This window comes from Perca flavescens, chromosome 3 (genome assembly GCF_004354835.1).
Source record: "Perca flavescens isolate YP-PL-M2 chromosome 3, PFLA_1.0, whole genome shotgun sequence".
NCBI lineage: Eukaryota > Metazoa > Chordata > Actinopteri > Perciformes > Percidae > Perca > Perca flavescens.
In genome coordinates this window covers 28,049,611-28,121,699 of record NC_041333.1, presented here as the reverse complement: position 1 = coordinate 28,121,699, position 72,089 = coordinate 28,049,611, and the positions used below count along the sequence as shown (strand labels likewise).

Genomic DNA, 72,089 nt, shown 5'->3' with positions numbered 1-72,089 from the left:
AGGTAACCAGTATTTTATGCTTTGACAGTATTGATCTGTTTTCACACTCACACTACTGTTCACAGTGTGTTACATCACATCAGCTGTGAAGAAGAAATTACTTTTGATGAGAACCAGTATTATCTCTGCTGGACAAATACTCACTTTTGGTTTGGTTTTGCTATTGTTTACCATGTTGACCCACATATAGTGAATACAATTAGATTATCAAATCAGCAAAAAAAAATACATGAAATACAGAATGACAGCCTGTTTCTCCCTCCATGTTTCAGTTCTATACAAAATGACCAAGTGGTGGAGTTTAAAGGGCTCAGCGATGAAGAGGAGGCCGCACTGGACGAAGCCAACGAAGAGAACAGGAAAGCAGCTGCCACAGTGCCTAAGCACGCTGTTTTTTCCTCCTTACTCGAAGACGCAGTAGAAAAGATCATTTGCAAGAGACACGGTGCAGTCAATCAACAGAGCCTCACGGTTCTTCATCCCTCCCGGCTTGGGTGAGTAAATCTATACACACATACTCTCACATAAAGACAAGAAACAGAAAAGTTGATATATCTTAAATATTTTTCACAAAATACAGAAAGTGTTAATTTACCTTGAATAACCTTCAACAGCTTATTTGTTTCTAGAAATACAAGATTATGTTGCAGCTTTAATTTTTTTTTACCTCCATGCAGAACATAAATACACTTAAAATTAAAATACAGTTACAGTTTTAGTGAAATGACCCACATTTTGTAGTTTGTCATGGAAGATCATGATGTTGATGCGTGATGAGTCTTGTTGTGTGTGTGTGCCAGGTTTCCGAACCACTTCCAAACCTGCTATATGAACTCCAGCCTCCAGAGCCTAATCACACTCACAGAGTTCATCACCGATATCTATAGCCACGAGGATTTGTGGAATCATATTCCTGTTGAGACTGAGCTGATAAGGTACAGCAGACAACGCACACACACACACACACACACACACACACACACACACACACACACAAAGTTTCTCAAAAAACCTGGACACCACCTAAAGGACAACGACCATTTTACTTCCCCCTCTCTAGACTTTTTGTAAACATTGTAAGATGTCACGGCTCCGAAGATGGTCAGTACAAACTCTGGGCCCTCGATATGTTCAAGAAGGTCCTCTCTGTCCAGGCTCCTCAATTTGCTGACAACTGCCAGAAAGTGAGTCAGCTGGTTCTTACCATTAAATGTTTTGCTGACTGCTGATTTTTTCTTGTCCGTGCATCAAATCAAATCTGTGTGTCTGTATGTTCAGGATGCCCATGAGTTTTTAACAGCGTTCTTAAATCAGATGAGGAGTCTGGCTTCACCATTGCAGAAGGTTGCAGCATTCATTGGGAGAAGCTATAGCTGCCCTGTGGACAGAAACCTGGTGTTCAAAATGAAAAACACCAGGACATGCAAAAGGTAAAACCACATAGTTGCAGGTCAAAAATTCCCTGAGTTGTCCACAGATTATTATGAATTTTTGGAATATCTTTAATGGGCCAGTACACCCAAATCCGATAAAAATGTTTTCTCTTTCTCATTTTGATGTGCATTGTCCTTTTAATGTGCAGCTGTGATGCTCAATCCATCAGAGAGGAGGAGTTCACCAACCTCTCTTTGGATCTGGTTCCTGGTGGTTCAGTACAGCAGATGCTCAAGGAATACCAGATGGTAAGAACCTGGTGTGCTCACTGATTGACATCAACACTGACTGATATGAAGCCTCATGGAACAAAGAAAAATCAATAATTTCACACTGCTGCCGTTTTTATGGGTGTTTTCTTGCTGTGTTACGCAATACATAACTGACAACATGTTGTTACTGCAGGAGACAGAGTTGAAATATAATTGTGAGTGTGGCTGCAACACATCACTCCAGCGTTCCACCTTTCTAACCCTGCCCAGGTGAGTGACATTACATCCATCACAAACACTGAAGGGCCTTTATACAAATCATATTTACTTTATATCTGAACCAACAATTTTCAGATGTCTGCTGTACAATCTGATGTTTTTATCCCTAGATGTGTGGCAGCGAGTGGTTTCTATTAATTAATCCACAGTATGCTTATGATCGATAATCCATTAATCCACCATGCCTGCATTAATGATCTGTCACGGGCTTTCATTCCTGTCTACAGATTCCTGATTATACACCTGAAGAGGTTCAGTTTCACTCCGTCGCTGCAGGTGGTGAAGCTGCATGACCCCGTAGTGCTTTTCAAGGAGCTGATGGTGACTACCAGCCAGGTAAAACAAACACACACCTAGGACACACAGAGAGTAAATATGTGGACTGTGTTTGTGTATGTGTGAAGCTAACTATTGTTATCTGTGTGTCTTATCAGGCTGATGGCTTGTACAACCTGGTTAGTGTCATCAGCCATTTAGGCTATGACGGGAACAATGGTAAGTTATTTACACATTGAAGGTTCGACTGTCACCTTCTGTAGTCCTCTATTAGGTTCTCAGACATGTAACAGATAGATAAGTGTCAATCAGAGGCAGAACTACTGACATACTTAATATTGACTGGTGCTCTTTCAATTACCTAATTTTCTTCTGCTGATGTTCTGCAAAATCATTTACAATTTGCACTAAGTTCTTCTTTTAATTTAACCTTTCATAAGTTGCACTTCGTGCTTAGACACTTGATGTAAATTGATTCCTCTCCTGTTAGGACACTACATCAGCGAGGGCGTGCACCCGGAGCAGGAGCTGTATGTGGCAGATGACCAATGGCTCCACTATAATGATGCCAAGGTTGTGGAGACAACTGGTGCTGCCGTTTGTAAGCGGGATCAACAAACAGCCTACATCGTTTTCTACCAAAGATCGGTAAAAGGACAACACTGTGACACCCTGCACTGAAGTCAAACACACATCAGAAAATGTTCTTGTTTCCCCACACACATAGCACCACTAACATATTTGTGTCTGTTCTTAGATATAGGCCGGTCTGGCAATGGTGGGACCTACTGATGACGTACTCCCAGGATCAAACCAACAAAGACTGCACTTAAACAAACACTTGAACTGTCAGGATCCTAGATGAGTAGCCATGGAGACTTCACAGACATGCCTATTAAGTCCCTCCCTGTTGCTGTGCTGCAGCAGGTTGGGATAAACCACCAGCTCACCCTGTCTCCTGGAGCAGCAGTAGGTTCCCCCAGCCCTGCCTGTCTTTTGGCCAAATCAGAACTCATCTCCCACGTACATCATTGTCAAACTACATGTGATATGTAGCCTACCATTATGACATTGAGATGAGTTGGTCAGAACTCATCTCCCACGTACATCAATGTCAAACTGCATGTGATATGTAGCCTACCATTATGACATTGAGATGAGTTGGTCAGAACTCATCTCCCACGTACATCAATGTCAAACTGCATGTGATATGTAGCCTACCATTATGACATGGAGATGAGTTGGTCAGAACTCATCTCCCACATACATCAATGTCAAACTGCATGTGATATGTACCATTATGACATGGAGATGAGTGTGTCAGAACTCATCTCCCACATACATCAATGTCAAACTGCATGTGATATGTACCATTATGACATGGAGATGAGTTGGTCAGAACTCATTTCCCACATACATCAATGTTAAACTGCATGTGATATGTAGCCTACCATTATGACATGGAGATGAGTTGGTCAGCCTGGCTTTCTCTCTGGGAAAAGACTGCATTGTAAATAGCATAGTAAATTAAAAAAAACAATTTTAATCAAAGCTTAATTTTTCTGTATTCTTTCATTTATCTCATTTTGAATCTTTTTGGTTGAAATAACCAGTTTATTCCCTGGGTTAAGTCATGTCCATCACAGAGTGGAAAATACAGATCAGAATAATGTTTGATGTTGGTAGAGTTCTGCAGAGGATCTGTTACACAGCTTAAATTGGAAATTAGCCAGCAGCATCAACATGATGAGAAAACATGTTTATTAAAACTATTTGTAAAGTCACAAGATGAATATAGTGAACATAATCTGCAAAACATATTTAATATCCCCATTAACAATTAGCACAATAGACCTACACCTTTTTCCATGTTTTTATCTAGAAATAATTAAGACTTACTTCTCGTGAAAGGGAAACATAAGTGTTTTATTTGTAATAATTGTGTGCATATGTGATTATGACTATATCTTAAAATGTTTACATACAGCTAAGTGGAGTGGATTGCTGCCAAACCAAATGTTGTGGTGTTTGACATTCAATGGCAATACGTATCAATCAATGAAGTAAAAAAAACATAAAATACAACAAAATGTTTTTTTTTACAAAAATAGAATAATTATTACACAACAGCTCAGCAGATGTTAGTTAACCAACCATCATATTCTCCTGTTTTACCTCTTTTTTATACTTTGAACTATTTATTTTCTATGGATAGCATAGGGATCACAGCACCAATCAGGGAGGACAGCAGGATTGTATAGTGCAATGAAATTAAAGTTCCCTTTGCATACATGACAATAAAGCATTGCTTTTAAAAAAAATTCTGAATCTGCTGTAGATTACCAGAAGAAAAACATGTGACACATCACTACTGACATAATGCTTACTTTTGATTGGTGAAAAAATTATAATGCACAAACTAAATCAATCACCTCAAGGTGGCAGCCCACAGCTTCAGTCTGCAGCATGTTGTATTACATCGCCAGGCCGATTCAGTTTTCCTCCAATCATTGTCTGGTTTTCCTCTTTAATACCACAGGGAGAGAAGATGGCTTGGAACGCCGCTCTTATGACAGATGTGTCACTGTAAAACAAGTATTAAAACACCACACCCATTCTGCTTCTGTCACTATTACACAGACAGACACACACAGACACAAAGACACAGACACACAGACATACACAGACACACACAGACACACATAGACACTCACACACACACACACACACACACACACACACACACACACACACACACACAAAAACACCTCCCCAAGCTCCCACACTTACAATGAGTGTAATATATGACAGACGGCTCACACCTGCTGGCGTAAACAGTTAACAAACGAGATCACGGCTTGTGCTTCTTCTGTGTCTTTGCAGCGGATTGGCGAAGAAAAGAAGCCACAGCAGATTAGGCAAACAAAGGTGTTCAGTATAATAGTAGTGATCAGGTATGTTCAGTGGTTCAAACTCTGAATTTGTTTCCAGTGTGTACTCCAACATACGTAACATACTGTGGGAAAAATATAAATGTTTTATTGTACAATCGAGATTTGTATTACTTAAGGATAACTATTTACTATACTATTTGAAGAATGTTTTAAATTTAAAAGGTGCATATGGTAAATGCATGGTATTACAGTTTTTTTCGATGGCTAGACGACAGTGGGCACAACTGGAGTCACATGTGCAAAACTCTAACTACAGTCTACACAGCAGCAGTTCATGTGGACCAAACTCTAGTTCGTTTTTCATTGCTTGAACACAGTTTTCAAAACTCTACACACTTATCCCATGACTTTAACCACAACGTGCACAACACTGTAGATTTACAGCACTTTGTTCAAATGCTAACACACTGCTGTCAAAACTGTAAACCACGCATTCAAAACAGAATAGATTTCAGTCTGGTGCCTATCAAACACTGCTGATTGCAATTTTAGCTGAAAGCCTAAGTAGGTGTCTTGTTTTAGACTAGTTAGTGAACATATATGGTATTTAAATAGAGAAAGCTCAGAAAGCCTTTTTTGTATACAAACACCAAATAAGAATGAAACAATTATACACTGTACCGTTTGAGAGAAACAGGTAAAAGAGCAAAGATACCAACATGTCCAGGTAAGATGTCTGAGGTTATGTACACAGCTATAAAAAAAGTGAAAAACACTATATCTTTACAATAGTAAAACTGTGTTCTTACTGTTTTTCAGAAAGTAATGGAAGTGAAAGCAATAGAAACACCACATTTGTTAGTATTTAGAGATGATGCAGACATCTAATGTGATGAAGAAAACTTGCCACATGATGCTGGAGAGAGGCAGAATTAGTCACACTATTCTTTGGTACTGTTACGTATGTACCTTTAGTTTTTTTCCCGGTAATTCCATAAATTACTAGAGATAAAATTCCATATTGAAGAAAACTGCTGATTTTCATTATTCTTTTTTACCTTACGTAAAATTGGTCTATTATACAATCTATATATTTTCCTTAAATAAACTATTGAGTAGTGTCAAGTCACTCAAATTGTTCAAACTGTAAAGATGAGAAAGTTTGTAATTTGTGTATTGGTGTTTGACGCTAGTGTTTTTACTCTCAGTGTGTTCTGGGTGACAGTGTGTGTTATCTCAGTGAGGATTGTGCATAGTGTTTGGCTGCACTGAGCCTGTTTTGCAGGTGATGTGAACTGTTTAGCTCAGGTGACTGTTGGTAGTGCAGACTGTAGTTTGAGTTTTGCACATGTGACTCCAGTTGTGCCCACTGTCGTTTAGCAATCGGAAAAAAACTGTAGTTGGAGGAATAGACTAAAAGATGTCATCCAAAAGATGGGAGAAAAGACTGTGTGAAGCCTTAGCAAATCACATTACTGAAGGGTTGGTTGAATGAACACAAAGACAAATGAAGTAAAGAATGATTGGCAGAGTGAATGAATGCATCGATTGGGGAATGGATGGTGGAATAGATGGATTGCTTACTGGAACAGAATGTTAAGCTTTAAAAGCACTGACAGATAGACGTTTGTATTGTCTTGATGGTGCTGTGTGTATGTTTCTGTTAAAGTATGTTTGTGGGTGTTTCTGTATCTCAACTCCTACCTACATTGAGATTGATGATCATCGATTCTGATCCATTTGAACTCTGTTTGGAAACAACTACAAACAAAGTTAGGTCTTAATCAGGTTGAAATGACAATGTTTTTATATCAACCCCTAAGAATATTCATGTGTTCAGATCAAAAGCATTTCTCTTTGAAATTCACCGTATTGATGGGATTTTGCTCATATGGTTTAGATGTTGGTTGATGCACTGTATTCAAATCCCCGTGTTTGTTTATATTCATGAATTGTTAATTTTTACTTAATGGAAAAGCTAACCACTAGCTTGAAGTTTAAGTTCAACAAATGGCTATTTTGTGCCATAAACAGAAAATATAATCTCTTAAATGTTGACATAAGCAAAAAAAGCTTTAATGCAGTAGCTTTACCACCTTAAAGATCACAATTAGTATTGTTCAAAAGTCAAGAATAGTGGCATGCCATCAAACATGGTTTTCCCATCCTATCTTAGTGAACATTAAAAATATACATTGTGTGTGCAAACCCTGCCCAAAGCTTTGGAAGGGTTAAATACTTTTTGTGAATTGTTATTGGGGGATAAGGATTCAAAAGGCATGCTAAATCAAATGCAAAAACGTATTAGTTTTACTATTTTTCACACAATTGCACAATGATTTTTCTGTCCACAAGAGAAGAAAATGCCTGATTCTGATATGAGAAACAATTTTTCATCAGCTTACTCGCCAACTGCAATCTCACCAAATTCCCAGACATTTATAAGATTGAACAACGTCAATTTCAGTACCATTATGTGTATGGATAAATACAAATAATTATGGATTCTTGAGAATAAAACTATTTTTTTTTAATTCTTATCAGCATTCAGAACAAGTTTGAGGTTATACAGAGATGTCCGCTATACAGAGATATCTGTTATACAGACGTCGGTTATAAGAACGTTATATGAGCGGATTGTAATCTAGATGTTGCATGAGTTGGAGAAAAGCCAAGTGCATCAAGGATTATATCAACTGCATGAAATGGATATTATAAGTCTTAGAGTGATAATATTGTTTAGGTAGACTAAATAATAATGGACCCAGAACAGACCCTTGTGGTACCCCCTTGGTTATCTCAGACAAAGTAGCATAAAATCAGTTCTGAACATGATCATTCAAACCAAAACAGCATAAAACCAAATGATTACTCCAGAAATAATCAGCAGATTAATTGATTGCTGATTGCTTGATTGATAATTGTCTTTTAGAGCCCTAGGTGATAGTATGTCTTGTCATTATGCTGCTCTGTCCCCTTAAATCCACTTTAAAATGCAGTCCTATACATTGATATAAATCCAAAATTCCCTCCACTTGCCAACTAGAATGTCAGTGAGTTCACTGCAGAGAATCACTGGCAGCATTAGACCACACTGAGTAGAAGGCTTCAACAATTATAAGCAGATCATTTTAGCAGCACTTGACAGATGCTCATCACTAAGACTATTTTATTTCTTGTAAGCGGCAAGAGGCAACACTGCTTACACAGTCTTGTTAACAGATTTAGGCTGACCTAGTAGCTGCTCCACTGTGGGTCTCCACTTTTTACTGTGAGTTGCGGTAAGTGATGGCCCTGTGGGAAAGCCATTAGCCACTGGTTGTCTCTCTCATTCCTTCTCTCTGTGGTAAAGACAAACACACGCACTGCACATTCACATACACACATGCACAAACTCTGCAGCATTCTCGAGACTGCTAGTGGCCGTCAGGGCTGTTTTGTTTTAACCAGCTACCATAAGCCCAGTGGAGTCTATAAATCTCTACAGCCTTGGCACAGAAGCCATTAGTGGACGGTCATACTGGGCCAGTTGCTTAATGCTCACACTGAGGGAAAGTCACTGGGAGAGCAACTGGAGGGCATCAAGTTCGTAACAAGCAAACCAACAAATGACTGAAATAATTCTTAAAATTCAGATATACATTGTTAGGTTTTGTTTACTTCATATTTGTGCAAACAGCTTAAAAAGTAATTACACTGAAAATGAGATATCAAATATATATGATTTAATAGGATTACTGTAATAGGTACAGAGTTGTCATTGATCAACTGATTTTCTTTAGCTGAAGCTTAAGTTACTGACAATAATGCCTAATGGGGTTACACACACACACACACACACACACACACACACACACACACACACACACACACACACACACACACACACACACACATCTTTTGTGTGCATACCATCACATAATGTGATGTGTGTCCTCTTATCTTTTGTACACTCGCTAATTATTCAGACACCTTTGTAAACCGTTTGTGTATGTGTGTGTGTGTGTGTGTGTGTGTGTGTGTGTGTGTGTGTGTGTGCCTGCACGCACAAGAACACATAATCATCATCATCTTGTTATCTCTCTTTTCCACACATCTGTACTAATTTCCATTGACATAATTAATTACCATGGTGACGAACAGCATGTCGACCAAACCCATCGTCAAATACAGCGTGTATTATAGAGCACCATTATCTTGCAAGTAGATGTCACTTAAAATAGCACTTCAGCTAAAAATAGCATAAGCTGGCATAGCATGTCATAGGATAGAAACTGTAGCAACAGGAAAATTCTGATACACCCAAAATCACTGCTGTGCAATCAGATCTTCACGTAGCGTCACACATACAGTATTGTACAGACACAAAGCCTGGCTCATACACATGCAGACCTAGATGGAAACACCTTCAAATGCTGCTGTTTGGTGATCAATACTCCAAGTATGTCCCTGACTGAGCATCTCCAGTGTGGATGCGGACTATCAAAAAAGCAAAGTGAGGTCAGGGTTGGATTTTCCTCTTGGACTTCACACCAGAAATACATATTATTGAATTAATATGAATTGATAGCTATATATAAACCCCTTACACTCTAGTTATTATGTAAAAAAAAAACCCTCTTCAAATCTTTCTATCTCTTGTCTCTTACTGCAATACAGTGACTGTACACACAGTATGAGTATTCCCATTAGGTTGAAGAGAGTTTTCAAAGTGTCAGCTACATAGCAGCAGATGAATAATGCAAAGGAAATAAAGGGGTTTTTTTCTGCACGGCAGCTACGTGAGCTATGATACATCAGCTGTAGGTTGTAAACTGATGCTAACCTCAAAACGTTTGCTTGACTTGCCATCTCTGTTGTGTGACTCTTTGCATTTACAACAATGATACTTCTGTTGTGTGGTTTGTTTTGATGAGTCATTTCACTTAACTATGCTAATTAAAGCATTATATAGTGTATATTAGATGCAATGCAATGTTTTGGGTGGCACATTAAGTCCCTCTTGTCAGGAATGAATTGATGTGTTTTACATTAAGGCTATGCCTAGATGTAGCTAAATCAGGGTTAATATATTATACATTTCAGTCATTTTATATCCTGTCACAATTTTCTATTCCATTTCCATTTTCTTTTTCTTCCCACCTCTTCTTTAACTTCCTCTTTTTGTTCTTCACTGCACACCAATCCTTCCATATCTGCTTTCTATAAACTCCCATCGTAACAGCACATGCAAGTCAGGCTTTTTAATGTATAAATTCAGCTCATGAGTTATCATTTCCATTCACGTTCCTCCCTAATCACTCCCTCTCTCTGTCTTTGTCAGCAGAATATTGAGTTGAGCCTGTGGTTCGGAATAAGCACACATACAGCGTACACACGTACATGTCAAAAAAGAAGAAGAGAGCAAGAGAAAAAAAGGACAGATTTTAAAATAGACAGAAGATTTAAAATGACTCCACGATCAAGCTGCAAATCATAAATAACTAATAACATGTTCAAATTCCTGCTGTTCATTCAGGGTGTCATCAATCATGGCCCTGTCTTTTTACTACGCGCAAGCTTCATTAAGCTGATAATGGACTTTCTGGGCTGCATGTCAACCAGACAATATCTGCTTCTATTCAAACTATGATTAAATAACCTCTCTGAGCAGCAAAACTCACTCTAAAGAGTGTTTACGCCATATAATCTAGCTGATAAATACATTTCACTGCTACTGGTTGGTTTACTGTACATCACTGCAGTTTCCTCAGGCATGAATTCAGACATATCACAGTATATATTTCATAAATACGTTAATGCAATTTAATCAAATGAACATACAGCTACAAAATGTATATGTATAATGTATATAGATAGTGTTACACTCATATTAATAGTATTGAAGCCTTGTTGTTGGTATCTTTACAATAAAACCATTGGTGTCATGGGTGTGAAATACTGAAATTGTCATTTATAAATACTTTAAATCTGTTATGGTGAGCTATTACATGATCAACCAATCTTTTGGTCTTCTCCCGTAACTCCTCCCCTTACCTAAATCGAGCCCCTTTGCTCTTTAAGGTGGTAAGCTGATTAGTGAGATGACGATCTTCTCACAGACAGACACAGTGTGTGGTCTGATGAAGCCGAGCCAAACCCCTGTCTAAAAAAACGATTGGTTTTTGCTGTCTACCCCACACAATTCTGAGGATTCGGATGAAGATTATCCTTCAATGGGTTTCCCAAAATCATTTTACTGTTGAGGTCAAATTCATTCCCGGAGATGACCATAATAAAGCAGTTGTTTTTTTTTAGTAAGCACATTTTTTTGTAGATTAAACTGGCAGTAACCCTAAATCTCAGTTTATCTCAGTTATTGTGTGACTTTGGTGAATACGAACCAACCCTTTAAAACACCAAAGTCACACATACAAAAATAGCGGTAGACCAGCAATGCCTTTGTTCTGTAAGGTAAAACTGCTGTTTTTAATCAAAGGAGTCTGCTGGCTTTGAAGAGATAGACAACAGCTTCAGTTCTCCGAGCTGAAAGGGCTGTCTATCAGCAAGGTAAAGCAGTGAAAATATTCTAAATATAGCGTACACTTAAACTGATAGGCTACTGATATTTTTAGGTGGGCCTTTTTAGGGGGCTCAGTACGTTTTTGCTGCTGCCCCCAGTCCACAGCAGTAAATTGCTTAGCTTCCATGCAGGTACTCCTGCCTGCTTTTCAAAAACGGGGGTGTGAAGACTGTGGGTAATACTCTGATTATGGATTAGTACCTCATAAAACCCTTACTTCAAAAAATCCGAACTATCCCTTTAAATGTTTAGTTAGTCTGGCATTCACAGTCTGGAGCTGTCAGAATGCTTGAGCCATAACTGCTCGGATGGGTCTCATCACTATCGTCCATCTCTCATAATGCGACTGTAGCATCAGCTCCCTAGAAAATTCCCAAAACAGACTGTAGAAAGCAGTGAAATCTTTTCTCACTGACTGGAAGTGACGTCAATAAAAGCCCTCTGAGACAAACTTGTGATTTTGGACTTTATAGATAACACTGACATGACTTGTCAGTATACTTCTGGTGCTCCACACTCACAGACGCTTTTCACAGTGTCAGAGCAGGGGGAACACAGCTGCAGCTGATAAAATTAATAACGGGTAAGACTGACTGGGGTGTGCAAGTTAGCAAGCTCTGACAATCATACTTAATACTGTACATTTTTGTCCTAAATCAAAGTATTTAAGTAATTAAATAATTAACTTTATTGGCTGCAGCTGTTTTTTCTATGCTGTGACGGCTCTGTGAAAACTATCTGGAGAAAAAAATGTAGCTCTACAGTAACAAATATGAATAGTTTGACAGTTCATTATTTATTTTCCATAATGTTTTAAACTGTAGCCTCCCGAAAATGGAGGTAATTTGTTGTTGATGTGACGTCAATATCATGGGTCTCTAACTCAACATCAATGTCTCACTGTATTCAACCTTAATACAACATTGATGTCATATCTACAAGCAGCTGGTTCACTCAGCGATATTGAGAAATTCTAAAAGCTATCTCCCACTTTGTGAAGAGAACTACAGAAGTGTCAAATAAGTGAAGTGTCGTGGTTGCAAAGCCACCCTCTCTGGCAATTACAGTACAGCTAAATAAAATCCCAAATTGATATTTATATAATTAATTCAGCTTAAAAATAAGCTATATAACATCTGTTTGAATCTGGCTTTACTCGTTAAACCTGCATTAATTAATTTGTTAGAATTACCTAAAAAGAAATCCAGTTCACTATAAAGTGCAAACTGAATCGCTAAATGAACTTGGAAGTGATTTGAGACACACCATTGACTGTATAGGGAAACAGCTGTTAGTTCTACCCCGGGGGTAGAGTGTTTACAGGCTTAACATAGGTAGTCTATGTTAGGGAAACTATTACTCTTGAACTCATTTTCCAAAACTGCAATTCGTATCAGATAATCAATAAGCGTATGTGAGCGTGTTAAGAAACAAAGGGAAGCTGCTGCATGCCTGTGATTGTTGAGAGACAGGACATGGAGAGGGACAGGGAGAAAGGGAAATAATCAAGAGGAGAGGAATTTGAATTGATGTATTTTTATTCCTCAAAAAGTGTTAAATGTAATTTTATGATTAACTGATTCTTCATGTTGCTGCTGGCTGAACTCCACACAAAACACAATACATCAAATGAATGTTTTCGCATACATTGACATAAAAACAATCACAACATCACTCCTAATGATGGTTGTGGGATATGATCGGCCCCATGCAAACAGATAGCAGCGTAAACAAAGTCAATTCTCATCTAGGGCACTCACTCTGTCTTCTCCCATTTCCCAATATCGTTATCTGTCCGACAGTCTTTGTCCTTCACACCCCTCCCCAGCAGTTTTATCACTGTCCTTTCCTCCTCTTCCTCTGCTCATTTATTCCATCTGACATACCCATAATGTCTCTTAAATTTCCTCTTTCACCCTTCACCCAACCGCGTGCACCCATCCATCCATGCAGCTCAACCTCACCCTCCTTTTCATCACTCTCACTGCCTTGTGTTTTCACATCAAGGAAGTGGGATTCATTAGAAATTCAGGAGTTGTATTCTAAACAATTACACAAAAAATGGCCTGTGCTTGCATATTCAAAATCAGCTTCTCTGTCTGTCTTTTTCCCACTCTACAGCTCAGTGTCCCTTCAGCACACCCCTCCTATGCCCCATCCCTGCGTGCCATCAGAGCCTACTTTATCATGTTGAAGCACAGAGGTTGAAAGCTAATTAACGAACTTAATACGTGCTCAGCCATGATTTTTGTGTCATGTGAGTTGGGAAACAGAATGGAAGAAGCGCGTATTGCAACCGTCAGCCTTTCTATTCATCTTTCTCGTCTTCCCCTACTGTACTTCATCTTATGTCACCTCCGTCTTTCCTTTGTGTTCTATCAGTTTTTAAAGGTTGCAATTATTTCTGTGCTCTGGACTTCTTTCCTCCATTTTGTTTGTGTTTTCAGCTGAACTCAACCACCTTTATTTGGTCATTTCAGGGCAATCAAATGTCTTTCTGACATTCATTCATACACACATTAGAATATAGAACAACTTCTCTATTTTGAAGGTAAAGGTTTTTGAAAATATAACTACTGGGGCCATTGGCCTTGTGAAGCTCACTGCAGGTCAAAGGTGATCTTCTTCTTGATTGCATGATTGCATCATAACCTTTCCTCACCACTCCCCCTCCTGTTCATCCATATCTTCCCCTCCTATGTCATCTTGTGTTTCTTCCCTCTATCAGGGGTCGAGCCCACAGTGCTAGTGCGGTTGTTTGGACAGATAGAACAAGCTCTTCTTTTGCTAGATGCTATAACAAATCATCTCTTCTTTATTGCCTCTTTATATCCACTGTTCATCCTCCTGTTTTCTGTTTTTACCTCTTAATTTTCCATTTATCTTTTATTTATTTATTATATATATATATTTTTGCGGCATTTTAGGCCTTCATTTCCACAGGACAGATGAAGACTTGAAAGGGGAGAGAGTGGGGGAATGATATGCAGCAAAGGGCCGCAGGTCAGAGGCGAACTCGCGGCCGCTGCATTGAGGAGTAAACCTCTATATATGTGCGCCTGCTCTACCAACTGAGCCAACCCGGCCATCCATTTATCTTTTATAAACACTCTTCCTCCTTAAAGCTATAGTGTGCAACTATTTTATATTAATGAACATCCGTTACATTCAAGCCATTACCAAATGAGTAGAGGCAAAGCTAATTAAGCCTATCAGCTCCACAAAACTCTCAGTATTTCTCTGTATGGCTATGTTTACAAAATAGTGTCATCCAGTGACATATCGCGCGCAGAAGCTCGAGGGATGCGTTTTACGTCACCGCTGAGAAAGGACAACAGCAGCGTTCAGCTTTGGAGACAAAGAGGACATACAAATTACAAGATAATTACCTCTTCTGTAGAGATCATCATGTTTTTTTAATCATCCGTGTTTGCAACTGCGTGGAGGAGGGGTGGGGTTCCGATCACCGAAGGTTTGCGTCATGTGGATGCCTCGACAGTGTTGTCGTCATTACTTAGAATTCTCCATTAACTTACATTGTAGCTTGTTTCACCACTGCCGACTGCAGCAATCTTGCTTAATACTGGACCAATATCAAAGATTGTTGTTCCCATCAGTCACTTAGACACAAAAACATAGGAAAATAGGGTCCAGGTTGAAAAGAATTGCAGGATAGTTACCCTTTAAAGGTCCCATGACATGGTGCTCTTTGGAGGCTTTTATATAGACCTGGACCGGGCAGATAATCGGCTGTTGGACAGTCTGGCGAGGTTGGTGACTTGAGTCTGTTTGGTGTGTTCCGTGCCGTCGTCCATCTGAGGGGCTGTCGGCCTTCATTTTGGCCGACCTGACATGTTCAGTCGGAGACAGGGCAGTCGAGACTCACCCGGAAATGGTGAGCGGCATGAGCGTGACTAGTCTCTCAAAATCTGACGAAAATCTTTGCTGATCTGAAATGAAGACAGATTCAGCAACTGCACGGCCTATTTCTCGCTTAAAATGTTTTCAGAAACATGTTTCAGTGAGCTTTTTTAGTACAATATGAGATCGTAATCTGAACAAGCCGCCATGACAGTCTGTTTGAATTTCCGGAGAAAACAAACCTACGTGATGCGTTCGTCCAATCAGCTGCCGGTTTTCATTTTTTGGACAACAATACAGATTAGCGCCGCCTGCTGTTATGGAGACATATTACGTCTCTTCAGTGTGTTCTGAGGCACTTTTTGGACCAACTCGGGGAGACTGATCAGTCCGACTGGCTTTTCTGCCAACGGTTGGCCGTCTGGTTGGTGTGTAACTGCCTTTAGTATGTGCCATTTCTGTGTCTGTAGCTATTGAGGAGGGGAGATGGGGGGCATTATGACCTCATAAGGAGGAGATTCCAGATCGGCCCATCTGAGCTTTCATTTTCTCAAAGGCAGAGCAGGATACCCAGGGCTCGGTTTACACCTATCGCCACTTCAAGCCACTGGGGGACCATAGGCAGGCTGGGGGAACGCATGTTAATGTTAAAAAACCTCATAAAGTGAAATTTTCATGCCATGGGACCTTTAATTACTACGTATGAATCAATGTGTGTGGACTGTATATCGACACGGTAAGTAATCCTAGTGGACTCACCTTCATCTCAGAGTTCAGGTCCACCCCAAACACTTTTGATTATAGGAAGTGGTTCTCCCAGTTCTTCCTAACATTCAGCTTTTTCCAGTTGAAAGAAGCAGCTGACTCATCTGTCCATCCGTCTGCCTATCTTACTTCCGCCACCCTGAAGGGGAAGAATTATTAATGGTGCTTTGGCTTATAGAAACATTCAAAGTCAAATGACTAACTGTTGATGCTGACAGTGTACTGTAACTGTGAAATTACAGAGAGGGAAAGTGACAGAAAGGTCCCCCCTACGTTTTGAAAGGTTCAGGTTTTCAGGAGAAAACATTTTGTTTAGGAGACACACAATCCCTACCAACTACTTTATGCATAATTGCATAATTCCCAAAATATTGAACTCTTCTTTTAAAAACTAAGAAATAATTTGTGATTATGTCATGTAGGCTATTTCAAAATATATCAGTCACACAGGCCATTTTTCAGCAGAATGAATACTTTTATTTTTGATACTTTAAGTATATGTTGCTGATAATACTTCTGTACTGAAGTACTTACTCAAATATAAGTTTGAATGCAGGACTTTAATGGTGTGTTTTTTACAGTGTTGTATCTGTATACCTCTTCCACAAATGTTTTGTTCTCCCTCTCCATGCTCCCTGTCAGATCTCTGATGAAGGCAACAACAAAACCTTACCCTGATTGGTCTGATGGGAAGCTGTATTTAAAAGTTCCAGTGGTGAGGGATTAACCTTTAGGTTTTTGTCTCTTTGTTCATTCTCTGGGTTTAATGCATAAAACTGCACTGTGTGAGTAACGTCATGAGAGCAACTTTCCTGGCCCGGTCCATAGCGTAGCTTCCAAGAGTTTTTAGTTTTTTTGCCAGTGCCACATCCTTCAGCTTACCCTAAACAAAGTGGCAGGGGCTGGAGATGCTGTTAAAGTGACGGATTGAAGCTTTAAAGCCTCTGTAATGATCTCTAGTGGTGATGATTATATAAGGAGAGTGTGTCATGTAGATGGATAGAGTATCTCTGTGGTTTGTGTATGCATGGAGGAGGAGAAGGAGGAAGAGAAGGAGGGGGTGGAGCAGGGTAAGTTCAAAGGGGACAGGGATGGGTGCATGCATGTGCAGTTGTGTACAGATATATATGTCTGTGTGTACACTTGTATATGTGTGCTTGTCAGTGCAAGTCACCCTGCCGCTGTCTCTCTGAAAGCACTTAGCAGACACAGTCCAGCGGCCCTGTAAAGAGCTCCTGTCTAATGTCCACTGTCCCTCTCTTCCTGGGCATTATGTAAGGAAAACACTGGGGCCTCATTTCAAAAACATGCTCTTGACTTTATCCTGGATTTCATCGTGCAATCATTTCAACAACCATGATGACAAAAATAAAGATATCAGTTGCAGACATGCAGTACTGTATCTTGGGTAAGGCTGGAATTTGTTTTTAGCTTTTGGTAGGTGACTAAATTTGGAAATCCTAAACATAGCAGAAGAAGATTACAGCATGTCAGCTCTTTGGAAATACAAAGGCTGATCTGTAACAGTGTGGGGGAGACATTAAAGGCACTGCAAAAGTATATTAAAAAGTATTTTCAAAATTGGGAAATTATAGGGGTGTGACGAGACGCTTACTCCACAAGACGAGACACATCACGAGATTGGGTTCACGAGAACGAGACGAGATTTCTCGTCGAGGTGAAAAGTTGTCTCGTGAGGCGATGTGATGTCAGCGTGATGGAGCGTGGAATTACTATTGAAGATCCCCCTGCCACTTTTAAATCATTTGTGTGGCAACATTTTGGTTTTCCTGCAGAAATAATAAACGGTGAAAGAGTGACAGACAAGACAAACACAATATGTAAACATTGTAAGAAAAAATGCCGTATACCGCAGCTAACACGAGCAATATGCAAAAACACTTACAGCACCACCACAGCTCTCTACTAACTACTGCACCCACGACTCGCGGGTGCAGTAGTTAGTAGTACGGCATTTTTTTCTTACAATGTTTACATATTGCGTTCGTTAGTAATTCCACGCTCCATCACGCTGACATCACATCGCCTCACGAGACAACTTTTCACCTCGACGAGAAATCTCGTCACGTTTTAATCTCGCGAGATCTCGTACAACAAGATCTCGTCACACCCCTAGGAAATTATAGCTGTAATTTAAGTTAGCTCTGTATCACAATGACATTAAGTGTTTTTTTTTTTTTATTTAATCATAACCTTGGGACGGATTTAGATTGTAAGCATGAATTAGAACATTTTAACAATGAGGCACTTTGTGTACAGGGAGCCTACATTGCAGTGACATCACAGCTAAAACAATAGACAGACTCCCTTAGAGATGGTCAATAATTCAATGAGACACTTTTCAAGCTGGAGTGGTTTGAGGACATAAACAGGATTGCACAAAAAACACTTTTAAAAAAAAATCAGTTGAACAATGATAATTATAGCTAAGGTCAAAAGTCATTTTTTAGAGGCAGTATAGTGTTAATTCTCTGAATAAGATTAGAAAATAAGCTCATAAATTACACTCTTTATTCCTATTCATGACTGAAACAGTATGCAGTGCAAGTGCCTGCTGGATACATTTAGAGTCAGGCTGCTTTAAAGGGCATGTCAGGTTGAATATGCCATATTTGTGCAATGCATCATACTGCAACCTTCCATTTGAAGCCTATATACCACCATGAAGGTCACATAAGAGGATTTAATAAGATAAGCAAGCAAAATGCCCACTTTAATATGCAATGCAAATGTGATATACTTTTAAAGTCCATCTACAAATTAAAATATCAAACCAATAAACATAACTTAAAATCTTAAATATTACGGTCACAAGGCTTTTACGTGACAACAGAAGGTCTCTGATGGCTTAGACACTGTTAAAAAAAAGTGTCATCGGGTCCTGGCACGTTGTTCTGTTTACTTTTAGGTTCCTGGTCCATGATGAACAGATTGTGTAAAGGCGACAGATCTTTATGACTGTTTGTAGAAGTGGAATTTCTCGTTATTTCACCACAAATGATTAAACTTTGCCGCTGCAAGCACAAATGTCCTTTAGTTTATTCTTTGGTCTCTAACAAAGTTTTTGCTATCACATCTTTTGTACATAATGACATGTTAGTAACTGCCTTTCATTTTTTGCTGTGCATGACATGATGTCAGCATTATTATGTAGACATGATATAAATTACTTTGGTGCATATGCCTTTGGTAACCTTTAAGATGCTTTGGTTTTGGCCTGTGTCTCACAGTAATACTTATATGCTATTTTTATTTCTAAACCACTGTTTCAAAGACTGTGGGAATGTGGGAAAAGCGAAGAAGCAAGTTTACTTACTGAGTTTACTACCATATAATATATTATAAACACCATTATTATTATTATTATTATTATTAGATCCAGGACTTAGCCAACATTTTTTAACATCGACAACTTCTCAATCCCTCCTCCCTTTCCAATAAAGCCCATACGGTCTCCTAAGCCCCTCCCCCCACAAGGGAGAATGAATGCGTGTGCATGAGCAGTGATTGACATGCAGTTAGACACCACCCCTGGCCCTGATTGGTGCACCTGAACAGGGAGCGGTGGATTTTTGCAAATCGCACTACAGGCTATAGGTGTTTTTTTTTTTTTATTATTATCTGCTTCACGTAGTTCTACTCGAACATAGGGTCAGTTTCAGCAAATATGACAGAACATTTTATAAGTCTTACCTACTGGACCTTTAATGCTTTGGCTCATAACACAGTGACAGTGATAGCTGATTTTGCTCACTATACAGCCAAAGTAGGTAGCCATATGCAACACTTCAAATGCATCTGTAACTTATTCTCTCATTTTAAATTAATGATTTTCTGTCTGAGTAAAACATTCATCACAACTATATAGACCTTTACGACAGCAAGTGCGGTAAAAACACTGCCGCTTTTGTCCAATGGGGCTGCCCTAAAATAGGGTGACTAGATTTCCTAGAACTAAAAACGGGACACTTTGCGCGTGACCGTAGTGCTCGTGCACCCACACGCTTTTTAACGTGAACGTGTGCCAGCCCAGGTCAGTATAGACACAGACAGATTAGACATAATTTTGTCAACAGCACACATAGGTCTACTACTCACAACATAATCTCGGTTAATATTCATGAATTTTCATGAATATCTAAGAAATAATATTAAAAGACATTGAGTGAGTTTTGTGTGGGACCAACTTTATTTTTCAGAATTAAAGCATTCTTTTGGAAAATGCACCCACTGAACTTGTGAAAAACTTTGTGAAAAGGTATTTTCCATTGCATGGCACTAAACTAATTATTTGGAACTGCGGCCACAGGCTTGAACTAAAGTTATGGTAACACTTTACGGTAAGGGTACATGAATTATGAATTCATGCATGAATTAATTCATGATTTGTGCATTACTTCATTCCTTTATATTTTATGAATCATCAGGAATTGACATGAGTTCATAGCCTCTCATTCATGACCTCATGCATGAACAACTAATCAACTAAAGCATTAGGTAAGGTGGGTACATCATTATGCACAAGTTGTGTTCAAATCAGAATTTGCGCATTGATGACCATATTTATTTCCAGAAAAATAAATAATCATGATCATGTTTAATATATCATAATTCATAATGATGTGCCCACGTACCTAATGCTTTAGTTGTGTTGTTCATGTATGAGGTCACAATGATTATGAATGCACGTCAATTCCTGATGATTCATGGGATATTAAGGAATGCAGTAATACATAAATCTATTTTATATAGTGCAAAATAATACATACAACAATTAATTCATGCATGAATTCATGATAATTCATGTACCCTTACTGTAAAGTGTTACCAGTTTTATTCTAACCAACAACACACACACACACACACACACACACACACACACACACACACACACACACACACACATACACACACAAATATAATCTCATTTGATAGAGCAGATAGCTTCCCTATTGGAAACATTAATTCCATATATTTGTTAGAGGAGTGAATTTGCTAAAGAATCAATTTGTTGGCTGAAAGCCTACTGTGAAATTACACGCAGGTGTCAGCAAAATTGGCCCATGTGACGAGTAGCATTGCAACAATGTTTACAAATATACATTGTAACGCTGGCTGCACAGATTCTGCATATGCAGACTGATACGATTGATTGACTGACACACACACACACACACACACACACACATTGTTAAAATCATACGCTGGACGCTTTATTAGAACCGGTAGAACCCGATATTTTAGCGTCCTGACAGGCTTTTGTCGGGACTCGGGACATGCAACTCAAAATTGGGACTGTCCCGGTCAATCCGGGACATCTGGTCACCCTACCCTAAAATCAACACAAACTGAAAATTACAAATAGCCATATTATCCCAAATGTTTCCAACAATGTTCAAACCCAAAGAAATCTGTAATTTTAAAGGAACACGCCGACTTATTGGGACACAGCCATCTTCTAACTGTATATAAACTAGGAACTATATTCTCAGAAAGGCAAAGCAGTGCTACTTCTGCTACTTGGGCCGAGTGATATGCTTGCAGCACCTGAGAAGCCCCAAGCAGAGAGTAGCAGTGCTTCGCCTTTCTGAGAATATTGTTCCCAGTTTTTATACAGTTAGAAGATGGCTGTGTATCATGTGACCTTGTTATTTGTACACGCCGTGACTATACAAATCACAACATGTAAATAGGAAAATGTTGGCATTATTTTGTTACTTATTCGGAGCAGTAGGCTAGTTGGAACCGATTACCTTCAAGATCCTTGCTAGGATAAGCTACCGGTGGAGCCGTCGGACATGTTACAAGATGAGAAGGGTATGTATCGACTTATCTATCTCTGGGGGTTACGGTGAATAAGCTAAAGTCCCAATAAGTCGGCGTGTTCCTTTGATCAATGACACATTGTGGTTTGGTCGCCTGTCAATGGCGTCATATAACCTTTGACCCCTCCAGTTACTCTAACTTCTGCCAAAACATGGGAACACCAGGCAGGGCTCAAAACGGTGTGCACCGTTTTGCTACGGATTCAGGGTGTAAACACTGTTCTAGTGAAAAATTGGGCATTTTAACATAGGGGTCTACGTTAGCCTCAAGTGGCCAATCAATAAACTGCCGTTTTTGGCACTTCTGCATTGGCTTAATTTTTTAGCACCGGAGGTTGCCACTTGGTTGGAAGCAGCCATTCAAGGTTTTGTGCATGGAGTAGAATAGGATAGAGCTAAAGAGAATGTTTGTTCTTAGTATCAGACCCACACACCACAAAGTAATTTCATTCAATGTTAACACAGAAAATATTCCTTAATAGCCTAGATTCTCAAATTATTTATGTTAGCTTAGCTCTGTTTGCTACTGTTCTTTCCTGTACAGCAGATCACTGTCTAGCTGAGAGATTTCACAGGCTTTGAAGCATCAGCAAACACCATGGATGAACTGACTAGTACTGATATACTTTAATGATCTTTCAAAAACAAGTTCAGAACCACCTTATTTAAAAAAAAATAATAATCCAAACGCTTTCTATCTGAGGTGCTACTTCAGAAGGCGTGTTCTCATACCTACCCTAAAACCTGCTTAACAGCAGTGGAAACCAACTTTAGAATTTAAAATACTGTAACATTTCCAACCCTAATACTATATGGTACTGTTAGCTGTGTGAGGTAAGTATCATTAGTAGCCTCCGTGTATGATGTAGGCCTACACTTTACTTACGTAAAGCTCTTATCTGTGTGAAGCACATCTCACGTAATATCTATATGTTATATAGATTGCGTGTGTGAGTGTGAAGTGACAAGGACTGTGGCTCAGTGGTATTTGAGGAGCTAGCCATACATCGCCTGGGCACACGAGGTGTGTGTGTGTGTGTGTGTGTGTGTGTGTGTGTGTGAACCCTTCATGTGAAGTTATACAATGCCTCTACAAATCCTCTATTTTGTGTGTGTATAAGTATGTACAAGCAAAGTGGTTCCAAGATCCCCCTCAATGCTTCATAATGTCTGTGTGTGTGTGTGTGTGTGTGTGTGTGTTTCAGGAAGTGACGCTGAGCAGTGTGCACGTGCTGGTAATGAATGTGTATTTGTGCTGGCGGTCAAGGAGGGCGCCTGGGAGGACTGGTGTTTGATTGGCGCGTGCTGCCGAGATCTGCTCCTTCCTGTTAGCTTACGCATCACTTCCTCTCACCCTGCCCAGAGCTACTGCCTCGCCGTCTCACAATCACTCTGACACGATTGCCTCTCTTCCCCTATTTTTTCTTCATCTTCTTCTCTCTCTCTCTAGTTCTCCTCTCGTGACTTACTGTCCTTCTAACTGTGGCTTTTCGTTGTCTTCCTCCTGCATCTCTGCTCGCATTCCACTCTTTATTCTCTTTTATGGTCTTTTTACTTTTTCCACTTAGCCTTATTTCTCTATGTTTCTTACCATTTTAGTTCCACTATCATAGTGCTCCTTTCACTTTGTCCATTTGTCTCTCTCTGCTCCCCCTCTTAACTCTCAGAACGCCACTTTTGTTTTAACAACTTGACAGCCAGTTCATCGTCCTCAGTGAAACATTTCGTCGCCTCTCGCTCCCTGTCTCTCTCTCTTTCAATCCCTCACATTTCTCCCTCTCCCTCCCTAACCTCTTTCTCTTTCCATATCTACTCTGTATTCAATCCTTAAGAAACCCCTTCCACCTCCTCCTCCCCCTCATCCTCACCCCGTTCCTCTCCTCCTCCTCAGCTGCTCTCCCTGAAGACAGAGCAGATGCAGCCAGGCAGAACAGCCAGCATGTTCCCATGTTCTCTAACGCCAGCTCTGCGGCTGCATTAGCCCTCTTAAACCTCTCTATTTCCCACCCCATCACCCCCTTTTTGTCCCACATACTTAATTTTCCTCAGAACAATATGCTTTTGTCATCCTCATCCTCTTTCTTACTTTTGAATATCTTGTCCTCTAAATTTCTTCATTTTTCTTCCACTGTGCTTCTCCTCACTCTGCCCAGACTTTATCCTTTGGATTTTGCATCTTTCTCTCTCTCTCTCTCTCTCTCTCTCTCTCTCTCTCTCTCTCTCTCTCTCTCTCTCTCTCTCTCTCTCTCTGTGCTTCTCCTCACTATGCCCAGACTTTATCCTTTGGATTTTGCATCTTCTCTCTCTCTCTCTCTCTCTCTCTCTCTCTCTCTCTCTCTCTCTCTCTCTATCCCCCTTCCCTGCTAAGCATTGCTTGAGGCCATTCTTGTTTATTTCTTCCTAAAGCCTTCTTCCCTACTCCCATTTCCCTATGTTTCTACCATTGACAGAATGGCTTTTCTGCTTCCTCCTTCTTTCTCTCCATCTTTGCTTTCTCTTAGCTCAGCATCAAACCAACTCTCCACCAATCGCCCTCTTTGCTCTGCTCAGTTTTTTATTTTCTCCTTGATTCTCATCATCTCCTCGCTCCTTGCGCATGCACTTTTTTTTCAGCGTCACATATGGGTTCATGTTTATGGTAATGACTTTCTTGCCTCCTTACTTTGCCCACAGCCCTGTCACATCATGCACAGCAGCAGTTTGAGAGGCAGTGGCTGAGTTAAAAAAAAAGAAGAAAAAAAATACATTAATCTAATTAAAAGACACAGAGACAAAAACACTTATTGGAGTTAAGTAAGTATGTAGGATGTGGCTGCTGATTTGAAACCACCTCCTTTCAGCTGCTTCTCAACTTTTCAATTCCATTAGCTTTATTGGCACGGATGTAACAAACACAATATTGCTTAAGTATCACGCAAAATTATTACAAATACAAATTCAACAATAATGTAAATAATCATGTACTCATAATAATCATTATAATCACAACTCTTTGTGTCTCTGAATTGGTTGACTCTCTTTAAGGTCTCTGTCGCTGTAAACAATATGCCCCGTGTGACGCTTTATTCAATTGAAATATTCATCTTAAAGGTCCCATGACATGGTGCTCTTTGGATGCTTTTATATAGACGTTAGTGGTCCCCTAATACTGTATCTGAAGTCTCTTTCCCAAAATTCAACCTTGGTTCAGAATTACAGCCACTAGAGCCAGTCACACAATGAGCTTTCCTTAGTATGTGCCATTTCTGTGTCTGGAGCTATTGAGGAGGAGAGAAGGTGGGGCAAGGTGGAAGGTGGGGGTGTGGCCTTGACCAACTGCCACTTTGCTCGTGTGAAAGCCATGATGCTCTCTCTCTCTCATGGGTGGGCCAAATTCTCTGGGCGGGCAAAGCAGAGAAAGGGGAGATATTCATGCTCGTTATGACCTCATAAGGAGCAAGATTCCAGATCGGCCCATCTGAGCTTTCATTTTCTCAAAGGTAGAGCAGGATACCCAGGGCTCGGTTTACACCTATCACCATTTCTAGCCACTGTGGGACAATAGGCAGGCTGGGGGAACGCACATTAATGTTAAAAAACCTCATAGTGAAATTTTCATGCCATGGGACCTTTAACTACAGCCAACAGCTAGCCATCTACAGTGTTTACTGTGTGAACTCCAATGCCATCAAAAAGATCATTGATATAATTTTTCACAATAAAGACATTATTGAGATCCACTGGAAAATGTGCTTTTCTTACAGTTTTCACTTGGTTTTCTCTGTGCAACACAATATATGTGCAACGTTTTACACTAAAGCCTCTTTTCACATTCTTCTGCCAAGTTCAACACAAGTTTAACAAGTGTGATGTGTAAGCTTGAAAGTTCACTGGGAATGGACTATACAGTGAAGTAGGAGACATCTTGAGCAAATGTTAAAATAACCACTATTTGCATATTCATGGATTATTCATTTTTTTCAAAGTGGAGTTGATGTGCCTTTAAGAATCTTTAATTGAAAAAAAATATGAGACCCAAAATATTACTCCAAGCTGAATTTTTTTTTCTTTGTGTTTAAAAAGTCTGAAGGTAATCTTTGATAATAAAGAACAACTGAGAAATGACAAAACATATTACCTCAAGGTCTACTTCAGCCAAAAAGGGCAGTTGAACCACCTCTGTATGTCTCTGAGGTACAGCCCTGGTGATGCTAGTTGCATTGTGTTGCATCATCATACGAAAACACAGGATCTGCCTGACCCTGCCTGCTTTATGAATGAACTTGATAACCCTCAACAGAAGTGTGCATGTGCAAAGATTTGTTGAGCAATCACCACTAAAACAGTACACTTATGCAACAGTATTCCTTAATTTCTTCTTCCTTAAGATCTAACTTCAATTCCTTACTAACAGGTTATGTACCGCAGTCATTTAAAATTGCTGTGATAAAACCTCTTCTGAAAAAACCCACCCTAGATCCTGAGGTCTTAGCAAACTATAGACCTATATCTAACCTTCCCTTTCTATCCAAGATCCTTGAGAAGGTGGTTGCTAATCAGTTATGTGATTTTCTACATAGCAACAGTCTATTTGATGATTTTCAATCAGGATTTAGAAAGAATCATAGCACAGAGACGGCACTGGTGAAAATTACTAACGACCTTTTAACTGCTGCAGACAAAGGACTTGTCTCCATTCTTGTTCTACTAGATCTTAGTGCTGCATTTGACACTATTGACCATACCATCCTGTTACAGAGACTGGAACACTTAGTTGGCATTAAAGGAATCGCACTAAGCTGGTTTAAGTCCTATTTCTCTGAACGATCCCAATTTGTTAATGTTAATGATAAACCCTCAAAGCACGCTAAAGTTAGCCATGGCGTTCCTCAAGGCTCAGTGCTTGGACCAATTCTATTTTCCTTATATATGCTTCCTCTAGGTAATATTATTAGGAAACACTCAATTAACTATCACTGTTACGCAGACAATACCCAATTATATCTGTCAATTAAGCCAGATGAAAGTGGTCAGTTAGCAAGACTTCAAACGTGTATTGAGGATATAAAATCCTGGATGACCCACAATTTCCTGATGTTAAACTCAGACAAAATTGAAGTTATTGTGATAGGACCAACGCACCGCCGAACTTCGTTTTCGAAAGATATAGTTACTCTGGATGGTATTACCCTGGCCTCCAGCACTGCTGTCAGAAATCCAGGAGTTATTTTTGATCAGGATATATCCTTCAACGCCCACTTAAAACAAACCTCAAGAATAGCCTTTTTCCATCTTCGAAAGGAGTAGGAATATCCTGTCTCAAAACGATGCTGAAAAACTAGTCCATGCATTCGTTACTTCTAGACTAGATTACTGCAATTCCTCATTATCAGGTTGCCCAAATAAGTCCCTTAAGACTCTCCAACTGATCCAGAATGCTGCAGCACGTGTTCTGACGAGAACTAAGAGAAGAGATCATATTTCTCCTGTATTAGCTTCTCTGCATTGGCTTCCAGTGAAATCTAGGATCGAATTTAAAATCCTCCTCCTGACTTACAAAGCTCTAAATGGTCAAGCACCATCATACTTAGAAGAGCTCATAGTACCTTATTGTCCCACTAGAGCACTGCGCTCCCGGAATGCGGGGCTACTTATGGTTCCTAGAGTCTCTGGAAGTAGACTGGGGGCCAGGGCCTTCAGCTATCAGGCTCCAGTATTGTGGAACCAGCTCCCAGTCTGGGTTCGAGGAGCAGACACCGTCACCACATTTAAGAGTAAACTGAAAACTCTTCTCTTCGATAAAGCTTATAGTTAAGGAGTGAGGAGTTGCAGCGTCCGCCTAACCCGGCCCACCTGCTTCTCCTCGTAGTAATCAGTTTTATATACTGTATAATTAATAATCTAGCGAGAGTAGAGGGAGGCAGGCCAGTACAGCCCGATCCGGTTGGGGAGAGTTCTAGCCCGACCAGGCACCTCTCTTTAACCTGCCTCTCTTAAGTTATGCTATTACAATTCTAGACTGCCGGGGAGGCTGTTCCTCCCTAAGACACACTGAGCTGCTCTCTCATCTCTACTTGTTACATTTGTATGCATCCTGTCCCAGAAATGCTTGTTACTAATCTAGCTCTGGGGAGTTTACTTCCCGGAGTCCTTATGTTTCTTCTTCGCAGAGCATAGCTCTGCGATTCTCTGCATTTCCCGGCCGCATCCTGCTGCATCCTGCTGCATCCGCAGCATCCACCCGTGCTCTGCAGTGCCACGTTACATCCCGCAACGCCCTGCTGTGATGTTCCTATGCACAGAGTAGTCAGGATCCGGTATAGGAGACTGCACTACTCAGTATGACACGATGTGCCCTGCTATGACATGAACTTCCACGATAACCTTCGAAGTCACTGTGACTTCTAATGTGACTATTATCACCACTGTTCATCACGCCCCCAACCGGCCCGTCAGACACCGCCTACCAAGAGTCTGGGTCTGCCGAGGTTTCTTCCTAAAAGGGAGTTTTTTCTTGCCACTGTCGCAATAGCCACTGCTAATGCTTGCTCTTGAGGGAATTACTGTAATTGTTGGGGTTTTGGAATTTATAGAGTGTGGTCTAGACCTACTCTATCTGTAAAGTGTCTCAAGATAACTTTTGTTATGATTTGATACTATAAATAAAATTGAATTGAATTGAATTCGACTCAGGTTACAGTAAAGGTACACTGTGATTATCCACACATGGTATGCTTTTAGCATTCAATGTTCTCACCTTGAAGCTTATGGGAATTCTCCAGAAAGTAAATCAAGAAGTCTTTGTGTGGATAAGGTACAGACTCCCTGTACCATGAACTAAGGTCCTGCTTCTCTTATCACGAGGCTGTGTTGATGAATGAGGGAGCTGCATGCAGAGGCTCACAGGATGATTTAACAGTGTATTGATCCCTGTGGGGCCAAGGCGTTTTTCCGTCATGACCGTGGTGTTTCAGATGATAGTGGTGGTAATGGATATGATGATGAAGGAAAGAAGATTGGTAGCTGTTGGTAGGTGAGGAAGATATTGGTCATGCTGATGATGGCAAGTAATGATGGTGCTCATGAAGGCTGCAGCAGTAATGATGATAATGGTGTAGATGATGCAGCAAAGGTGGATGGCTTTGATTAAGTTGTTGGCGTGAGGAAAATGATGATGGTCTTTGTATGTGTGCGTGTGCATGTGTGAACGTGGTGGTAATGTTAAATAATAGGACAATGATGATGATGGTGAATATGAAGCCTGTGTGTGTGTGTGTGTGTGTGTGTGTGTGTGTGTGTTTCAGGAAGTAACGCTGAGCAGCCAGCCATCTGTCGGCAGATTAATCCTGGCTGTGCTTAGAGATATTACCGGCTGGCTTATCGCCGTGGCAACAAGCCTTCAATCCCAGTCCAGTGCAGCCACCATGTGACCTTGCTGAGGAAGGTGGGTGGGGGTTGGACACACACATGCACGCGGGCGCACACACACGCACACGCACACGCACACGCACACGCACACGCACACACACACACACACACACACACACACACACACACACACACACACACATACACAATCATTTGGTGATATGATGCATATATATATATATATATATATATATATATATATAAAGTACATTTAAAAAGTATTTTGTTAGCGCACACACGCTTCTGAATGCACATAATGTGTGCATTCAATGAGAGGAAGGTTTTAGAAAATCTGGCTTTTACACACACATACATATTCATGCTTCTCTCATCAGTGCCATGGTCTAAAGGTTTTAATCCTGCTGAAAGGTTTCAGTGTCACCTATTGAGTTCAAAAATGTCATTACGCCAACCAGATGGGCTGCACGCAGCTCTCTGCAAATATTATTTTCAGGCAGATACAATATATATAGACCTGTATTGTTTCCCTCACACCACAGAAATTTTTTTTTCCTAAATCCCATCACTCCCACATGCTCAAATATCCTCACACTCATGTTTTTCTATACACACACACATCACATTGTACAGGAAACAACACACACACATCACATTGTACAGGAAAAAAACACACACACACACACACACACACATAATGCATGAACACACGCACTTACAGGTCATAAATCAGAAGGCACGAGGCCGGTTCAGGCTTGATGTAACATTCAAGGTTTTATTCAGTCTTTACATACAGTACACCAGTCAGAAATATACAGTGAACCTTCAACGAAGGTTCATCAGGTACACCATCAAATCTGCAGTCGGAAACGACAGAATTTTAGATTACAACGTGTGAGTGTGTTTGAATGTCTGTTTTACGTTTCTGTTTTCAGTCCATGCTTTTACATCCGTACAGATGTCACAGTAGAAGCTATGTGGAAGAATGTCAAGTTTCTAGGGCTAAGATATTTAACTATTTCCCCTTAAATATAATCCCTTATATTGATTACGACTATAGGATGCCAAATATTGGCTAAACTTTACATTGCTCCCCCACTCCCCAGACATGTCCCTATTCAGGATTCATCCCTCTCATTGTAACATAGAGCTTTTCACACAGTTGACATAAAGGTGACCTGGTCTGAACTCATGAGGTGCTGGTCTTGGAGAATTGAAAAGATAAAGTGTTCTTATTCTGTCCTACTTGTATATGATACCCCTTTTTCTAATTAAAGCTCTATAAATCAACAACCTTGAAATTATTGAATTTTAGAGACAAACTAAAGCTATCTCAGGTCATAATCTCACATGCATGACCCTTGCTGCCAGTAGGTGGTTGCAGAGACAGATGAGAGAGATGTGCAGGGGCTATCTTTAATCAAATCCGGATGGTGGTTTAAATCCCACTCTTCCTGTATCTGCCACTCAGTGTAATTAGATGAAGTAATCACGATTAATATCATGACAGATTAGAGAGAGGTTGAGAGGTCCATCTCTGAACCCTGAAATGGTTATAATCTAGCCCACAGTACAGCAGCACCAGCATCAGATAGGGCTGGAGGGGGGAGAAGGGAGCATTCTTTTTCTAAAATGAAAAATGAACATCTGGATAAAAGGAGCTTTACAACTTCAATGTATCTCATTCAATTAAACAGTTAAAAGCTTTTCATTTAAAAAAAGATGTCTAATTTTCAATTTAAAAGCAAAATTGATCACCTAATTGACTACGAATGTGATTAATCATGGCCCATGAGTGCACAATATACTTTTTCAAAGTAATGCGCCGATTCAAGTTTGAAATCTTTTCGTTTTTTAAACTATGGCTTTTTAGTTTGTAATCAGTTAGAAGCCCTTAAATGAAGAAGATGGGCGCTTCAAAAACCTGCTCAAGGGCCACTAACCAGCCCTTAGGATTGGCTACATGTGATTACTACAGTAAGTTAATGTCCCTTTGTAATGTGGTAGTTCAGTAAGCTCGGTGTTAATGAATGAAGCAGCTCAATTACATGCTGCATTCCTGAGGAATCAAATTGTTTGCTACGGTTCTGCAGAAGAAAGTTATGATATCATTACCTGCTGTAGGCTTTTGCAGACATGCCCGTTTGTTAGTAACAGTCAAAGAGGAACAGCTTGATTTTTAAGGTGACCTTGCATTGCTACAGGACCTGTGATATGTGGGGCAGTAGTGAGCTGAAGACAAGGGAATGTATCTGAATTCATGTTTTTGGTAAAGAGTCCAACCTCAATAGCACCAACAGGCAAATAATCAGGCTTGAAGACAATTTTCTTGGGTGGGCTTTACAGTACAGGTTAAGGTGTCAATGGAAGGTATGCTGACATGTTGGAATACCATTTCTCCAAAAGCATTCTTGTGTGTTAATGTAGAAACATCCTTTGTACTAGAAAAGATTGGTGTAAAAGATCAGCATTTTTTTTTTCTTTCCTGAGTCGGCTGTCAGTGTACTGTTCCCCCAACAAAGTGTCCATATGGAGCTTCACTGAGGATTGAATCATATTTAACATATTGAGAGGCTGTAGATTGAAGGTTAATTACACATTGTGCTGGGGACTAAACCCTGGAATGTTATGGCGTCTGACACCTCATGGTGGCCAGTCTTTAACCTGTATGCTTATATTCATGTTTACCCTGTGTTTTACAGTAGATCATTTAACTTTGAATTTGCTTGTAAATCATATTCTACAACAGATTATAAAGGTATTATATTCATGTGCAATTAGAATATTCCATGTATGTAGTGCTTTTCAAAATCTTTTGGGAGTTTAAACTGAGACTGATAAACTGTTATAGGAAGTTTTAACATCACTGAGTTGGAATTGTCTGCCTGGCTCTGTACCATCTGAAGAACTGGGTAATTAATATACACACTTGGCATCAAGACGTAATAGCTTTGCTTCATAGTTTGGACAAAAAAAGTTTTTTAAGATTCTGCTGAAGAAAACATTGAAACATGCTCAGTCTAGCCATTGCACATGCAGTTAAAAATGTTTGCATATCACTTTGGCAAGGGAGGAAATATAACATTTTTCAGCTAGTCTTATATTTCAACATTCTACCCTTGATTTTACACATTGAAAAAACAAAAACTTTTTGTTCCTTTACATAGAAAAAAACATCTTTCTTTTTTGATATGTCACAGCACAAAAATCCACACAAGTCAAAAAGATAAGCAAATGAGAAAAGAAAAGTTGCATAATTCATTTCACATTGACAAATAGAAAAGTAGACTGTGGAGAGCAGTGGACTGTTGGAAGAACTTGGGCCTGCTTTTACTTTCAAAAGTAATTAATTCACCAACTGCAGGGATTGTGAGTCACTAATCAATGCTGGATAAATGTAAACTGAAGACAACCGGGTAACATTTTCCCTCTACGTCCTCAAGCCGTGTGTGAATATATGTTTCTGAAACCAGACATAACAACAGAAACTGAACTCAAACTGCTGTTCTCACATTCAGAGGTGCCCCCTTTTTTAAGAATGAATGTATGTTCAGCATGTGTGTATCTACCAATCACTGAAAATAGGCCTCACAACAGCATTGACCTGTGCTCTGTGGAGATTAGATCAGTGCTGTAGTGTGCAGTGACTGTCCAGCAGGAGCTGCGTGTAGTGCAGGACATTGGCTTGGCCTTTAAGCTCAAGGTCAGCGTTTAAGCCTTCACTAGAAGCACACGCTCTCAGTAACTGAGGGAAGCCATGACTCAACCTCTATTATTAGGCATTCTGGTATGCCTTTTCAATGTATCTGTCCCTCCTAGTGCATAAAGTAGACTGCACCAATCCCATTGAGCCCCACAGAGATCCTCAGAGGAGCCTAAACCTGGAGATAATCACCTGTAAGAATCACATAGATTATGACAGTGGGAGTGAATGGAGAAACAGAGAGTTGGGGGGATTTCTTCTGCTATGTCAGCTGTTACTGTTGCTCCAAGACCTCCTGTGGCTCAGGCTTACTTGTGTTTATGGTGCGTATTTCCAGAGCTACAATGCTATTTGATGACACATATGTTTCTTGCTAAAAACAAACTACAAAAGACAGAGAAAATAAACATTTTACATCTACTGTAGATCTTAGCTAACTAAAGATTCTCTCTCTACTTCGGGGCCACATTAGGGGTTATAAATGGTGCTGATGCAACAAATTTTCCTTTTATTTACCCTCAGCAAAATGACCAAGGAGCTGTCCAAAGGCATTGTGGGAAATGTGGGAGATGGCTAATAAAAGCACAAGCAGATAAGGCAAGTTGAAGGAAACAGAAAGTTATACAATGCTTTTTACAAGGAAGTTTTCTTCACATTTTCAAGAATTAATGCTGCAATCTAGTGGCAGGCATTTAAAAGGAAACACAATAATATAGGGTACTGCAGCTGCAGTTTGGAATGACATAAAATGCTGTGAGAGAGTAGAATTTGTGCATGTGTGGCCCCCTGTAAGAGTCAAACCCCCATATGTGGCAGTGTTAAGCTACTGCAGTGTTGAGCTGCATAAGGCCATTCAGTTTGCAGTGATAGATAAGATCCTCAATGCCAGGGCTAAAGCTTAGACCACTGATCTGCTGGAGTAAGCTAGAGTTAGTTACAGTTAGCTGATAACCAATAACGTCACTGTACCTAAACACTCTAATATCTTTGTCTTTGCAACAGAATCAATGAACATAAACTGATTTAAACAGACAAAGTTGTGGCATGATCTGCTTTGAGGAACAGGACAGTGTGCATGTCAATTAAATCATCAGATCTTCTTTTTTAAAGACACCACATGTAGTTCGCTAAACTGTCCCTATGTCTGGTTTCACAGGCCCGCAGTGTGAAAGTACCCTGTTTTAAATGATGCACTTGTCTCTAATGTAGTGGGTCCAACACTGCCTAGATGCTGATGATGCAAAATGAGTTCCATCAGTCTGCCACTCTCCCACTCGTCTGGATTAATCAAGGTGCAACACTCTCTGTCATCTTATTCTATTTTTCTTCTAGTCCTTATTTTCTCTTACAAGGCATGCATGCTGAAATTTCAGTCAGGAAAGAAATGCAAAATGAAAACCACTGAGATTCAAAAACACAACTTTCCCTACTGAGTCACTACTCATCGGCTACACAGCTTGATCATTCACGAAACATCGTGTCATGTAAACATGCCTTTTTCAAATGGCTCACAGGCCTTAACTGCCAGAAGCTATGCAGCTGATTTTGGAAAAGGCGCATTGTTCTACATTTTGAATGCAATTAAGTTACAATTGCAATGAAGAATTCTTAAACAGTTGCACATAAAAAATGAGCTGCACAGCCTCAATACTTTTCAAAATAAATTTCACAAATGTGTCCCTTCCCACCCCGTACATGCCATGAATCCGTTCCATCAGTAAGAAATGCTTTAAACTAAACAAATGAAAAAAAGACAGACAGTTTATACATTTGAAATAAACATCAACATGATGTCCCAACCAACCCACACGCAGATAAATAAATCTATTTGGATATATTCTAAATGGATAAATAATATGATATATTCTTTTCAACAATAATTAAATCTCTCAAGGATGGCACCATCGCTTTCTTGGAAAAAAAATCATAACTCATGGTGATATATTTTATAAAATTTGTTGTAAGTTGTAATAAAGTGATCTCTTCCCATTCTTTACAAGCTCCCGTTCCCTTTCTCTCCTCTCCTGTCCTCTCCTCTCCTCTCCTCTCCTCTCCTCTCCTCTCCTCTCCTCTCCTCTCCTCTCCTCTCCTCTCCTCTCTTTCCAGCTCTCCTTTGTCTCTCAGCACACTGGAATGCTGGAAGTTTGGTTTGTGCTTTAGGAGAGACTGACGTTTACACGCATGTTTGTCCATTTGTTAATAAGTTCCTCGCCAACGTTTACACAGAAGGAGAGCAGCAAGAGTCATTACTGTCATCAGAAGCCCCTGGGGTCTATGTAGCTGCCAACTGCGGAGCAGAGAGAGCGAGAGATCGGGGAGAGGGAAGAAAAAAAGTGTTTATGGTACTCGCTGTGTTTGTGTTGAATTCATCTTTTGCCAAGACACAAAACATAAACATCGTCAGTCTTTTTGTCTTGGCTTTGGATCGTGACGATGTTCCAACAGAGGCGAGGCTGACACTGATCAGAGGCAGCTCTTTCTCACTTTGCTTCGGTGTACCTCAAGTCTCCGGCACGCAGAGGAAGCAAAAGCAAAAGTCTCTTCTCTCCCTCCTCAGGTATAAAAAATGTCTTCCCAGAGTGTAATGTTTCCCACCTAACCCCCCCACCCCCTCTTCCGTTCCTCTTTTAATGATGTTGCTGCTTATCCTCCCTGTCCCATCCCCTATCTAGTCCTCCCCTTTTTCACTGAGGCTGACACAGTCCAGAAGAAAAGCACCATGGGATGCATTACCGCCGTCATCTTCCACTATCCCCAAAGAACACAAAACAGACTCGCATCTGTTCTCTTCTCCCTTTCCCTCGTCTTCTCATCTCTAGTCCTTCCCTCTCCAGGCCCTTTAATTTAATTCCCCACTTTAAAAGAAATGAGGGGAAGAGGAGATTTAAGTAGTTTTAAAAAAAAGAAGACAAAAGTACAAAATGGCAGTTGGAATATCTCCCCATGAGACCAAATTGTGTTTATCATGTTCATTCGCAAAAGATACTTTTTGTCCTCTCTTATCCTCCCTCTATGCCTTTTAATTTTCTTCTTCCCCTTCTCCTTGTTGACTCTCAAAGTCGTAGAGCCAGAGATTTGGTCTTTTGACATTCTGTTTCATTCACATCATCACAGAGGAGGGATCATCTCCATACCATCTTCATTAAATTAAAATCATAATTATTCATTCTCTCTCTCTCTCTCTTGCCCATTCACCCCACTCCTCCTCCTTTTCCTCTCTTCATCATCATCAGACGTAGGCCGATTCGCTGGACTGCGTGCGTCCCAGGTTGGGCGGCTGGGACAGATGCGCCATGTCCTTCTTCCTGATCTCACAGATTGACTTCCTGCGGGCCTGGACTCCCCTGATGGCGGCCTTGATCTTGCGCCAACCCAGATGGTTGAGCTCGGCCAGGTTGAGCACTACACAGATGCCGCTCACCGCAAACATGAACACCAGGAAAACCGTTTTTTCCGTGGGGCGGGACACGTAGCACTCCACCTCCTTCAAACATGGGTAGCGGTCACACTCGAAAATCCCAGGCACACTAAAGCCGTAAAGGAAGTATTGGCCCGCCAAGAAGCCAATCTCCAGTGCGTTTCTGAACACCACCTGAATGATGTAAAAGCGGGAGATCCCTTCTTGCCGGCGAACCTTGGAGCTCTTCCCGTGGGTGAGGCCCCGCGGGGCGTTGGGGATCTCCTTCACCTCCAGGCAGTCAGGTTCTTCCTTCCCTCCTCCGCCATCACCGCCATGTTGAACTAGAATTCCATTAATGTTGCGGAGCTTTCGTGTCCCGTCCCTTCCCCCGTAGTCCCTCTCCATTATGGGATAGAGAAAGGAGTAGCGCCGGTCTTTCTGCTTGGCTGACTGGTGGACGGAGTAGGTGATGAAGCAGAGGCTGGGCGTGCACACCAGTATGATCTGGAAAACCCAGTAGCGGATGTGGGAAATGGGGAAGGCCTTGTCGTAGCAGGCCTGGTTGCAGCCAGGCTGCAGAGTGTTGCAGATGAACATGGCCTGCTCGTCCTCGTACACTGTCTCCCCAACGATTGCCACGATGAGGATACGGAAGATCACCACTACTGTTAGCAGGATCCTAAAGGAGAAAGAGAGAGATGAATGGGGTTAATAGCCGGAGACACAGTGATTTTGTGTCAGGAAGGATGAGATGTCCTCAGATATCCTTCCCAGCAATAGTTCTACAGATGTTCTGAGTATGAAAGGACAGTGTGAGAAAGCAGGATAGATGAAAAATAGAGATGAGAGAGCCGGTAATGGATGAATGTAAATGTACAGAAAGAAGATGTTCAATCGAGCACTTTGATAATCAGCTTTGAAAACAGTAAAAAAATAGACTCTTTTAAAAATATCTTTGTGTTAAAATACTCTGCCCTATTATTAGTTGTTAAAAGGCCTGATGACACCTTCATTTAAAATGGAAACTGACAGTACAGTGGAAATAGAGACCAGCTCAGAGAGCTATTGTGACTGACAGTGCTAGCATGTTTCAGGCTTGCTAGCATGTTAGCTGCTTTATCAAAGATGCATGGATGATGTGGCCGGGTTGGCTCAGTGGGTAGAGCAGGCGCACATGTACTGATGACTCGACGCAGAGCTCCAGGATTCAAATCCGACCTCTGACGATTTCCTGCATGTCTTCCCCCTCTCTCTCCCCTTTCTCACCTAGCTGTCCTGTCAAAAAATTAAAGGCGGAAAAGCCCAAAAAATGATCTTTAAAAAAAAAAAAAAACAGAGGCATGGATGAATTATCCTGTAACGCTGAGCACTGGTATGTGTGGGCCTTTAATAATAGGTGTATAAGCAACATTACATTTGTCATCCAGCGTTTTATGACACATCAAATCTTTCAAACAATTGACTACTTATGAGAAAGGTAAAACGATTGAGATTGTATGGAGAAACTAGAGTAAAAAAAAAAGTAAAAGCACATACAACTGTACATAAAAGGACAAGAGAAGTGGGAAGGAAATACAGGGACTTTGAACTCCTTAATTAGAAAAGAGATGTGAGAGAGAAGGGGAAGAGGCAGAGAAAAAAACTGTACCAATTATAGAAAAAGACATTATGTCACTGTTAAGTCACTGTTCCTCAGATCTTATTTATCAGCCAGCTTAAACACTGCAGAGCCTTAATGTGTCGTCAGTGCTCATAACTCTGCTTGTTATCTGTGATTCAAGACACAGTTTGTGTGTGTGTGTGTGTGTGTGTGTGTGTGTGTGTGTGTGTGTGTGTGTGTGTTTTGTCATAGTGTTTACAAGTAAAAAGAGGTGTGATTAATTAGTATCTTCTGCATCATTAGGGCCAGTTACCATGGCAACCTCAAATGAGACTCACTTAAATTGGAGCAGTGATCAGTTTCCACACACACACACACACACACGATCATATGGAGTAATCAAGTTATAAACAATAGCGGTACTACTGCCCTAGCAACAGGTGACGCTGAGGCAGTGATGGAGTCCGTCTTGAGTCGCTATTCTCTAGACTCGTGACTCGACTCGGACTCAAACTCATGTGGTAATGGTGACTCGGACTTGGACTTGCCCTCGAACACGACTTGAGCCTTCACTTGGACAGTTGTTGACTCGACTACAACACTACGCTGAAGTTGTTTGCAGATTAGGTGCTATTTCTGTGTGGGGTGCAACAGAGAGATTATTGTTGCTGAAATTGGGGTCAAATCAATTCTGTCTGTGTGCGTGCATGCATGTTAGTTAACATGTGTCTATTTAAGCATACAGTACGCTTAAATGGGCTGACTTGTCATTTCTGCACACTCAGTGTGTCTGTGTGCTTCATGATGTTAGACACACAGTAGATAGATTACATGTTTCTATTCCTTCCATCTGTTCTGTTAACTTTCTTGCAGACATCCCTCTCTTTGTTCTTTTCTTATTTTACTCATCCCTCATTTATTTTTCAGATCTGAGACCAAGCAAGCACTTTAGATAGCAGGCTTTTTGCCTTTTGCCGTCTGTGCGAGTCTGTTGGCTGCCTCACACTGTAGTCTGTGACTAAAGTCTGGAACAAGGCTGCAGACTGCAGACAGCCCTGGACATTGTTGTTAATCTGGTGATTGATTTGCTGCCTTGTAGTTCAATCCCATAGATATGAGTTCTGCATACTGTAACATCAACTGTCACTAATCACCACCATTTAAAAATAATGATAATCCCATAAATAACAGTATGATAAATTGCTGTCATTACTTCATATGAACCCATAGTACAAACCATTACAGTAGCCTATCAAAACCTGACCTCATTACATTTATCATGGATTTATGGGTTTAATGCAAATGCATAACACAGAGCATTTAAATTTAAAGAGATAACGCTTCACAGCAAAAACACACTGTCAGCGTCTTTCAGACGTAAATGGTCAATCAATTGCCCACCAATTTTACATATTGCCGTCTGAAAAAGACCCATTTTCAGGTGTAAATTACTGAGATTTTCTGCCTACTCAGCACCTTGTAACATTTCAGTAGCATTTTCTACACAGCTCAGGGAGTAACATTGCCAGCAAAAGCATGCAACAAATGCAGTATGTGTAAAAGACGGAATGCCGTTATTGTAACAGATGATTCAACATTGTTGCAGATTTCATGTCTGAAAGGGATTATAGTCGCTGGCAACATTGTCTCATAGGGCAGATACATTGACACAGGATCTCGAGGGCTTTTACAGAGAAATCATTTTCAGTAGATTAATGGCTGGATAAAGATTGCGATGGACAATGTAGAGTTTGATACTGTAGTAAAATGTGATTTAGCAATCTGAAAACCTCAAACATAAGTTTTAGTCTCGCTTCTTGCTCAATCAACATTTATACAAGGACATTTCTCATACCCTTTCTCTTCTGACAGCAGCCTCAGTAGACAGCTTTCCATTTCAAATCCCACCTTAAACTCTTTCCTCCATTTCACCTGCAACTCTCCCTCAAGATAAGTCTGGATTTATGAGATAAAATCAACAAGAGATAGTAGCTGTCACTTGAATTTACCTCAGGCCGATCCACTGCATTTCATAGAAAGAGTACTATTTGTGCACAGTATAGATTTATCTATTCAAACTCAATTAGAAGATCTGTTTATGTGTACATCATTGTGACAGTACAGTGGATCCAGGGGAGGCCCACACCACTGCACCTTACACGTTGTCAGATAATCATTAGATGGCATTTGGCTGTGTGAAGGGTAATCTACCAATCACACAGTGGCTTTGCCAGTCTTGCGTGGCGCAGATGTGGACTCGAAGGGCAGAATTAATCCTTTCCAGAGTCTGACTGCGAGCGGTTCACATGTACCTCTCATCAAAATGTCAGGTCATCAGTGATGACCTCCAAAATGAAAAATAAAGGACTTAATGCCAATCTGCTCACCTGTGACCAGCTGGCATGCGGAGGGGTAGGGCAGAAGGGAGAGAGAGATAAAAATAAATGCAAAAAAAAATGAAAACGCTTTTGCCCTTGTAGTGACTCCATTAAGAAGCTTAGTGAGCAGAGAATACACAATACCAGAGTGAGAGAGTATTGCTCTAAATGGGCATATGTGTGCACACAAACACAAACACACATGTATTCTGTATGGCCACACACATGCACGCTTGCACACATCCATGCGACAAAACACAATCCAGACAGTAAGTTTCAAACTTGAGTACTGAAAGAAGACATAAAATTGCTGTTTCGACAGATTTCGTTCCAGACAGGGATAAAAAGATTATGAAGTCACCAAAAAACCCAGTGTAAATTAAAAGAGAAACCTGCCAGTGTTGGGACAGAGTGCGAGAAAGGAAAACCAGCACTGGAAAATCTCATCATAGAGAATGAATTATATAATAGCTTCCACACGCAAAACCCACTGCTGTAATCTGTGACTGGGCCAAGGGAGGATTCTTGCATTAGGTTTTTTTTTTTGTTGTTAATACCATCGAATAGCTTTAGATTATCAAACGCCACACAGCAACCCCCACCTGTTTTTTCTCTCCTTTCTAGATCATTTTTTTCTTTCTTTCATTTGCACTCCTGTGGCCCTTTTCTCTCTCTCTCTTTCTCTCTCTCTCTATGTGACCCCCTCTCTCTGGCAGGAATAATCTCCAGATTGTGTCTGTAGTTTTCTAGAGTCTCCTTTCTCTATGAGGAAGAGGAGGCATATGAATTGTTGGTGCCTTCCCACTAAAATGGAAAAAACTACACTAAAGTCTGTCTAATGCATTCTCTAATTGTCTCTGCACACTCACACTCTTGAGGACTGCTAATTCATTGAATATTTGTCAACAGAAAAAAAATCATTGATAACAATGTTGAGTTTTCATTAAAGCTACACCTTGTGTTTTATGTCATTGTTAAATTAATACTTTGGACTGCCGGTTAGACAAAACAAGCAATTTAAAGAAGTCCCCTTGGGCTCTCAGATATTTCATGGGATTTAAAAAAATATTTTCTCAAATTTTTCATTGATTCATCTAAAATAACAGAGAAATTAACCAATAATGAAAAAAATAATCAGCTCCCACATGGCTGACATATTAGCACATATCTCAACAACACAATCACAGCGGACAGTGTTTGTTGTTCCCTTTGACTAATATGTGTGATTATGCAAAAACATTATGCACACAACCCCAGAACGCCTATTCTCCTCCAGCAATTGTGTTTCCCCGACCCACTGTCTTTCTCTCTTTCTCCTCCTCAATATCTGACGGTGGATATTTTGCATTGAGGGGGCGTTTGTCATATATTCAAATCTCTCATTACAGACGTGCAGTTCATTTTCAAAATTAAACAGTGTACAGTAATGTGAATAATCTGGCTGAAGAAATCTAGTTCAGTTACACACACACACACACACACACACACACACACACACACACAAACAGTGTTGCTGCTCCAGTAGTCTGCCTTAATCAACGTCCAGAGAAATTGAAATGTCATTTACAGTGCAGCTCCCTTGATATTATTGAAGACCTTCCTTTATGTTTAAGCCTCTTTTGATGATGCCTTTCATGCTGTTTACATGGCAAGTGGAGCAGAGGTAAAAATAGAGCAGAGGTGAGGTGGGAGTTGTGTGTAGCTCAGTAGGTAGAGCTGAATTGAGTTGTAGGGCTTAGTGAGGCAAAGCATATGCAAAATGTTGTGAGGCACTTTTGCGTATTGTGTCCACCTCAAAGTGCGTAGTATGTTGTTTTTTAATTGAGATGTGATAGAGATAGGGACAATGGTTGGTTATAAGATGGAGTGAACCAACAACCACAAAATTCAGGAATTGTGGACGAGGGAGATAACAGCAGAGGTAAACTGTGGAAAGGACAGGAGATAATTGGCCAGGGATTGATAAGAAACGTAAGGTTTTGGAGAGATTGGAAGATGTGGCAGTGGAGATCAAAAGAAGAGGGAGGAGGAAGAGAAGGCTGGAGGAAGAGCGGTCGTGGTTCCTTTACCCAGAAACCCGACATAACCCCCCCTTTTCGATTCCTCTCGTCACTTCGCACTCCCTCCCTCCCTTCAATCTCCCCTCCACTCAACTCCCATCTGCTGTTACCACGGCAACAGGCAAGGGGCAGAAAACGTAGGAAATTAAGAGAGCGAGAAGTGTGCCGACTAGAAGCTAAGTCAACTAAAGAACAGCATGTTTCTGCAGATTTGTTGCACCAGTTAGAGTATGGCTTAGGTGCCTCAAAGAGCTTGACGCTTGTTTAATTTATGTACAAGCCTGAAGAAAAGTTCATAACAAATGACGCCAGCTAAAAAAAAACTAATTATGCTACTGTATAGAAGTTGCTTAAAAGATAATGCCGTGAGGAAAACCAGGACATATTGGCGCCCTTTGAGAGAAAATAAACTCTACTGTTGTTCAAAAGCAATGAGGAAGAAAAGATGTTGAAAATAGGTTATTTTCAGAATGAGGAACCATTTTAAAATATGGATGCTCATAGTAATTCTAGTTCTCAAAATAGCTTCTTTCTCCCTTCTATTGATTATGTATCACTTGTTTTTGACCAATAGGCTTGCACATTGATAGAGAACCACACTCTACTGATTAGTGTGACACAATATAAGTGTGCAAGACCTATGTCGGTCATTTTAAATGCATATTAATATGTAAAATAAAGGCATTTTTGTTTTTGAAGGAGACTTTTTTTGAGCATTTGAGATCAGGTTTTACCCATGCAATAAGCCCTTTACAACATGAAATTAGCTAAAAAATGTTTTTGAAATGTTAATCTTCAGTTTTGAGGGATGAAATCATGAAGGTTAATCAGTAAAAAAAAAAGCTTTGTCTCTGCAGGCTAAGGAATGTGTTAGCTGCACTGGACAACAATGTAAACAAGTCCAATGTTGGCTGACCTGCTAATCCTTTCCAGAGCCCCACCTTTAGCCTCCATCAATATCTGTTCCCTCACTGTCAAGCTCTGGCTTTTCTCTGCACTGCTCCCTTCCCCCCTTTTTACGCTTCCATGCATGCTGCAGCTCTGTTTCTACTACTAATTACATCTATAACCTGCATCTCTCTTTAATTTACCCCCCAGTCGCTGTCTCTGAAAGATTTACCAGTCTCCCATTTTCTGTCTTTTGTTTCACAACCTCTGATTTGCATGCTGCTCACTTAGCCTGATAATCTTAGCCTGTACTTCCATTTCGCTCCAAGTCAGAGGTCTGGAACCGAGCTTCTCACTGTGGCTACACACCAAATGCAATTTCATGAAGTGAGCATTTCTCCCTTTTTCAGAGGTCAGCACATCTAATCATGCCAGTAGCCTTCAGAAGGATGGGATTGTGATGGCAATGTGAGCCAGAGGTGCTATGTAAAACATTGTAGCAAATGCTAATGTTAGATAATATAAAGTAATTCAATTAAGCAGTATTGCCACATTCAAGTTCAGGCGAAAACACTCTCTTAAACTGACTTTCACATCACACTTCAGGACTTTCATTATTTCACCCATCACCACATAAAGACGTTCTAAATAGAGAAGCGGAAGAGGCAATTGACAGAGACTGTTGGTCCTCCAAGTGAGTATAATATTACTTTAAGTAGCCTATAATTTTTTAGGTCCTGACCTATTTAATCATATCCTAATAAGTGTAAACACCTAGCTAGTTAGCATGCTAGTGCAGAGCATAATGAATAAAATCACGACATATAAAACATGCTTACTTACAAAATGTTAAATGACTCGCTGTAAGGCCTAAAGATAATACATGACTAACCTCACTAGAAAAACAATAGCTTGTGAGCGGATTTTTCTTCACCTTTGGACAGAGCTCACAGTTTCCCCAAGCTTACATTAGTTTTTTTCTTCTCTGTTTCAAACTCCTGATAGTATTGAATCGACCAATCAACTTGCTTGACACGCAAGTCTGCTGCCCGCACAATGCGTTGTTAAGATTTGGGATTTGCTGCAATGTTTTGCAAATTATGGTGCGTTCTTTTTGTCCACCGAAGTCAATTTACGAGTTGTTTTCCGGAGTTACGAACCAGAAGTTGCAAAAAGAACGCCACCGAGGTCGTCTATACAACTGGTCAAGTCGTCTGAACTCAGAGGACCCCGAGTTCACTTTCAAAGATGGCTACGTTGTGCATCACACGTAGTAAACATTGTGGTTTTCTACAATTTTAAGCACTTTTGTCTTTGTTGTAACCAAATGAAGAAGTGGTACACATAGCACTGTATACTGCTACCTATAGGCATGTTGCTACAGTCTTATTAGGAGTGAAATACCGCCTGATTAGTTATTTTGTAGCTTGTGCAGCTGAAATTGGCTACAGACGCTCGGTTGCTATATGACAACAACGGCTTAAGCCGAGTCTTGAGCAGAAAGCAGAGCAGTAGCCAAACGTTAATGTTAATCCAAACGTAATTTTCATGTATCAAACTGTGAAATATATGTGTGTAATATGTCAATAACTGGGTGAATAGAATCCTAAATGTTACTAAAAATGTTACAAAAATGCATCTTTTCTCCGACTCGTAGTATTGTGTGACAAAAAGAACGCAACAACCCACGGTACTCGTTTTCCGACATGGATGTGACGTCACACTCGAGCTACTAGTCAAAAGAGCTAGACAAAAAAAACGCACCATTAGTGTTAGCAGTGGTTTGGAAAATTCTACCTCGGCCCATCCCTCTCTTTGTTTACTCCAACCATTATCCTGCCTCTCTTCTCCTTATTTCTCCCCCCCCCTCACAATGTTTTGACCCTCTGTCTACATTCTGTGTTTTAAAAGACAAATCTGGCGCAAAATGGCATCTTGGGAAAACAGTCACAACCAGTCGAACAACAAATGCCGTGCTTGAGCTATGTTACTGCTGGTTACTGGTTGCACGGCGTTCGTCGTTCGTCTGGTTGTGACTGTTGTCCCTAGATGGCGCCCGCCTGTATACGTGAACGGTACTGTCTTTCTAAACTATCTTTTTAATAAACTGTCTGTACACTTACAAAGTTCTCAATGCTTTGGTTTACATGTAGGGACCCTCAGTATGCTACCGTGGAAGTGCGGTGCTAGCTTGAGCCTTGTTAGTGGTATAGAAATAGCGATTTGTTTTTACTTTATCCGTGCCCCGACGACTAGCTTTATAAGGTAATTAGCGGTTTGTGATAAAATTGGTCACATTCGATTAGCATGAAAACAAATCCTAGAGATAGAGTGCGCCGGATTTGTCCTTTAAGGGTGCCAGGTGCTCACCCAAATACAACAAACCAGCAGCTTGACAAATCTAATCCTCTCACATCAAATATGAATGGACACTTGTCATTCTCTCTCTCTCTCTCTCTCTCTCTCTCTCTCTCTCTCTCTCAGTCTCTGTTCCTTTGCCAAGATTTATCAATAGCTCGTAGTTCACGGCGGGTCACCTGGCACCAAGTTGTATACAACCTTACACTGGAGCCCTCAGAGAGACACACGCATACATACACACACACAGCAGAAGGGATGTTCCGGTGCTTCAGGCCAGTGACAGAAGGAGTGAGCGGGCTGCACTCTCCCCTGCTGACAGACCTTTATCCAGCATGGCCATCCATCACACATACAGTATACACGCACTTACACACACAAGGAAACTCACTCAAATGCTAAAATCAATATAACAAAAATATGCACAGATTAACACAGAATACAGAGAATCAGCTTATTTGAGTATTTTCATTTTATGCTACTTAATACTTCTACTACTAAAACTTTTTACTCCACTGTATTCATTTAACAGCTTTGGTTACTGGTTCAGACTATTGTTGGGGCACCTTGTCAGAGTTGTTTGCAGTTTCACCCTTTAATCATCTCACGACCCCTTCGATATAACTTGTGACCCTTTGGAAGGGGCCTGACCTGCAACAATAATAAAAATAATGCACGGGGAACTATGCAGTTTTTTTAAGCGTAATTTACCTTAGCTTAACAGCTTTGTAGTCTTTGGAATGGTTATATGATTTTTTTCAAGTTGAATGGTGGTTGTCTCGCTTCCCCCTAGTGCCTGTGAGCGGAAGAACCACCCTTGCAGCTTTCGGCCGGCGAGCGAGCCGCCGGCCTCAGCGCATAGACAGTATATAAGAATGGACCAACAGATCCCGTTGCTCTGGACGGAGACCAGTGAAGGATATTAGAAGCACTTTTCCGGTGAATGCTGAGCATTACTGTGCAGCCTCCAACTGAGAGAAACAAAGAAAATTGTAACGTGAGCAACCTGTCTGAAAGTTGTAAGTGTTCTGGTAGCTGTGCCAAGAGAAATCTCAATCATTCCCAATCTTGCAGAGACAGAGAGTGTAGGTATATGTAAGGAGACAACATGGGCACAGGCTAATTATTGCTAACTAAAATGCTAGTTAACATTAGTAATTAAACAGTTACTGTAAGTTGAAACTGCCTGCGAGCTTCTCCTGTACTATACGGTAATTCCTCTACTGTGCGACACAATCATTAGCCTATTTTTATAAAAACGTTTGCTATGGAGCCATAACGTGAGGTACAAAGTAATGGAGCATTTTCTACATTGTCGTGTATCTTTAGAAATAAACACGCTTCAGGCTGAGCCAGCAAAAAAAAAACAGAAACCTAGGAAAGCATTGTCAGAGGAACAGAGAAAGAGGAAACGGCAGACTGACCAAGTGAGGAGTCAGACACAAGTAAAGATAGGAGCTCCCAAATATCTATTCCGAAGCTGTAGGGGGAGCTCTACAGAGAAACCTGCGAGCAAAAAGCAAGAAAACAGCGAATAAATGGCCAAAACTGCATAGCGCCCCTTTAATATGTCAGTCACAGGGGACAAACTTCTGAAGAAACAGATACTTTTAATTTTAGTACTTTATGTAAGCTGATAGCTAATAATACCTCTGTACTTTTACTTAAGTAAAGGATTTGTATAATTCTTCCACCACTGAGTACATGTTTGTTGTTAATGTTAATTAGGCTACCTTTTATTACTTTATGATTTGCCTCAAAAATAGTTATTTACAATACTGAATATACACACAGATACACTGTACAGATATACAGCAATCTATTTCTCTTATCCATGCACTGTAGTACACTGTACTGTATATTTCTGTGGCAAATTTTCTGTTGATAAGGTGGTTGGTGACAGTACTCTTTTTATTGTAGTCTGTCTGTAATCCTAGATCTGTAAGCTTGTAAAATGGAAATCTAATAATAGCACATCCTAATACTGTTTACTTATCTATCCATCTCTCTCGCTCTCTCTCTCTCTCTCTCTCTCACACACGCACACACACACACACACACACACACACACACACACACACACACACACACACACTGGTATTCAAGTGGCGTGTTGATGAATGTGAACTGACTCTGGCAAACAATAATTCTCACGCACATGAACACACACACACACACACACACACACACACACACACACACACACACACACACACACACACACACACACATACATGCAAACATACAGTGGGTTATTTTTGTGTAGTTTTACCAATCTGTAAAATGAAATGATATATACCCATTATACCCTTGACTAATGACTATGAAAGGATATTTTGTTTGTAGTTTTCATCACTAATAAAGAATAGATTGATCCAGAGAAAGGTTAAGTGTATCCCATTTTTCTACCAGTGCACTGGTACATAGGCTAAGAGTGAAGTACGCAAGGGTCTCCATGACGATAATAACTGTGGCAGTTACCTTGGCAACAGACAAGGCAATACAAGTAAGAGTTAAATTGGAGCCCAGACATTAAAAATAGACTTTCTAAAATTTACTCTGATCATTCAGAACAGATCATTGGCAGGAATGAAAAGAAGTGGCATGAGTGGTCACCATAGCAACAGACCAACCAGTGTGCAGAGCATTGGTTTTGGGTTAGTTAGGTTGTGATGGAGGGGTGAGGCATGAGCAGGAGAAAAAGCAGCAGGAAAGAGGAAGAGAGATAATGCGTGGGTGAGAAAGTAGAGGGGGAGGGAAGGAGGGAAGGGGGGGGTCAATGGAGGGAAATACAGAGAGAGAGGGAGAAGGAGAGAGAGAAATGATGGGCGTAATCCAGATTAAAACGCTGGGTTTTAGACAATCCCGAGTTAGAGCCGCAGCGTTCATGCCAACTCCCCACCCACTACGACTCTCCCGTGCCAAGCCCCAACCCAAATCATCCGTCCTGGCACATGCAGGGAGCCTCCATGACACACAAGCAGACAGCACATGGCTGTGCAGGGAACATCCCAAACACACTCAATCGACAAAAAATACTCCTACAGCTATTTTTTACAGTGTTTCTGATCACAGTGGTTCCAATGGAGAAATATGAACGTCTGTAACATACACAGATTACATTTTGCATTAACACATCTCATATCCAGAGTGGGCAGTAGCAGAATGTAACTAAGTACATTTACTGTACAATTTAGAGGTATTTGTACTATACTTGAGTATTTAGCTAGCTTTAGTTAGAAGTTACTTTGCTGTTATTAATACAACATATAAATCAACTAATACATGATTATGAATTATTATGGATTAAGCTTCCCGGCAGTATAGTTACAACAGCTACAACAGTAGTGATGTACATGTTAATGCATTAACAATATGCAGTGAGATAATATATATTATTCTGAAATAGGCCATTCTGCATGATTACTTTAGGTACCTAAAGTATATTTTGATCCTAATACTGATGTTCTCTTATTTTAAGTAAGATTTTGAATGCAGGACTTGTAAGTAAAGGTGTACACTGTGGTATTAAGTAAAAGATTGGAGTACTTCTTCCACCACTGAGAGTGGGTATCAATATGCTAATTACAGTTATATACTGAAGTATTCATTTCTTGCTTTTCTATCTACAACTTTTAAAACTGACAGTAAATATCTCATTTACATTCATATAAGCATTCAAATAAACTGCTTTAACCAATTAAAAGTCTAGTGGTGTCTTTGAGCCATGTCTTAAGGGTGGTCACTGTGGCCACAAGTGGGCAATTTATAAATAATGCTAGATGCTAAAACACAGTGTAACAGTACTGTCAGTTTGCTAACATTATAGTTAAGATAAGATACTGACCATACTGGTAAAGTTATTGCAGCAAAATACCAATGTGTGTTCAAGAGGGAATTTTAGTCCTTATGAATTCAACTTTTAATTTGTAAGAGGAGAAATTTGTCATTTCTTCTTTTAAAAGTTAAATAGTATCACTTGTTGGCTTACAGTTTGAGAGAAAGTTCATTTTTGATCGTAGAAACAACAATTGGCAACAATCTCACCTTAAGGTCAGTAAGTGCTAAACATAAATACACATTTCAACTTCTACAATTCCATGACATATGGCCAACCTCCATCTGTTGTTGGAAAATCGTGATATTATTTGCCACCTGAAAGCTTTAAGCCAGGAGACGGTTGGCTTAGCTTAGCACAAAGACTGGAAAAGGAGGGAAACAGTTAGCTTGCTGTTAGCTCTCATGGCTCTCTACTAATAAAATTGGCAGATATAACTGTGGAAGTGAATAGTATTGGTAGTGTCTATCTGATATGACAAGAATGCAGCATCATTATCCGACACGGATCTCTGTGTTCGATACAGCTTCCTCCAGTAAACAGCAGCCAACAGTACGAGTCCTGCATGCTGCTGTCATTCTTGCGAAGGCTAAATTTATCTGTTTGTCTACCAAGTAGCTTATTCATAATTGGCTAAGAGAGTGGTGTGAATGAAACATATTGCAGAGATTCAAACACTCTTAGCGCAGCTTGACTTCACAGCTTAATTGAAGAATCTGCTACTGGGATCATGTGTTTGGAGTGTGTGCGTGTGAGAATGCATTGTCATACTATCTAGTTGCATATAAAGATAAGGGGTGTGCCAGCTTTGGCAGTATGTGTGTGTGAGTGTGAGAAAGCGTGTCTATGTGCATGTTTCCACCCAAGTAATGACTAAATATAAATCACGCTGCAAGTTTGCTTACGCACATATTTGTATATTTGGATGACCATCTGGTTAAGAATGTGTGTGTGTGTGTGTGTGTGTGTGTGTGTGTGTGAGGGGGCAGTGAATCAGATGTCTCTTCATAAAATGTTGGTCCTGGCAGAGATGGTGTGTGCTTTAGCAAGGTGTGACTGTGTACACTCACGATTTCTTATTCATGTTGAGTCAATCACACTGTGCACAAGCTGATACTGCCTCTGAGGAACAGTCGTCACAAACACATACTCAAACACGCTTAAAGAGATGAACGTACTGCAGTCTAAGACTCTTACACCCTCAGCTTGTTTCATTAGAGACCACAGTAAAGTGTGAAGATGCAGCTGATAATGGGAGTTGGAGCGAGTGTGGATAAGGAGGATAAATCATTGGAAGAAGAGCGTCCTTTTCATCTTCAAACAGCGAGATCAAGTGAGATAAAGTGAGGAGGTAGAGTGAAAAAGAGCGATAGAGAAAGAGAAAGAGAGAGATGCATGGAGATGTGCAGGCTTTATCAGAACATCAGCAGACAAACATAATGATCAATCAAACTAAACGAGTATGTCAACTTTTACGATGCCTACGTAGAAATGCTGTTAGTCATGAGTAACAAAAGCAGATTTTATAAATAAGACAATGATCTCACAGCCCCAAGCTCACACAAATAGACCCAACTGAGAAAACTTCAAAAGCTGCAGTGTTCAAAGATCAAAATTTGCTTTGTTTTAATTTTATCCCTCATATTTTATGTAGTTTTGTTTATATCTGACTGCATAAGAGTCCTATATTTTAACCACAGTCTCACTGTGTGCTCTTCTGCCATAGCACTTCAGGATAATTTGCTCCAATGGTATCTAATGTTGTATGTTTCTAAGATGATTCAAAGACTATTATTATTATGTGTGCCCTTTAGATTACTTATTCATGTCCTCTTGCTTCAAAGTACGTTTGGTTTCAACCATTGTTTTAGGGTGATATTTGTGACTGTAACAGTAACCTTTAACAGGGGTAACAATGTGACCAAAACCAAGAATGAAGTTGAGTGTATTACTCTCCTTGTCATGTTGGTGTTGATGAAAGATTCATCCAAAGAGAAACTGTAATACCTGCAGCACAGTGACTACACTACCCCATTAAGAATTCATGGTCACACTACTTAATATTTAATCACCTGCCTTATTAGGCCTTATAAGAACTGACAACTTTATAATAAAGGTGGCACGGGTGGTGCAGCAGTTAACACTGCCGCCTCACTGGGTCGAATCCACTGGGCATCTTGGCCCTTCTGTGTGGAGTTTGCATGTTCTCCCTGTGTCACTGTTGGTTTTTGGTAAACCTAACCCTAAACCAGGTTAATTGTTGACTCTAAATTGCCCTTGGTGTGAACGGGAGTGTGAATGGTTGGCTGTCTCTGTCGCCGCCGTGAGATAGTGTGGAGACATGTCCAGACCAGGGTTTACCCCGCCTTCACGGTTCCAGATGATCGATGGATAGAACCTTCCAATAAAGCTGGCATCTAATATTTATGTAACTTATACTTCATTAACATAGCCATATAAATGCTGGTATAACGTAAGACCTAGTCTATGTACATGACGTTCCATTTCCGGGATTGCTCCGTGGCTCACAGAAATTCCGACGGATTTCACTTATTAAAGCCGGATATCCGTTGCCTTGGGCTTCCTTTGTGTTGGCATTTTAAACTCCGGTCGATTTATGAGGACTATGGTTAACCTTTTCCCAGATCTCTGCAGGGTAAATCCAGACAGCTAGCTAGACTATCTGTCCAATCTGAGTTTTCTGTTGCACGACTAAAACGACGTTTGAACATACACGTTCCACCAAAACAAGTTCCTTCCCGAGCCTATTTTGCAGCAGCGCCGTTGCTCCGTACACGGCTTAGCACCGCCCAAGACGATTGTGATTGGTTTAAAGAAATGCCAATAAACCAGAGCACACAGTATCCCAGAATGCTGTGTAGACTCGCCCGACCCTCCTCCGCAGCGCTGTGGAGGAAGGTCTGGCAATGCGAGACTACGTAACACCCAACAACCAGCATATTTACTTTGACTACTATGCCTAACTTTCATTCAGCTCACATCAACAGGGTATGAAAATCCTCTTGCAGAGATGTAAAACTTGCCTGAGATAAATAATTCATCACAGCACTGTTGCGTGTTCACGTATTGATTTTCTGACAGCATACTGTAGCTCTTTGCAGGTGATTTTCACCCCTTGGATGTCAGATCTGATCACTGCATGAGCCGTGAGGAGTTTTCAAACTGGATCCTGCATCAAACTCCATTTCCACTTCACAAAAATTGAACTTTTACTTAAACGTAAAGCCAACAAAATGATCAAACCAAAACTGTAGTGTAAGTTGCCAAAATCATTCAGAGGTCTCTGTTCCAATTCTATATCGATGCTTTGAAATGAAAACATATTTCATAAATGAACATACGACTAGAAAACTGGTTCAGGTGGCTATATTTGCAGAGTTTCTCTCCTGTATGTGCGTGCGAGGTAATGTCCAGGTTAAACTAACCCTCCAGTATTACTCTAACACTGGCCTTCTCTGTCCTCTAGGGAGGTGCCAACGCTAAAACGGTAAGCCTTACTGAGTCACCCTGCCAGAGACAGTTTCTCCCCGAGGCCCTGCAAAGTGAAATCTGTCTGAACTTGGACCCCTTCCCCTCCCCTAATCTCTCTATCTTTATCCTTTCTCTCTTGCTTCTCTATGACCATCCAAGTTATTGTATTCCAATTAGGCCTCACCTGAATTTCTCCATCTGCCAGTGTTTCTCTCCATGTGTATCATGATACACTATGCACTACATAGATGTCAAAATTGATGTACGATTGGTGTTACAGGATGAAGATGGAGGTTTATCTTCTAACATTCTGTCTGATGAACACACACATGCAATAGGAGTCGATTACACCACATCATCCCTTACCTTAGTATATGTGGACTGTGGGGATCAACAGAGGGAGAATAAGCAGCTGAGAACCAGAGAGAGGATGGGGGGGAATGTGTACATGAGGTGTAAGCAGAAAGAAATGAGAACACAACTGCATAATTATATGCAGTAACTCTCGCTTTCGCCCCCAGCTACAACTCTGCTTCTCCATAAGTCCCTATGGAGGCTTGTTGTAGTACTCCAGTCATTAAAGGCTGTAAGCAGCTACAGAGCAGCTCCCAGGATTCATATACAGGATGTTTGTATCTCTAGCATCACAGCTTGAGTAGATCATTCCCACTATCAGTACTGACATGAACTGTAATGCACAGGAGCATCTTCTATAACAAACTTATCTTTGACATTGTAGGTATTTCACCAGATGATGTCCATAAATTGAGGTTTTATTGACAGGTGGATGCTGTATGTTTGTTTTAAAAGTCTGAGATACAGCAGGAATACCATGCATCTACCTCCTATTCATATCATTCACAATCTCCCAATGGATGTGAGGTCATTTAAATAACAGGTTTCTTATGGCAGCACGGAGAAGGTGCTGACATTACAGCCGGCAGCATCCCGGGGGTCATTACATATGGACAGATGTAAGAAGTGTGAAAGCAAGGACAGGACGACAGGGAGGGACGGAGGTCGCAGGTCTCGCTTGGCCTTCTGTAAGTGTCCCTTTTTACAATCTCTCAGGGGAATCTGCCGCAAGTGAGGCCATACAAAAAAAGAAAATCATCTATCACCTCTGTGGGGGTTGTGATTGCTCCACATGGATTCACTAAATAAAAGCACGATGATCTAAAGGTCATGTGACGACAGAGCTGTAATCTGTCAACAAACAGGCACCCTGAGTCGCGTGTACACACTGCTCACAAATAAATGGTGGTTTTTGCTTGTGCTGTGCTGAAAGAGTGCATGTGGCATACACACATACACGCACGCACATGCTTTCCTAGATGAATAAGCTGACGGCTCCTGAGCGACAACACTCATTTGACTCAGGGGAGCCGTGCTGAGGAGTCATGCTGAGCGAGCTGGCCTACGTCAAGAAGAGCTCCTGTGGAAACACACCTACACACACTCTTGATCACCTCCTGTAAAGTGCACATGTGCAAAGGCATGCTGAGATACAAGCAAACCTTAAACTATCTCTTCAGGGATTCTACCTAGTGCCCCAAATGAATACAGCTGCAAGGACTGTATTTTAAAATGCACATGCTTCAAATCAGTTTTAAGGCCTAATCTTCCCACAGTGGAATCGGAGAGGGATGCATCTGAACTTTCCAAAATAGACATTGCAACAATCACGGCCACTTTATGCAGCGATTGGACATCTTCCAATGCAATTCATGTATACAACTGAGTGCAACAACATTAAGGGATGGTTCAGATGTGTTGAAGTGGGGATGTATGAGTAACTTATCCATAGTCAGTGTATTACCTGCAGTAGATGGCGGTCGGCATGCCCCCACTTTGGAGAAGCAGGCAGGAGTTGCAGCACAGAAGCAAAAGCACTGCTGTGGACAGAGCAGCAGCAACATGGATTTTAGACACCTAAAAAAAGGCCAACCTAAAAAATCTATCAGTTTAAGTGTAGACTATATTTCAAATATTTTCACCGTTTTACCTTGCCATCAGACAGCCTTCTCTGACAGGGAACTGAAGGCATTTAATCCATCCATGCTTTCTTCAAAGCCTCCTCCAACTCCTTTGACAAAAACAGTAATTTCACCCGTCTCGTGGCTTTGAAGAGAGCATAGATGATGGCTTCAGTTTCCTGTTGGAAAAGGCCGTGTAGCAAGGTAAAGTGGTGAAGCAAGGTAAAGTGGTGAAAATATTTTAAATATTGCATACAATTTAACTGACATTGAGTGTTTTAGGTGGACCTTTTTTATGTGGCTAAAATACGTTTTGCTGCTGCCCCCGTCCTCAGCAGCACATTGCTTAGCATCCGTGTTTGGTCTCCTGTCTGCTTCTCCTAATGGGGGGCGTGCCAACTAACTTGATACGTCAGATGGTTTGTTACACAGAACCATCTGAGAGCCCATCATTGGAAACTATTTGGAAAGGGGTAGGCCAGGTATTTCCAAAAATGCCTGGCAGGAGATTGGGTGAACCATCTGTCTATCACGTCCATTGTTTAGAATGAACAGACGCAGCCATCACATACACCTAAATCACAGCAGTGGCTGGCAGTAGCTCCTAACAGGACGCTTATTGGTTCAGTAAGCTAGACTAGCTAGTAAACTAGTTCAGACACAAACGCATTAATTGAAGCCTGACAAGATGGATTTTTGTGTGATACGTAATCCTGCATGATCTTGTGATATCGCGAGAATCCAGCTGATGTGCAAGGTAACGTGCCAACCATCTACTTAAAGTAAGAGAAAGGGAAGTATCATATTCAATATTCTTTTTAAATGGAGGGTATTGATTATGGGGTTGTTTGCAGCCTTATTGTTGCTAAGCTAATGAGTTTCTTCATGTTAGTTTTTTCTAGAGAGGAAATAAATCCTATTTGAGAGTGACCCAGTTTATGGTCCTCACTCTGCGTCATAAGTAGTAACACTGGTTCTGAAGAGCCCCCTTAACTTTTATCTGTCTTCGGGGTGTTTAACCACAGCTCTCCTGCCGAGAAAGGCAATGCCAGAATAAATATTTGGTATGCTAATTTCTACCATGGTTTATTTTAACAGGCAATAAAGTCAATGAGGTACTTACAGTTTTAATCACTCACTTAGCATTCCACTTGTATTGCAAATGGACAGGCCTAAAGACTGTTTCATGAAGTGCCCTGTCTTCTACCAAGCTCCACTTCCTATTCCATTATTGGAGATCAATATCAGGGTGTTGGGAGGATGCACCTGCATGTTTAGCAATCCCATTCTGACCAATGGCAGCACACATATATTGGACCAAATAAACAGCATGAGTGATGTGTTTACAGTAGTTAGGTTGAGAGTGCTTCATCATGGTTTCCCCTCAGAGGCTGTGTACCAACAGTCGCTGGGGTCCCACGGTCCATCAGATGGACCAAGTCGATTTACATCTTCCCCGCTGCCCGTAATGGCAGGAATTAATCACAGGCAGCAGGTGAATACACAAACACACACTCACAGACAGGACCAAAACCCGTCCAAGCACATGTGATATGCCCACAAAGTACACCAAAGCTCACATTTTACACACACTCTGAGTATTTATGCACACACACACAAACCCTGACAGCAGAAGGGAATCTCCAGAGCCGTTATAATGTAATCTTACACAAACAAATGTTATATTCCCCCTAATGCGTGTGTGTGTGACTCATGTATGACAAATCCACTCAGGCCTGCAGGCTGTTGTCATGGTGGGCTCATGAGAACACACGCTGGTATGGCCTCAGGGACAGCAACCTGTCCAACGCTTTCTTTGGCAGGACGTCACCTGCGCCGACCAATAAGATGTCTAAAATCGCAGCGTAGGGACCAATAGCTTTCAGGACTGAGGGAGTATTAGCGTGCGTTTATATAAATTCATGTCAGCAGTGATGTCCCAGATTAGATGGTTTTGAGCTGTAGAAAAGCCAGATGCAGGGAAGGCACTTTACTGTGGGAACATACAGGCTACTACACAGAAACTAAAGCTAAAAATGGTCAACTGGCTCTTTTCATATTATCGGTAATAGCACTAAGTGATTAGGAGTGCTTCCGATTAACAACATTTAAGAGATAAATAAATACCATGAATGACATTCTCCCTTTGTAACTGGACAAGTTGGTGAAATGTCTAATCTTCCAAGCAGCTATGGCCCTTTAGATTTCCAATAAACACACCAGTGCATGGGGATGTGCTGTGAAGCTAACATAAATAACAATTGACCATGGAAACCACAAAAATAAATCAATTAGTAGAGTTAGTAAGACTTTCGCAAGGCAAAAGACTATACTCAATCAGTTGGCCAATTTGAATGTCAGTTTACAGCTGTGGAAATGAGATTGAATGCAAAAAGAGTTTCACTTGCAGCTTACCTAACTACTAACAGTAGCTATGAAGGGCACTCAAGTTTGTACATTATAAAGGATGTATTGCTGTATATGTTGCACACTTGAAACGGACTCTGTCTTGTCTTTTGCAACTTTATTTTGCCAGTTCTGTTGGAATTCTCTTTTTACACAAAGCAACAAACATTTTCTAATAGCAGCGACCTAGCCTACGTTTTTCCGTTTGTTTACTTCACTCGGCTCAGCTCTTTACTAGGCTGCCGCGCTGGCTTATGACATCATCGTAAGTGACCTTTCACCTTCCAGTAACATAAATCAGAATAATATCCAGAATGTTTTTTTAAAACGAAATTACGATGAGATAACAGTGATTTCCCTACAGAATTCTGAACATATTCCCTATTCTAGGAAATTATAAAATAATACTTCTAGATAACATTTCTAGGTCGCAACACCCTCCCCCACTAAAGAAATGTGTCTAAACATTTTCTCTCCTATCTTCACAATATTAATCAACAATGTCTCCACAACGGAACACATGGTGGAAGGTAAGGAAACAGGTAAGTATTTTCACACACATCATACATTACAGGGTGGTTGTAACATATTGTCTTAGTATTCTCTTTTTTTTTTTGGAGCAAGTCTCTCATGGCAACAATACAAGACCGTGTCCATAGTCCATTAGCATCCAAGGGTGGATAATCCACTGAAGTATTGGTGGGCCCTCCAATCTTCACAAAGGGACAAGGAAAATACCATATACACCCAAACTCATGTGTCTACATATTCTAAAGCCACGCATTTAATAATCTATACCGTAAGTGTACACTCAACTATTGTTCCTGTAACTACTGTTTGGATATTACACTACTGTCTTAACTCCAATATGTTAGGATAATAACCCATTTCTGTCCTTATTACTTAAATAACTGTCCAGATTCCCTGTAATGTATTATGTGTTAGCTACTACCATGAACTGTAACTTGTAATGGATAAGCATTAAATATAAACTAACAAATAAGATTAAGTCTCTGTGTGTCTTTTAAATCTATCCATGATAAAAAGGATACACAAATGATGATCTCGTAGAGGAGTCACAGGCAGTTCCGGGACGTCTTCACACCAACATGGCAGGTCTTCAGCTGTTGAAAGGTTGGCTGGCCTAGCTGGTCATAAGTGTAGACACGCCTGGGCTGCCTAGCTCTCCTTGGCCTGTTTTTCCACATCTCAATATCACTTCGCTCATCCTCTGATTCAACAGCCGGAAGATCAATCTCCCTCCCTGAGCTCTGTCTCTCCTCAATAGGCTCCTCTTCAGGCTGCAACTCCGGTACAAATATCCTCTCAGGCCTGTCTCGGGGTGTTTCTGTTCTCGGGCAGAACTCTTCTGCTTCTGCATTCAGAGGTGTCTCAGCATGTCTCACTGCTGTCCACAGATGATACTCCTCCTCACTGGAACTGTCTGTGTCTGTTTGGTAAGTATTTTGTCTGGCTGTATGATCCTTTCTTGTTGTCCGTTTTGCTTTCCTTCCGTTGTTTTTCTCTTCGAGGTTGGATTCGTGACCTTCTGGCTCTTCAACCAGATAAGGGAATGGTAGAAGTAGGTTACGATGTAACGCCCGTCTCCTCCATGTTCCTTGCAATGGTTCAATCACGTATACTGGACTATCAGGGCCTTTTCTTCCCTTGACAACATGTATCATGTCTTCCCAATGACTACGCAGCTTTCCGGTACCGCCTCTGGGCGTGAGGTTTCTCACCAGGACATGATCACCTGGCTCCAGAACAGAACTCCATGTGCGCTGATTGTAGTTTTTCTGTCCTCTCCTTGCACTTTTCTTCATGTTTTGCATCGCAATAGCATAGGCTTCCTACATGACTTCTCTCCACTTCTCTGCATAACCAGTCGGTGACTGGTTCCTTTCCCCTCCTTTCCTGGGGAACATTAAGTCGACTGGTAAAGTTGGCTTGCGACCAAAGAGAAGGAAGAATGGAGAGAATCACGTTGCTTCATGCACAGTTGAGTTATAGGCATGGACCACTTTGTTTAGGTGTTCCTTCCATCTTGACTTCTGAGACTCTTCAAGCGTGCGCAACATACCCAGCAGCGTTCTGTTAAAGCGCTCTGCAGGATTAGCTTGAGGGTGATATGGGAAGGTGCGTGAGTGGAGAATACCGCAGTAGTCTTGTAGCTTGCGAAAGAGAGTATTTTCAAACTCTTTTCCCTGATCGTGATGTATCTTGGATGGGACACCAAAACGCATAATGAAATCGTCAAAGAGTTTTCTGGCCGCGGTCTTCCCAGACTTGTCTTTCGTTGCGTAGGCCTGTGCATATTTGGTAAAATGATCAACAACTACAAGTATATACTCCTCACCCCCTTTACACTTGTCCAAGTGTAGGTAGTCAATGGATATCATTTCAAAGGGTGCAGAGGTCTCAATGCTTCGGATAGGTGTCCTGATTATTCTGTTAGGTTTTTTCCTTTCCATGCAGCAACACACCTGGGTAACATAGTGTTCCATTTCCTGCCTCATTTTTGGCCAGAAAAAACGTTCTCTTGCGAGAGCCACCATTCGATCAGCACCTAAGTGTCCCATTTCCCCGTGGAGATGCTTGTACACAACAGGCTTCAGGGACTCATTAACAACTAACTGTTTCCTTGCTGCAGTCTCTCTTCTGAGGATGCCATCTCCATCGATATTTAGACGGGGCCACTCTCGGAGAAGTTGTCTCACTGTTTCGCTTTCTGCCAGCTTGTCTTTATGTTTCAAGAATGCATGTGTTCTTTTCAAAGCCATAGCTCTGCTAATGGCTAAGTCTGCACTCTGGGCAACTCTGATGTATTCTACTGCAAGTGGCTGGATTGGCACTGAGACGTTACACCGCTCTGGCAGTGCATCAATGTTGCAGGTGACAACAGAGATCCAATCTATATCTTGTGTTTTATCCCTTTCCAGAGCTTGTCCAATGCATTCTATAGCTTCCTGAGGGCATTCCTCTGTACACTCTCGCATGATCTCTTCAATGGGCTTTTGTCTCCGTGACAAGAAATCTGCATCTCTGTTTGCCGTTCAGGGCCTGTATTTCAATGTGAATCTATAATCCACCAGTTCTGCCACCCAGCGGTGTCCCGCTGCATTGAGCTTTGCTGACCTCGTGACATAGGTCAGGGGATTATTGTCACTATATACAACAAAGTCAGGTGCATGGAACAGATAGTCACGAAAGCGCTCTGTGATGGCCCATTTTAGCGCCAGGAATTCCAATTTGCCAGAATATAGCTTGTAATTCTTTTCTGCCGGTGACAAGGTCCGTGAGAGGCAATGACCCTAAGAACACCCTCTTGGCGCTGGTACAAAACTGCACCTAAGCTCTCTTCTGAGGCATCCACGTGAAGTACAAAGGGTTTCTCCAAGTCCGGATATGCCATCACTGGTGGATTTGTCAGCTGATACACCATTCTGTTCAGTATTCCTTGGTGCATCGTTGTGCACTGGACAGGATGAGATGGTGGCAACTGAGCAGACTTACGGCTCACATTCTTCCTCTTTTGGCTTGGCGTCTGTTCAGACAGTTTAGACTTTGCTAACAGTTCATAAAGAGGTTTGGCTATCCTGGAGAAGTCTGGTGTATAGGATCTATAGTAACTGAGGAAACCCATCCGCTTTCTCACCTCTCGCACAGTGGTTGGGGTCTCATGCTTCAGTGCTTGAACTGCTTCCCCCTCTTTGGGATTCATCTTGTATCCCTCTGCCGAAATTACTCGACCCACATAACAGACCTCACTTTTGAAAAATTCACATTTCTTTGGCCTCAGTTTGATACCACACTCTCCTTGCCGTCGCAGTACCTGTCTCACATTTTGGATGTGTTGTTCAAAGCTGGAGCTAAACACTAACACATCATCCAAATACGGGACACACACTTCATCTCTCAGATCTCCTAGGCATCCCTCCATGTAGCGCTGAAAAGCTGCGGGCGCATTAGTAAGCCCAAACGGGATCCTCACCCATTCATACAGTCCCCATGATTTTATGAATGCGGTGCAGGGTCGGCTTTTCTCGTTCATGAAGCCCTGGTGGTAAGCCTTGCCCTGGTCCAACACTGTGAACCAGGAGTTGCCCCCCAGGTTTTCCAGTATCTCCTGTATCCTCGGGATTGGATGACGATCCGGCTGCGTTTTCCCGTTCAGCAATCTGTAGTCTACGCACAAGCGTAGACCTCCATCTTTCTTTCTGACGCATACTACAGGTGAAGAATATGACGAACAAGACTTCTGGATCCAGCCTCGACTGAGTAAGTCCTGTATGTGAGTTTTCACTTCTTGGTAGAGGTGTTTACGGATTGCATTGTATGTTCTTTACACAGGCACATTGTCTTTCAATTGTATGTCCATTTGCAAATCTTTGATACATCCAGTGTCCCAATCATCCTTTGCAAAAATATCACATTCCTCTCTGAGCATTTGTTGTACCTGTTGCCGTTGGTCATCTGACAGGTGGCTCAGGTCCACAGGTGGGTCCCAAGGCTCCGCTTGTGGCATCCGGCTGGATTGCTGTGCAAGTGAGGTGATGCCGCTGTCTCGTGTCTCAGGCCTCTGATCACATGTGGACTTTGTCTGCAATGGGTAGATAGCATCAACACTGTGCAACCATCCAAGTGTTGTGCGACTACACAGCATGATGTCATTGTCAGTCATGTTTTCAACGGTAACCTCTATTTTACTGTTATCTTGTGAAGGGAGCTGAATTAACTGCTCTCTGATGACTAGGCCTGTTGGCCATGGTATTTCATGGTTTGGCTCCAACACTACATGTGACGCACTCAACACTCTCTTATTTAGTCGGCCGCATGGCACTGCTACCACTTTGTTTTTCGGGATGGTCACTGATTGTCTGCCAACTCTGGCTATGTGGGGTTGGTTCTCAAGCTTTTGGTCCTTTAAAACAGACAAGACAGCTCTCGCCGTTTTGCGCCCTACCTCCAGTGCTGAGCACAGCTTTTCCACCATGTGGCCAGAAGGAGTACAGTCTCCACAGCTGTCGTTCGTCAAGGCTAGTTCTTCAATCACATTAAAGCCAATGATGGGGCGTTCAATGTCACTGCTGGCAACCAGGATTGGGACCACGACAGGTTTGTCACTCATCCCAGCCACAGCATTCTTAGACAAGGTGAATTCAATTTCCATCATACGGAATGTCTGTTCCATTTGCAGCTGATAGCTCCAATGCTCCCTCCTCAAGCAGCTCCTCCACTGGTGTCACCTTAACATCTGGCAAGTATTCTCTTTTCCAGTTCGTTCCCACTATTGATAACTGTGAACCGGTGTCCCACAGTATTGAAGTGTCAACTCCCCCTAGGGAAGCTCGCAATAGGCATCTCTTCCCTACTAGCTTGGCTGTTTGTCGTTGTTTACCAGTGAGTGGTGCTCTTAAGCTGAACAGATCCACGTTGTCTGTGTTTTCGGCAGGATGAATCAGAATTTCAATCTTGTTTGTAGTGTCTGAGGCATTTCTCATTCTACAACCTGATGCCCAGTGTTCTTGGCTGCCACACTTGTAACAGTGACTACACCTTCCATCAGGATTGGACAACTGACACTGCTGACACTGTCTACTATTTACAGTCTTGGCTGTGGTCGATATTTTCGGTTTGGCTGTTCACTCACTCTCATTGGTTGAGGCTTATAGGTCTGGTGGAAACTAGCAATTTGAGTGGTGAGGTTCTGAATAGCTTCGCATATGGCTTTAGTCCCTTGGTCCACCTTTTCCATCAGTGTATCACGTTTGTTCGCCTCACCATGTTTGTTCTTATCGTTTGGTTTGTGTGCATAGGTTTCCTTCCCACATTCCTCACTTTCCTCACTCACCACTGCAATTTTGATCATCTTTGCTTTTGATGTAGTTGCCAACTTATTCTTTCTTTCTTTTTCCAGAGTGTATGCAGCTGTCATTTTCTCCAAAAGGACTTCATCTTCAACTTTCGGATTCTGTAAGTATGGCTTTATGTCTGCGCGGATGGCGTCATCATGGAGACCAGTGAGTACTGTTTGGAGGAATTGATTTTGGATTAGCTCCGTGCTGTACTTCAAACCAGATTTAACTCTTTCTGAAGCAAAGACAATTTGTTGTCTCAGATCCATGGCTCGCACCAAGAACTGGATGGGTGTTTCTTTTGAATCTTGAACAGCGCGCGTGAGGGAGTGATACAAGTCTGTGGCGTCCTTCTCAATGTAATGAGTCCGTAATATCTGTCTGATAGCTTGCAATGACAGCTCAACTCTACTTTCCAGATAACTCTTCAGCTTTGTTCCTGCAGCTATAGCTTGAAGGACAGCTTCTACGACTTCTCCCTCATCATATCCTTTTTTCAGTGCTCTTTGGATTTGTCTTTCCAAGCTAGTGTACGCTAGTTTATCCTTTTGATTTGGTTCTCTAATTTGTCCAATTATTTTTAACTCCCTTCTGTACAGTGGATGGAAAACAGAAACATTCTGGGAAGCTGTTCCTGTTGCATTTGGGACAGAAGCACTTTCTCCTTGTTCATTCGGATCACTGGGTACGATATTATTTTCAACCACCGGGTGGTGCTCTTGCTGTTGCACTTTTGACATGATGGAAAACTTTTACCTTTACTGCTTCGTCTGGGGCACTGCCGTATTGACGACGTCGTAGCTAAGTAGTTACCTGCTAGCTCTTACTGTGTCGTGGCTCGTCATCTTGCTTGCTTCGCGATGAACTCCAACCAGGCGGAAACACCAAGTTTATGTTGCACACTTGAAACAGACTCCGTCTTGTCTTTTGCAACTTTATTTTGCCAGTTCTGTTGGAATTTTCTTTTAACACAAAGCAACAAACATATTCTAATAGCAGCGACTTAGCCTACGTTTTTCCGTTTTTTTACTTCATTCGGCTCAGCTCTTTACTAGGCTGCCACGCTGGCTTATGACATCATTGTAAGTGACCTTTCACCTTCCAGTAACATAAATCAGAATAATATTCAGAATGTTTTTTTAAAACAAAATTACGATGAGATAACAGTGATTTCCCTACAGTATTCTGAACATATTCCCTATTCTAGGAAATTATGAAATAATACTTCTAGATAACATTTCTAGGTCGCAACATATAGTAGCCTAAGTGGTTGTGGAAATGGAAAATGTATTGAGCTTAAACAAATGCAAGTGAAACTGTACAGGGCTGCTGGAAATCGTATGTGTAAATTTTGCTATTTTGAAAAAGTTTTGGCTAGTTCCTCCCATCATCTGAACATTTTAACTGTCTGGATATAAACTGTGCGAAGATGATCTGAGGCTTTTTGCTGCCGGGTGTCCTGGACCAGGTCACCCGGCAGCAGCATGCCATGACCTAAGTGGGGCAACCAGGACTCCTGGTTGCCCCACTTAGGTCATGGCATGCAGCACCATCTCGTGACGAGACAGTCCTCTTGGCTTCCTACCAACGCCCTGCAGACTGAGGCCATGTGTCTGCTCGCTTGTCTGTGAATAACCGCTCTTCGCCTTCACTCTGCTTTTTTACTGTTTTTTTCTGTCATCTACTTCCTGTCTCTCACAACTCACACTCAAACTGTGTATTCCGCTCATCTCCTCTCTACTTTGAAACCAAACTCTTTTTTTTTTATCTCTCTCTTTTCCTCAATTTCCTTTGGTTTCTTTCAGGTTTCTTCTTCCTTAACAACTCTCTCTTTTTGTCTCTTCTCCTTCTCGCTCTCACTGAGACCCTGCAGCTAGGATGACTAGTCCGGTCGATTAGCGACACTACTCTTCCAGCGTCTCATGAATGAAAGGAAGCCAATGCTGACCGATCATTCATCATAACACCAAAGAAAACAACTCTTAGCCTACTAACCATTCAACCGACAGACGGCTCTCAGAACAAGACTCAGAATCACAGTTTCATAACCCCACAAAATTCACACTCAGAGCTTTGTCAGCAGAAGAAGTCAGGAGTCATATTCTGCCAAAAAAGAATGTTTCTCCACATCATTTTATAAACTGGCTAATAATTCAAGAGTACCACTAGCCAGAGTGAGTCAGTAGCTTCAGGGGATTGGTTTAAACTGCTAATTCAGACAGTCATAATGAACTTGCGCTGAACCACAAGTTCAGCGCAGAAGTCCCGAGAAAACCCCAAACTCAGGAATGTGTCCTTCCCTCGATGTAAAATCATGTTTAATACCATCTACAGAGTTGATGTGCCTCTGTGGCCGAAACGCTCATCAATAATTGCTGATTCTTCCGCTGATACAAGATACAAGACATCTCGGCATGTGGAATGATGCATAAATCATAACAGTCTTGACCTTGCGCTGGTGACTAGTTTTTTTAAAGTTGTGAGATGACTTCATATTTGAAAGAAAAAGACAATGAAATGTATGGGGGAAGGGAGGGGAGGATTGTGGGAAAGCTGAAAAGAGGCACGCTTGTGTAACGGGGATGGCTTATGAAGCAGACTTCATGTTAAAGCGGGAAGGGGGAAAAGGGGGGGAATGAAGACATCAGCACGGAGAGGTACAGTAGAAAGTAAACGAGCACAATGAAGGTAGCCTATTGCCGACATTCATTGTGAGATGTCCTGACACTGCTCTGGATCATCTGATGTCCAACGCCTCTGTGTTGGCTCATAGTGTCCCTCCTGGTCACCTCCTCCTCCCACCATGTCACTCAGAAGGATTAAAGACTGAGAGCATGGAAGGATTCGTATTCTGCATGCATCGGCATGCTTGTATTTTTAAATACCATATGCATAGACATAGCCTACAGTAGAAAAATGAAGACACATGATAGCAATCTCACTCTGACAAGAACTTACCTTCCAATCATAGTAGAGTGCTGCTGCACGGCGGCCTCCAGAAGGCGCTCCAGGATGGTCCATTCTCCCATGGTTGGAGTTGGGTGGCATCCACTGGCACAGGAAATCAGGTGGGGGCTTCCCAGTCAGCAGAGCACCAGAGCTAGTGTTAATGTCCCTTTTTATAAGTCTTCAAGTCCACTTGTATGGGTTGAGATGAGGTAGGGAGTGGTTTCAGGTGGCTTGTCGGGTGTAAAAAAAAAAGGAATCAAAAGCAACCTTGAAGAAGCTCAGTGGCACCTTTTGTTGCTGACTTTTTTAGGTGCTGTCTGAAAAACACACACACACACACACACACACACACACACACACACACACACACACACACACACACCACCTTAACTGCACCTGAGATGGTTGGACTGAAGCCCGTCTATGTACTAGCTGCACACACACATACTCTCATCGGTGTCTGTGTGTGTGTGTGTGTGTGTGTGTGTAATTCTTCATCCATACGCTTGTCTTCCCACTTCCCTCCTTGTGTCCCTCCTCTGGTAGCACCTGACCCTGTTTACCTCCTAAAACAGCTGGTCTGTCATATGTTCTCACACTGACACTCATATGTTCTCACACTGACACACACACCTGGTCCAGCACACAGACACACCAGAACTCATCTACTTCTACTGAGTTTCAAGGAGCAGCCGTAGTTTGTGCAAACAGACATCCATCACTCTGCCCTCACACACTGCTTCTTTGACAGCATCTTGTAGCAACTCTGAGCGGGCTCAGGTCCATACACTCATGTGAGCCTGAGTAACCAGGGATCTGTGTCTCTGCTCGTTCTCCGCTCGTCCATCCTCTTCATTTCTTTCTCACTGGATGGATTCCCTCCCCTCCTCTCTGTTGCTTCTCTCCTTCTCTCCTGGTTTGGTTCAGGGTGCGCTGGACTAAAGCATCGCACTCCCCCTCCTCCTCCTCTGTCTCCTTTACTCTGCTTGAAGCCGTCACTGGTTTCTCCAGTCCTCCTCGTCCTCACTCTCCTCTCTCCGTTTCTGTCAGCGTGGCAGCTCCCCTTTCCTCTCTTCCCTTCATCTTGTTTTTCCCTCCCTACTTGGGTTCTCTCTCTCTCCGTTTGCGTCCTCCACCTGCCTCTGTCTCTCTCTCTCTGAGCCAGTAGGCAGCCAGACCGAGCGTGTGTCTAGAGGATTAGGGAGAGGAATCATCTCTCTGCTCCTCCCCCCCTCTCACTCACTCTCCATCACTGTGTTTATCCCTCCTCCTCTTCATCTCTTACTGCTCCACTACTAACACCACACACACACAATTTTCCACTTTTCTCTCTCACAGCATAATTGGTCATGATTTTATCTGCCAGCTATGTTTTTATCATCTTCCGTCTTCTCATCTGTGTGCATTGATACCTACTGTAAAAAGGAACATTTTGCTATTCACACACACACAGAGAGAGAGAGAGAGAGAGAGAGAGAGAGAGAGAGACAGTGCCATGCAATTGGCCTGTTTTAGACCCACAATTGGGGGGGGGGGCCATGTTTTGTCTAAACAACAGTCTAAACCCCAATGATAACCAGTTTGTAATCATATTTCAAACAGAAAATTGTAAATACAGCAGGCTGTGTGTCAGGAAAAACTGCACTACTAAACTAACTACTACTAAATAGCCTGCAGTCAAATTAGTGACTAGCTGGTTAACATAGTGGAGCATTTATAAACTATAGATTTTGATATTCCCTCAGGAGAATTGGACTAATGCTGCATTCACACACCAATAACAGCCAGTCAAGTGAAACCAGATACAAAGCGTAAAGCTCCTCTAAAATTAGCTAAATCAATTGCATTTAGAGTTAATGTTGGATTTTTGGTTTGCTGTCAGGGATGGGGTAGTTGCAGACATTCTGCTAAGTTGGTTGAATAAAATATATACATCAGGTGGAAACTAGTCTATATCCACGACCTTCCACTTCTGGGATTGCTTCGTTGCTGGTGGAAATTCCGCCGTATGTCCTTTTTTTGGCTGGATGTCCGTTTCCTTCCACTTTCTTTGTGTTGGAATTAAACTCCGGTGGATTTATGAGGACTATGGTTAACTGCTCCTCAGATCTCTGTGCAAACAGAGAGAGAGAAAACTCAGATTTGACATAGTCTAGCTAGCTGTCTGGATTTACCCTGCAGAGATCTGAGGAGCATTTAACCATAGTCCTCATAAATCCACCGGATTGTATGAGGACTATTCATGTATGAATTTTACCTTTAAGGTGAAGCATGTTGGGATGTTTGTGACTTCCACTAGCTTGCAGCACAAACTTCAGTGTCCACGTGCCTCTACCTGTGCCAAACTACAGAATCTGTAAGCACGAGGAGGAGGGGGGGGACACTGAACACAGGCAGGGGAAAGGGGACAATATTCAATCAAGTACTCACACACATACTGCAGCAGTTTTAGTGGCTTCCTCTGTCACTTACTGAATCCCCAGACGGGAGTAGTAATCTATTCTTAAGGAGGTAAGGAGTGACTGCACACACAAGTAATCCGTCCTACCCCATGCTAAGACAATCTGGCAGCACCGTGTCTCACACGTAAAGAGAGTAAGGAAAAAAAAAAAAAGAAGGAAAACACAATCTGCCTTCATTTGGCATGAGCATACAAGAAAACTAACATATTTCTTTAACCTCCCAATATCCTTGTAAGGTGACTTGTAGTTCTGTCATTCGACCATTAAGACAATTTTCAGCTCTTCTTGAGAACATTCAAAATACATAATTTCTGTATTATTCCTGAATATTTGGTCCATCACTTTCATCCAGACTCAACAATTATTGGATTGATTGCCATTACATTTTGTACAGACATTCATAGTACCCAGAGGATGAATCTCAACTTTGGCAATCCCCTGTATTTTCTGCTAGTGGCAACATGAAGTTGACATTTATGGTTTTGGGTAAAATGTCCTATTTGATGGATTGTCATGACATTGGGTGCAGACATTTATGGTTCCCCTCAGGATGAATTGTGAAATCTTTCGTGATCCCAAGGCTTTTCATTCAGTGCCATCAACTGCTCAAGATTTTAATTTGACCAATATTTAAGATATCATACCAAATATCTGGAAATGACATTCCCATGAGCCTTAGTTCTTTCTTTTGTACTAATTAATAAATGTTGCCATGCGAACAGGCTTAAGATGGTCAACATTATACTTATAAGCATCAGTGTTTGCATCACCATTGTAAGCATGTTACAATGCTGATGTTAGTAAGTACACTCAAGAGAGCTGCTAGCACGACTGTTGCTTCATCTTAATGCACTTATGTACTTTTTTCATGGTGTACCATAGATTTGCAGTTGCATGTCACATAAACCTAAATATTTTGTGGTTATTTTTCATATAAGGCGCATTGTTCAGTTAAAGTGGAAAGGTCAGCTTTATCAGTAAAACACAAATTAAATACAATTTGGTACTGGATGTTACAAATTTACACAGTACACATTTTGTCCAAGGGTACATTACCAGAGTTGGGGGGACTTACAATTAATTTGAAGTTGAATAAAACATTTACTAAAAGCGTGGTGGCTATTTTAAGGATTCACATTACCCTCACTGACGTGTTATAGGGCATTCTGCCCTAAATCCAATAAGTAGAGAAGTAATGAATTAGGTTCCTTGGAGACAAACTGTGGCTTTATGAGTCGGCGGGTTAATTCATCAGCAGGTAGTTGGCATGAAAACACTGATAAGCCGCTGAAAAGAGAGGTGGTCCAGGGTTCACGACACACTGTCTTGTGGAGGAGGGGGGGTCAACTGATTGAGGAAGCTAGGTGGGTGGGGGCTTCTGCGGACTCGGAAGGTAAAAGATTACATTTTCACACTGATTAACGGATAAGAAGCTTTGGCGTAGCTCCAGGCGCCATAGGAGAGAGCGATTGTGTGTGTGTGTGTGTGTGCGCGCACGCTCGCTCGCAAGTACTTGTTCACACCAGCAGGACACTGAAGGCAATTATGGTTTTAGGCCAGTAGGTTGGAATCAATTATCACATGCCAACTTCAAGCCCATCTGTCTGGGTTTTTTTTTTTTTTTTTTTTAAACCTAAGATTTAAATAATAAAAAAATAAAATAATAATAAAGTGTATGTACTTCAATTTAACTCCACTAAATCAAGTTATCTTATTATGGGGATTAAAAATGCATATCTTTTTTAATTTCCGTTGCCAACTCTCAACTTTTAATCACTGTCCAACACTTTTTGCTGTTAATCTGGGTGTCATGGCACCTAACTCTGCTGGAATACTGATGAAAAACTGAATGTTTTATGAAATATTACAGCCTGTGGTGATATAATTATGCATGAAGAAATGTAGGATATATTACAAGATTTACATGCCCGAAGTTGCAGTATCAGGCGTACTGATAGACAACAGACACACATTGAAACATTGTGTGAAATTGGATATTGAAAACACACACCAGTACAGGAAATGCACTACAATGATATCCAACTCTTCTCATTTCAGATTATATCATTGATATAACATTTTATAAGCAGTTTCAATCTGAGAGGGTCAAACAGGCCCTGCACAGTCAATAAGTTGTATATACACAGTTCCATTATGTTGCGTTTGGGGCTTTAAATGCTGCCCATCTTCTTGTGCTCAGCTCCTGTGGTCTGTGGTTCGGCACTAAGTGATCTCTCTAAAAGCCCTCTTCTCCACATACTTCAGCTTGAGTCTCCTCTTGAACCTAAGAGATGTGGGAGGGAGGTAACATACATTTGAATCAATATACACTGTATGAAACTGTATATCACGGAGCCTTTGAGGAGAGGTTACATAAGAGTGAGGCAGAGATCCTTACTTGGCTCTTTCTCTTGGCTCGATCAGGTTCCTCTTCTGCAGACTCTTGAAGCGGTCCTTGAGGACGCTGCCCTCTGGCTGTGGAGTCCAGGTATTGCGAGAAGGGAGAGACCAGCCCAAACAAATGCATGTGAGACAAATGTCATTTTGACTCAATGTGCAATTCCCACCTAAATTATAAAATCCCATTCACACCACAAAGACTGATTTGAGTATTATTCAGGGACATAATGGCAGGAGATAAGAGAAGAGCCAGGAATTTTCCACTGGCAATAAGATCACAAAACTGCAATGATCCCTGTGAGGGAAAGTGGGCCGTCACAGTATTAGAGAACAGGATAAAGCTTAGAATAAGACAATACAGAGGGCTGAAGATAATACACCAACTAAATGAACCAAAACTCATTACAGATAAAGACTGTGTCCTCACTGGCAACGGTCACAGTGGATGAGCTAGAAAACATAACTAGTGACGTACCTTGAGTTGTCGCAGGGAGCCGGCCAGCTCGTCACTTAACTGAACCTCCATGTCCTGAGCCTTAAACCTGCAAATAAGAAACTGGTTTACCAACATGGCATTGTGACTTTGCGTAAACATACACGCCACTTTCCTGAAGCAAAATGCCGTGTTATCTGTACGCATTTTGAGCTATCCACGTGGATGTCTACGCTGTATGCAGCGGATGTAAACATACATACCACGTGGCGTGTGTGCGTGCGACCTTGAGAACTGTAACTCGTATAACTTATGTTGTCAGTTAATTGTAGCGTTGACCGGCATGAAATTTGCATATGTCAGACTGACCAGCCGGTCGCCGCTCATGGCCGAG

General features: G+C 41.3%; 3 protein-coding genes across 3 annotated transcripts in view; 1 reads left to right on the top strand and 2 right to left on the bottom strand.

The window, feature by feature from the left end:
• LOC114553260 (ubiquitin carboxyl-terminal hydrolase 46-like) overlaps positions 1-3,752 on the top strand; it is a 5,558-nt gene extending 1,806 nt beyond the window's left edge. Inside the window, exons 6-16 of the mRNA XM_028574498.1 lie at positions 1-2; positions 273-494; positions 801-935; positions 1,061-1,184; positions 1,279-1,430; positions 1,583-1,682; positions 1,840-1,916; positions 2,153-2,261; positions 2,360-2,420; positions 2,692-2,849; positions 2,959-3,752. The exon at positions 1-2 is cut by the window's left edge and continues 57 nt beyond it. Of these exons, the coding sequence (XP_028430299.1) occupies positions 1-2; positions 273-494; positions 801-935; positions 1,061-1,184; positions 1,279-1,430; positions 1,583-1,682; positions 1,840-1,916; positions 2,153-2,261; positions 2,360-2,420; positions 2,692-2,849; positions 2,959-2,964 (1,146 nt within the window). The 3' untranslated portion in view covers positions 2,965-3,752. The remainder of the gene's footprint in view (positions 3-272; positions 495-800; positions 936-1,060; positions 1,185-1,278; positions 1,431-1,582; positions 1,683-1,839; positions 1,917-2,152; positions 2,262-2,359; positions 2,421-2,691; positions 2,850-2,958) is intronic.
• Positions 3,753-36,426: 32,674 nt separating this feature from the next.
• On the bottom strand, positions 36,427-66,480 carry gjd1b (gap junction protein delta 1b). Its single transcript, XM_028574530.1, has 2 exons — positions 66,410-66,480; positions 36,427-37,276 (listed from the first exon to the last, which is right to left on the bottom strand). Exons 1-2 carry the CDS (start codon positions 66,478-66,480, stop codon positions 36,427-36,429), a joined length of 921 nt encoding a protein of 306 aa, XP_028430331.1.
• Positions 66,481-70,747: 4,267 nt separating this feature from the next.
• The window catches only part of nop53 (NOP53 ribosome biogenesis factor), a 9,910-nt gene continuing 8,568 nt past the window's right edge, over positions 70,748-72,089 (bottom strand). The window contains exons 11-13 of the mRNA XM_028570971.1: positions 71,738-71,804; positions 71,261-71,337; positions 70,748-71,146 (exon numbers count right to left, since the gene is read on the bottom strand). Of these exons, the coding sequence (XP_028426772.1) occupies positions 71,086-71,146; positions 71,261-71,337; positions 71,738-71,804 (205 nt within the window). The 3' untranslated portion in view covers positions 70,748-71,085. The remainder of the gene's footprint in view (positions 71,147-71,260; positions 71,338-71,737; positions 71,805-72,089) is intronic.

Bases quoted from the DNA above. Each gene is read 5' to 3' on its own strand.
- gjd1b (XM_028574530.1), bottom strand. From the start codon at position 66,480: ATGGGAGAATGGACCATCCTGGAGCGCCTTCTGGAGGCCGCCGTGCAG. The intron at 37,277-66,409 runs GTAAGTTCTTGT...TTTCTCCTTTAG, and splicing joins CACTCTACTATGATTGGAAG to GATCCTGCTAACAGTAGTGG.